General features: G+C 45.0%; 1 long non-coding RNA gene across 1 annotated transcript; it reads right to left on the bottom strand.

Moving 5' to 3' along the window:
• Positions 1-34,170: 34,170 nt before the first annotated feature.
• On the bottom strand, positions 34,171-39,007 carry LOC144164047 (uncharacterized). Its single transcript, XR_013321018.1, has 3 exons — positions 38,581-39,007; positions 36,837-36,959; positions 34,171-34,284 (listed from the first exon to the last, which is right to left on the bottom strand). It is a non-coding gene; the product is annotated as an uncharacterized LOC144164047 (long non-coding RNA).
• Between the last annotated feature and the right edge of the window lie 33,082 nt (positions 39,008-72,089).

Here is a 72,089-nt window from a genome sequence, read left to right as displayed (position 1 = left end):
CGCGAAATGACGATGTACTTTGTTTTCCCGCTCCCGTAACTTGGGACTTGTGGAACAGATAAACATCTGATTTTCTTTTTCCCTCTTCACAACGTCTCTGTCGCCTCCTTTCTCGTCCGACAGCACATGAAAGCGTGACGAACGTCCATTCACCATCACAGCCGCGTTCCGTCTTCCTTTCGTCTTAAGGTGAGCCTCATGCGCCTGCGTGCAATCTTTGCTGTTGTTAAGCCATACTCCTAAATATTTATACTGTTTTACCAATGGTACCAATGGTACAATGTTTCTACTTGCTGCACTGGTACTGTTTTGTGCTCATTGCCGTCATTACAGACAATGATTTCCCATTTTTCTCGGCTAAAGGCTAGCCCTAGTTGCTTCTCTTCTTCACCACATATATCCATGAAGCTCTGCATACTTATCCGGTTGTCCGCCATCAACAATATGTCATCAGCATACATTAGTCCCGTAACCCGTTATTCCACCACCTGTCCGTTTTTCATGTAGGATAAGTCGAAACCCCGCGTGCTGACTTCTAACTTGCTTTCTAACCCCGCCATGTAGATCACGAACAGCAGCGGAGAGGGAGGACATCCTTGTTTCAAACCCTTGTAGGTGTATACAGGCCTATTGTATGTTACCTCCTCCAACACTATTTGCACTTGGTTTTCGCGGTATAGCTCCCTGCGTAAGCTATTGAATTCTGCCCCAACTCCCTCGTCCTCCAGGATACTTCAAAGCCGCTCCCTGTCTACTTTATCATACGCCGCTTTAATGTCCAGAAAGGCTAACCACAAAGGTCGGTTTTGCATCTTCGCCACCTCTATGCATTGGCTTACCACGAATAAGTTGTACAGTCTTCTGTTCTTTCAAAACCCATTTTGAAGCTCCCCTAATATCCTCGTTTCTTCCACCCACTGCTCTAGTTCGAACTTCACTGCCTGCATTGCTAACCTGTACAGCACTGACGTGACGGTTAGTCGCCTATACGAGCTCGGGTTTGTTCTGACTTCTTTGCCCTTGTACACTAAGTTGATCCTGCTCATTTGCCACGCGGCCGGTATTGCCTTTTCTTCTATCCTTGTTGTGATGGCTTGCAGTAGCTTTCCCTTGCTCTTTTATCCTAACTGGTTAATCAAGTCCATCGGTACCCCATCTCTGCCTGCCGCGGTATTTTTGGGGACCTTTTCCTCTGATATTTTCCATTTCATCTTGTCTCCAACTATCTCCATATTCCGGCCTACCCGCCGCGACATCTCTCTGTCGCTGCGAGGCCTCTTCATCCACCTTACCGAACTTCTCCGGGATGATTTTGTGTAGATATATGCCAATGCTTCCTCTCCCTTGAGCATCTGCCCCTGCTCGTTTTCTATAGTACCGCGTTCTGTGGGACTCGTACGTTTCCCTAATGCCTGCACAAGGTTCCAAAACCTTTCGGCGTGTCTCTACCCCTACCTCCTATTTGCGCTACCCATGGCTCGGTGTCCCCCTTTATTTTCACCTGCACTAATTGCTGCACTTCCTGTTGCATTTCTTTACACTGCTCCCATTTTAGGTCCGCCTCCTCGTGATGTCTCCCCATACTCTCGGCCTGCCTGTGCTTTCTAGACGCCTGTTTACGCCTCACTATCGCCGCCTTGATTTCTTTGTTTTAGCAGCTTTTGGGTGTTTTTTTTCGTCTCCATCGATTAGCCCCCTCTGCCTTGACTATTTTTTCATGCATAGTCTTGATGAGCCTGTCACATTCGCATCTTCCCCAGGATTTCTTTCTATATCAGCCTCTATGCTTTTGGTTATAACCGCAATTTGTTTGCGGTTTAACTTTGTGCGCTGCCCCGGTCGACCCGTTTTTTAGCCCCTCAGTTTGTGAAAACTCAGGATTATGCGCTTGTGGTCACTGGCCACACTGTGGCCCCCTTCCTCATCTAAGGTCATTCCATGCAACCATTCATAAAGTCCCTCTGAAATAAGGCAGTAGTCAATTTTCGAGTGTCTCCTACCAAACTCCCACGTTATTTGACCCTCGCATTTTTGTTCCCTATTTACTATGATCAGATTCTGGTACTCACATATATCTAGCATTAGATTTCCGTTGAAGTCTGTATTCCAGTATAAATCTTCAATGTGGGCGCTCATGTCCCCTACCAATAGTAGCTCCCCAGAACGTTTCAAATCTTCGATGTCCTTTTTTAGACGCGCCACCAGTTTTTCGTTTTGTTCTTTGCTATTCTTACCCGTCCACAGGTAAGACACCCTTTTGCCATCTTCCTATCATCCACTATACCTTTCATATACACATGTTCTTTACAGTCTTCTTTCACTCTCTTCCAAATTGCCCCCTGCCGTACAAGCATACCTACTCCTCCGCCTTTTCTCAATCCAGCCGTCCTGTTACAACCACCCCATACATACTCTCCGATTACCGCAGGTTCCTCCAAGTCCCGTAGGTGCGTCTCGGTCACAGCGTATACCTGGATATCTTCCTCTTCTAGCTGTTAGTAATCTCCATCCACTTCTCTTTTTTCCTGCCACCCTGCATGTTTATGTACGCAATCTTCAGTTTCTCCCCTTTCTTCTTTGCACGCCGTCGTCGTCCCTTTCGTTTGCCTGCACCGATCTGCACCGACCCCGCTATCTCCCTTTGCTCCTTATAATTGTCTACGCCACCTTCGCAAAGGCCTATGGGCCCCCTAAAAAGCCACAGTTGGCGCCGCGTGTCGTCTTGCGATGGCTGGTCCCACCTGCCCGTTAAAATGCACTCCGTCACGCTGGAACGCCCTTTTCCGGCCCACCCATCGGACACCCCTGTTGATGTCTACGGCAGCGAAACTCATCTTCTTGCCCAGCTCCCGTATGTCTCGGTTTACCGCTACAACTTCCCTTTCCACATGTAAGCCTCTCCCAATTATCTGTGGTACTGTGCTCACGACGATATGCACATGTGGGCACAGCGCCCGAAGTTCTTCCACCCCTTTTTCTAGCTGCTTGCGCACTGCCGCGCTCCTTCCCTGCAGAACGTCATTGGTTCCTTCTGCGATAATCCCTACGTTCTGTCCCTGCATATTTTCCCAAATTTTATCCTTTGCCTTTTCTAACACTACCCTGACCGTCTGCCCCGGGAACACGCCAACCTGCACTCTCTCGTCCTCTCTCACCCGGCCTCTAATCTCCATTTCCGAGTACCGCATGTTGGAGTACCCCGCGTCGATCCCCATGTGCCTTTCTTCCGTTTCCTGTCGCGGCCACCTGCTCCCGCACCGGCTGAGTCAGCGCCAGTCCGGGATCATCTTCCGGCGTGGCGTCTTTGTCCTCCTTCCCCTTCTCGGAGTCATGCACTGCCGACACATCTGCCTCGTGACCTGCTTCATTGTTTGTCGGGATGGTCGCCAGTTTGACCTCCATTTGCGCCAACCTCCCTTCGAGTGCCTTCCTCTGCTCTTGTCCCTCCTTCAACTCCTCCTGTAGCTCACCTACCTGAACTCTGAGCTGCTCCTTTTCTTCCTCGAGCTCGACGCTAGCACACACAATCTGCACGTGAAGTCCTGCCCTTCCGCGTCTTCGACCGACTCGAATCCCTTCTCCTCGAGCGGGTATTCGTGCTCGCACGACGGGCACACCACACCCGGCTTATTCCTCTGAGAGATTGTACTGCCCGTCCAAGGCGTGCCCAACTCTGGCTTACTTTACTGCCGCGTTCTCGCGCGCTCCCCTCCAATCTAAAAGTAAGCCGCAACGTGCAATTCTTTCATACGGCATCAATTCATCTTTCACGAATTACCAACTATCACGCTTTCAAACCGCCACGTGCAACAACCGCGCGACACATCTGTTTCGGTCACTTCCCTACGCTAACAGCTACCGCCCCTTTGAACTAACCTACATCTCTATCAAAAACATGGTCGGTTTAAAAAAGAAATAATAAAGTTCAAACACTTATCTGTTTTCGTCGTCGATGCCTCAACCTCGACAGCCTCGTTTCGAACTTATGATGATGATGATGATGATGATGAATAGTGGTTTGCCTTTGTAACGGGGTGGCGTTGCACAGCGGCCTTAGTCGCAACGCCGCTGTACAATCACCTAGCCAAAAAAATACACACAAAATAAATAAAAAAATATTATGTCAAAATAAAATGGAGATACTTTTACGAAATATTTGTGCTAGACTGACTTCTTTGTTCGCATGCCTTCCCAGATTGTTCTCTGCTCTTTCCCCACCAACATTCTAACCTTCTAACCTAAGACTTAGGCTAAGGCTGCCACCTTGCGAAGGGAATAGGAGTTAACAAATTACACCCTGGTCAGCGCGATTTGCGGCCGGCGGCGCGCCGTTGCTCCGGTCATCCCATTCGGCACAGAAGCAAGGGGACGGTGTAATTTTGCTAACTCCGACACACGCCGCAATTCGGTGCCGTTAGCGCAAGGTTGAAGCGAGGCTCGTCTGGCCGACGCTGCCTGCGCTTTGAGTTGTAAATCAGCCTTCGTTGTCGCGTCTTCGAACACGAAAACTCTCAATAGGTCGTCTATGTATTTTTACTCGATCCTACAAGTACAAAGTTGTTTAACGTACGTTAACACCCACGATTGCCTTTGCACGCAGCTTTAGTGGTCGTTTGCTTGAAAGGCGGATGTCATAGCCCAGGGTTCTGTCATCTCGGGCAGAGTGAATGCCAGCGTGCTGAATTCTTTTTTCGCTGTTACAGCATTTTCGCGCGATATCGCTGCGCGCAAATATGCCTTTTTTTACTTTTAAGTTGTTTCAAATGCTCTGGGTATTCGTTGTGTCTGTGTATGTGTGTGTGCGCGTGCGTGTGTGTGCGTGTGTGGGCTGCGTGCGGGTACGCATGTGTTTGCGCGCGCGCGCGTGTGTGTGTGTGTGTGTGTGTGTGTGTGCGATTGCACGTCCGCGAAAGCAGCGTAACACCGATAAGATCTCGTGTATTGTTTATTGGCAGGCGACTAAGATAGTCAAATAATATCTTAGGCTTCCACGGGTAGGAATGAAACATTTTTTTGCGTTTTATTTACTATGCGTAGGGGTTTCAAGTGCCTACTGCAATCTCGTTACCAAATTATTTGCCGTGAGTAAAAAAAGTCATGGTATTCCGCGATGCCTTTCATATCGCTATCGACTCTACGTATGTGTTTTTTTCAAAAGGCTCTTTCTTAATTTGTAGATTTGCTGGGGTAATACATTGTGCACATAATTTGCTGGCGTGACATATTAAGGGTAATACTGTTTTCTGTGAGCAGTTAAGGTGATCGCTAATATCTGTATGCACAACATCGGCTGTAAGTAAGTTGTTCGGGATATTATTGAATAAACACATCAACTGGATTACTATACCAATCGTAACTCGGGTAAAGATTTTTAGTACAGTACTTAGACCACGTCAATGTATGGTAGACTGGAAGTCTCTGTGTACGTTTGTATATGCAAGCATGCATGCCCATAAACGGCACCAGCACGTTTATTCTGCCTATTGCGGTAGAAATACATATACCCATTTGGGCGGTATACGCTTCAGATGCTGAAGTATACGACGTCTCTGTTAATAGTATCGCGGTAAAAGTTACGCCAAACATTTCAAGTAGTTTTGCCATGTCATCTGCTTTATCTGTCAAAGACCGCTCATTTAAAGGAGAAAAAAGGAGACGACATAGGGGGTAGTTTCGTATTACTAATGGTTAGATTTCGGTCGCTTGAGTTCCCATAACTTGGTTCTTGCTCGGAACGCACAGAATATGCGTTCCGTGCGTTCCATACAACATGTACGAGATTTCCAGAAATAAAACCGGAAAACGTGTTGTGTTTTGGAACAATGCGTGACCACAAAAAAGAATACTGCTGTGCAATGAATTTACTTATGCATCACCCCGGCCATAGTGTACGTCGAAAATTCAAAGGCACCAGTAATGGCACCAGTAACTGCTTCTACCTTTCTCCTGCATTGGTGCGTGGTAACATTTTCATTATCAAACGTCGCACACATGCTGCGAAGGCCGATAGGCTACGCGCGTCGTGGTGGGACGAAAAATGCGGTCTTGCCCCCTTTTCAACATACGGTCTCTCCGGGCAATTGGGACGGCCGGAGCAATGGCGCTCCGCCGGTAGCCGATCGCGGAGGCCACGGTTGAATGTTTATTCTACATCGACATGAACTTGCATACCGCTATTTATTTGTTCTGGGTATGACACCGTCAAACGCATAAAAATTATACACTGCATTGTACGCGCCGAAGCGCTGTGTAAACCCGAATGAAACCACATGCGCTGGCAAACAATGATAACGAATCCGAACGGGTTGCCAGCGAATGGTTTGGTGAACTGCAGCGAAGGAGCATGATTTCTGTGGCTGTCTTGTGGGTGTGTTTCCCAGCGACGACGAGCTTCCCGTGGATTTGGCAAATCTGCGACCACTGCGTTCGTCCTCCGTGTGTTGACGGCAGGCAGTTGGGTTGTGAGAAGCTCAGCGGGCGCCACCTGTCAGCGCTCATAAGCATCGAGATGCACTCTTTCGCTTCACCAGTCTCAGACAGCAGCAAGACTTAAATGGACGAGGTTACAGGAAGGATAAATGGCGCGGTCATACCGCTGCATGCGCTTGAGCGCATGGAGCAGTTTTTAAAGCTTTCGGTGTTTTCCGCTGCCGCGAAGAGAAGCCATCTGGAATCCTGACGCCGCCGCTTCATTGGACTATTTGTGGCCATGGCATTTCCGAGACGGATATGATATCATTCACATCCTTCTGGATCCCACCAGAAAACACGTTCATGTTAAAAGGCACAGGTAGCACATGTTGCCGGCCTCAAACGTTGACTAAACCGCAGTGTGAGCTGTGTTTCCCAGAGGGCTTCGTCTGGGACCGGAGAAGGGTACGCAAATATTACGCTGCAGTAATTACAACCACGTGCCTGCATCAGCTACGGAGTTCCCAGAAGACGAGAACGAGGTTTCGCTCAGGCTGAACATCGGATATCGTTTTAACTGATTTGACATTAACCTGTCGCGGGCCATGCACCCCGTTCTTATTTTAAACCCATCCATCTCGTAACAATCTATCTCTGCCTAGTATCTGGCGGATGTATACGTTTTCTCTAACAAAAGACCGCCCAACGAAAGGCAGATTGTTTGGTGGTGCACCGACATCCACTGAACGTGAGCCGTTATTAGTAGCACTTTTAGCACGCTGTGGTATAGAAGCGTGTCATTGACCCGGAGCAAGAACATCAAAATTTAAAGGGGTGTCGGCTCGAAAGAAGCAAAAATGTGCGAGAATAAATGTGAATGCTCTACCGCAGAACGTACAGCTCCCACCCTTCCTGCATCAAGTTACAACTTGTAACCAGTTTCTGCAACGGCGGCAGCTGGTGAGGGAGAGTGAAGCAGAATTGCTTGGGTTTGGGCGAGTTGGTTTTCCATATCGACTTGAAATTTCAGCATGAACAGAAAAACGATAGGACTTAGGAAGGAAACACGGACACAGTGCTGACTATCGTTTTTTTGTTCAAGCTGAAATTTCAAGTCGAGAGTAAGGCCTCTTTATTTAGAATGATTGTATGGCTGCAAACCCTAGGTAGCCGCACGTTGTCCCAGACGCTACCGTCTTTTAATTAGCAGGACCTGATCACAAAGGTGAGAGCTTGACAGCAGCGTTTTGCACTTCTCCAACTAATGCGAGGAGGGGGTGTACACAATGGCAAGTTATTGTTTCGCACGCATTCAAGGTAGTGTCCCAGCAAACCACTAACATATCTGCGACGTCCCAAAAAAGATCCGAGCGTCTATGTCCCAGCAGTATCTTTTTTAGACATCCGTACAACCTGCAATATTTTCATGGAAATTTTTGGATGTTGAGATAACGTTGCTGGTACCTTCATGTCGGATGTTCTTTCAACTTTGCTAAAAACGTACTCTCGATGTTGCTGCTGCTTCATTTGGGGACAATATTTAGACATATTTGGCTGACGTCGTTCAGATGTTGCTGGTATGTCCTTTTTTTACTTCTAACATGTCTATCGCAGTTAATTTATTTTAGCTATATCTGGTATACTTCATTTACTTCAGGCGCACTGGTTTACTTCAGGCGCACTGTACTGAAGTTACCGAGGGGTTTTGTATGTGTTTTCTAAGGGTTTTGTACCGAGGGGTTTAGTGCAAGTATTGTAATGCACCACTATTGCTTTGAATCTTTGACGTTCAAAACAGTAGCCCATTTTTTTTTTCATATTTCCCGGGTTTCCTTTGTCAGTCAGAATAAATTTGTACGCAATTGGTTCATCGTTGAAAACACCGCAGTTAGATGCCCCTCGTGGTTACCTACAAGTGCCTCATTGACACTTTAGTGATTAGGACAGTATTTCTCGAGTTACATAAATAATTACAATTAGTTAATTTGGTCCCATTAAAGGAAAAAATACTGTCCGCTTCTTCCCACTACTGCAAACATTATGCACCTGGTTTCCTTCGAGTTACGCCTTTACTCTTTTTTTTAAATCTTGGTACATCATAGCTGGCACACCCTGTACACCAACTAGCCCACTTCGCCATTCTGCTGCAGGAAGTATACGTCCATGGTAGTGACGCTGTCCGGGTTCGTGCATATTTGCTTTTGCCACATTTTGTGGAAGTGGCTTTATCCGTATATATATTGTCACTTCAATCCACCAAGCGGTTAGGATAGACACAAAAAATATTTTGCAAGTTCAGATCGACCCGTAGCTGGGCTAAAATATCCTCAGAGTTAGCATTCACGAAATATAGTTCTTATATATAGTGGTACCTCACATTAGCTGTCATAGTTAGTGGTAAGGTTGCCTTAGTAGTGCCAATGCTGACAATAAATTATATCCACTCCACTCTCTTCCTGTCCCTTAATGTTACACCCATCTTCCAGCGTTAAATTGCGTGCTAAGTCGTCCTTAATTTAAGTTAGACCCTTTTAGTTACCCTGGAAGTTTCTGCCCCATATGCGAGTGCCGGTAGGATGCAGCTGTCATACACTGTTTTTTTTTCAGGGATAATGGTAGGCGGCCATTCTGTAATATACCAGTCTTAAAAGGCTGTGTTAACAACACAGATTTTCCTGTACCCATGCCTAGGTTGATAAACTGGCTTGCAAGGAAGGTGCTACTGCAACAGTCTGCACAATGCGCCTGCTCAAGCTACTGTTGACGGTCAACTTGGCGCAGGACTTCTCCTGGTTTTGGAAACAGGAAACACGCTTTATTCCACCTGCGAGTGGCATCCTGCATTGTGTGTAACTAGATAACTTCGTGTAGTTACAGAGATCAAATTCTTTCACCAGACAAGGTATAGGGCCCAGATTTTTATTGTCAGTCACATCCTGCGCAAATATCAGCTTTGTCGACAACCGGCGGCTTCTTAGTTGTTTTTGCTAGAAGCGGTATTAAAATTCTGTCAGCCTTTGGACCATTAAAATTTTACTCACTTTCCAATCAATCCGGTCTGCAACTATTTTGGCAGTTTCTGGCTCCACAACTAAGAACGCAAATTGTTCAAAAATCGCTACCATAACTGATGATGGAGGCATGCACCATTGAACCACCATTGAATCATTTACGTGCTTTCACGCATTTTTATTTTGTGTTATTGTTCTTTGAGCGTATCGGTTGGTTTGAATCACGTAGTCATGTAAATCTGTCTTCTTGTAACTAATATTCAATCATTTCCGTGTTCCTCGTTTTTTCATTTGTTCCCAAATCATATCACTTTGTGTGAATTATAGAAATAGTGTAACTTTTTGTTTTCCTAAGCAGAATGCAATAGGTTGTTTCTAAAGTTTTTTGTGGTTTTATTGTTGTTCTGCCGTTTCACAAAGTGTGAACCATTTCATCACGCAAATCTCTACTGCACTTGTAATCGTCGTACAGTAATTTCTTTATACACACCTTTTCTATAGATCCTAACCGTTTCCCTAGATGTTGGTTCGTTTAAGGTAGCTTAAATTTGTATGGCACTCACAGCCACCACTCAACACCACTTTTGTGTTTCCTTGGTGCTTTTGTTTGATTGTTCCACAAACTTTTCACTACATGTGAACTATTTGGTTTCGTAAATTTCTGGTGTTTTTAAAACCACCCTTCAATCTTTTATTTGTTTTCACACTTTTCTTGCGTTGTTTTTAACCCCATTACGTTAATGTGCGATATTTCAAGTTGCATAACTATCTTGTGCTTTTACCCTGGGTTTACATGTTTCTTTTTTTTCCGATTTCTTGTCAACCTTTCTGCTGTGTGTGACTTATTTATAGTCATAAATATTTGTACTATTCTTGTAATTGTACAATGTGTACCATGTGGGCAAGGACAGATTGGAATGAATATCAAAGTGGTTGCGTTGCGAAAGCATATTACATAATTTAGAAGTCAATATAAACTGTTTTACCTGAACCTTTTTGTGTTCTTGTCTTCTTGTGAAAGCGTTCCTACTACCCAGCTGCGGGTACTTGCAGATTGGATTGGAGACTGTCATTTTAATAAGTTTTTTTTAAATTGTTTCTGTGATAGTTTATTTGCAGAAGGCCTCTACAGGCATGCTGTTGGTACAATTGGATGACGCTACTGTGGTTGCCGTAGTGTACAGGGCGCTTGTGCTCATCATGACTCGTTTGCTGTCACTTACTTCATCTTGTTTTCAATGCAACATTTCTTGTTTAAAGCTGTGCTTCGTGTGCTTCTGCAATAGTGTGTGATCAGCTTGGCACTTCACATATGAGACTTCATGCAGTATGCAGCACTTCAAAAGTGGAAACACATTAATCTAGAAACCAAGTGACAAGTAACAGCAAACAGTGCTGAATCGCTAGTAAGACGTGTATTTGAAGTATAAATGCCCACAACACATAGGTAACCTTGGAAAGGGGGCTGGCCAAACTTGCAAATAATGTATAAAGAATGTAAATTTTAGACATACAGGTTCATCTCAACAATATCATACTAACGTAAACAAGTCATGAATATAAGAAACTAATGCTTGTGCCAAAGACAAAAAACCAATGTAGAACAGTCATCTATATACGTCTTGCATGCGTACCACTACAATATCGATAAGACGTACCACTAAAATAACGTACCATAAACAGCATATAAAAATACCATGAGACGTCTATTGTACGTTATCCTTTGTGTGATTTAGACGGGTTTTTTGCAGTTGTAGCAACGTTGAATATATGTAACTTTGACCCCAACGGTACGTCCCCTGGACATCTGCAATTTCGATTGCTGACGTCTCCGGGATATCTGCACGATAAAACGTGGTTTGCTGGGGTGACTGAGTTTGCCTAACTTCGTCCAGCTGTTGAATAGTGCTTTGTGTTGATTGTGGAACATGAGGTGCAGCACTTGTCGTGGGGGATGTGAACCCATCTTTGATAGTAAAACTTTGCCCCTGAAACGACATTATTGGGGACAGAATATTCCACGGTTTCCACCGATCAGCCTTGAAGAAACTGTGTAGATCAACAGCCGTATTCTTTATATTTCTAGCTTGGAAAAGATGTTCACTTTTCTGCAAGCGCCACCTTCGCCTCGGGAAGCACCCTCATGTGGTAGCGCCTTTACGTAAAATGCATTCACTGCAGTTTTCAACGCAATCTAATTGCTAAATACAGTGGCACGTAGCTTCCTTATTAACACGTGTACATGCGCAAAGTATTCAACTTAAACTTCCAGCTTGTTAACACTTGCTATGAAACGAAACCTACCGCAAATACTGCCATTTATTTTTCCGTGTAACGTTTTTAGACAACACACATGGTTTGTTCTGGAAAACAAAACTTTATTTCATTGAAAATCGGCTTCACACTGTAGAAGAACTTAAGACTCACACCTTAAATCTTGAAATCACCCCTCCCCTCTCCCCAAGACTCCGTTGATTACACGTGCGGTACTCTTGATGTTAGAGAACAAAATCTGGCATCGGGATATTGCCCTGCTCGCTCGCGGGAACGTGCATCGTGTCGCCGCCCCATCTCTCACTCCCTCCAACACGGCTGTAGATTTCACCGTGGTACCTTTCCTGCCGTTGCATATTGTTTTCTTGCATTACCTAATTTTCTTAGAGCATAATCACCGCTAATCAGGAGTGCCGCCAGCACCTTGTAGGTGCGTACGCTGCCGCGACGCGTTGGCGAGGGAATACAACAGTTTCACGACGCCTGAATTTGTTGACGAGCTACACGAGTATGGCACGAAATACCGACGCTCGTCTTCGGACCACGAGGAGGACGGCCGGGCGCGATGACCGCTACTGCTCAAGCGAGCACTATAGCTGCGCGGCGCACTGCAAAAAAGTAGAGTGTCTCAGGTAGGTCCTGGGAACGGTTTTACGACGCTTGCAAGGTGCCAGCCGAGGATAGCTAGTATTGGCGTCACACAAATACAAGCACAGTAAGCGACAACTCACTTCTTTTTGAAGAACATACCCCAACACGTAACACCAAAAACGTTGTACCGTTACATACGACATCACAAGTTTAGGCGGGAACGAGCGCAAGCTTTTACTTACGTCTTCAGCGGCCGTAGAGAAACGGCGTTTTTCAGCAGGCAGATACACTTGAAACACAAGTAAACGACCCCAAAAACTTTGTACGCACGAACAGGAGTAGAACGGTTGTTGAAATGCTAAAAAATAGACACCCGACACAGCAACGCGCCTAACACCTATACCATAAAGAAAAAGAAAGAGCGTCACGGTACAAACGTTAGTTGTCTGCCCGCAAGCGTTGGGTTGGAAAAGAACAAATGTCTCGTGGCGGAAGAACATGGTAAAATCTCGCACGGTATTACAAATAACCTGCTGTCTAGCTTAAACAAACCTTGTCTCGGAACTCAGTGCCGGAACCAGCTTGGTAACTAATTTTTGCTAAGCTGTTGCCTGTTCTCTGACCGACGTGTTGAAACACCGCAGCAGGCACGCTAGGTTCGTCGCTTCCTTTTATCGCTTGGATAAGGCTTGGCCTCCGAAGCCCTTTTGGTGTGGCGCTGCTTCCCGTCACGGTTTGCTTGGCGCCCGAGCAATCTTTTGCCTGATGTACGAATGGGTGGCCGCTGGTTCGAAGCCAATGGCTTCCTATGGAGCTTCCAATTATTAGTCATAGGCGAATGCTGCTTTGGGAGTTCCTCTATTGTAACTTGCGCGGTGTAACCTAAGCAGATAATAAACATATAGTTCCGAATTTGTGTACTTGGATTGATAATACCACTACAATATTATTCCGAATAAGGAATCAGAGCCGAATTGTTTTATTTTTTCGGGTTTTCCGGTTGCGGGGTTCACTACTGGCATCGCCTAAGTTCGCTTAAAAAAAGCCATTCCGCCACCGTCGATGGCACCTTTCTTTTTTTCCGATAGTTCGCCAGCCTATTCGCTGCACAGGCTTTTCAAAAACCCCGAATAGCAAAGGCTGCCAAACGAAACGGGGCAAGTTGTCTGCAACGTGTTCGCCCAATTGGGACTGCCGCAAACGGTAATCTGCGGCGTTTCCGCATTTCGTTTGTTGAGCCAGCTTCACCGCATAACCGAGTGCACTGCCGCACGGCGATAACTGAGGTTTTTTGTGTTTCCTGGTGTCCCTAAGCGTAAGAGGCTTCATTTTACGGCATGAAATCCCCGTAAGCTACTGGAAATGACGATAGTTTCACTCGTGCTGCTCTTCCGCGGAAAAAAATATCTGAAATTCATGCTCAACTAAGTTTTACCGTCCATGGTATTGTGTACTAAGTCGGCTTTAGTTCCCAATTCAAAGCCTTCCCTTCAGTTTAGAAACAAATGAAGAGAAGGCCGTAGAGACCATTAAGGCTGCATGCACTTTGGTAGTGCTTGAGTGCACTGAACCACCGCGTACATAGGAAGATATGAAGTGTTGTAAATTCTCATCTTTCCCGCCATAACTGAAACTGAAAGCAAAGCAAAACGAGTCACGTGTATGGTAAATATACCGTAACACTATGTTTGTTCAGAACAGGAATCATATTTCGGTACATTTCCCACAACCATATGTCCACACTATGCAAATATGCTTTAAAGTAAAACAACTCAAGAGGTGGAGAAGCAGGGCGAGGGGAGAAAACTTTATTGAACAGGAAAATCCAGCTGGTCAGTGGGCGGGGTCCTGATTCCAGGACAGGCGATTACGAGGAAGTATCTTCAATTTATAGAATGCCATCCGGAGTAGGACAGAATTTGTTCTTTACACCCGAAACGCTTGGAAAACAATAAACAGACGCTTATACATATTCATCATTTTCTATTCGTGCTGTACGGGAAAGCGGCGCGTCTACTATTTATTTCGCTCGTTAGCGAGTATGTCAAGCCTTCCACTCCTGTCATAACTGAGTTGGTTGATAGTGAGTTCTTTATGATAACGATGGTTACCATAAAAATTCGGGGCACAGAAGCCATCTTCGAGTTCTCTGGACTACGTTATCTGCACCGTTTCGCAATGTCGTAGCAGAAACCTTTAAAATGCATTTGCATGCGAATAAACAACGTACGCTGCGAATATGAACGTTCTTGCACACAGCCATAACAAAAGCCAATTTGTGAAGAAGGTACTGTATGCCTTAAAGCCTGACGAAAATATCCACATGAACGTTGTGACCCTCACAAACATCCCAAACTTCCTCACCGGACGTTCGTTATGGTGCAGAAAAATTAATGTGTCTTGCAAAAAACAAAATCTTTCATCTGATTCAAGTCAACAACAAAATCAACATAAACAGGCGTTTTATTTCCCGCCGTGCGGTGCCTGTCTAATGCTGCTTGGTGCCCAGCATTAGATTTTTGAGTCTTCAAAAGAGCATGTAAGAAATACTTTAGGGGAGCCCGATGAATTTGGATACTTATAGAAGAACTTTGAACACTGAACCTTGAAAGTAAGCTAGAAAGGATGGGTTACACACGATCATCTGACCGGTGCTCTGAAGGAAGTTGTTCTGTGTCTCTTCGTGTATTGCAAACGTGTGCAGTATAGAGGTCGAATTTATTTAGAGATGTCAGAACATGGAAAATAACTTAATTATTGAAAATACGTTTTTAAAGGCACAAACGCATTAAAGCGGGCGCTTTCTAGCACAGGCACTGACAGTACTGTTACACCTTGAAAGAGGAGTGTAGCAGACGACAGCGGCGCAAGTCCCTCAGACGACGTCAGACACAGGGGGCGCCAATCAACCATCTCACCGCCAATGGGTGAACTTAACAGCAAAAGAACTCAGTGCATGCAACATTTCGGTGCGACTGTACCTGTTAAATGATCGATTTTTACTGCTACAGGTACTGTGGAGTGAGATTTCTGATTGATGAAAATTACAGTGGGCATTGCAAGTATCATTAGGATTATCATATATGCTTCAGTGGCGCTGCTGTGTAATGCCCAAAGAATGAAAAGAATAGGTAAAAGCTCGAAAGCTTTGAGTAATAAAACTTGTGACTCAAGCAATAAAATAACGCAGATAAAAATATTTCGATCTCTAGGTTTTAAACTTACACATGTAAACTTAAATATTACAGCTGGAATTAAGGCATCTTAGTAGGACACAGTTAAACGCAATTGCGGTTATTGTTGAGACATGAAATACCGGCAGCTCTTGGTGACTAAAATCTTGTTGTCAAAGGCAGGGCAAATATTGGAGCATTGCCTCCTCTCATGTAATATGGGTAGGTAAGAGGCAGTGTCATTTCACCTGTTGGATTTCACTTTTTATGACTGAGTACGAGCATACGTTACGTAGGAATGGTCACTATTGCTTCTCATGTTTATATTGAAGGTGGTCACGCATAATTCCACACTGCGCCCGCAATGTGTTCGCTGCTGCGTGCAAAAACGGCCACGCAACAGCCCCGGGAAACAAACTTGAAAATTTTTATAGACAGGTTTATGTCAAAATACATAACAGCCGAATATCGTCCCGGTGAAGCCGTGGCGAAATGTTTGCGGGTTGCAGAGGAACCGGCGTGACGAGCTCGCGTACACTGTGCTCACTTTAATTAGCTAGAGTTAATTACTCTTCCGGGGCTAAGGATAACAGCACGCATAAACTTGGCCGAATCTCTGAACATAAACTGAGCCGAACTAAAAATATCCCGGGTGGGGCAATTTGCATCGCTGTCTCCCCAGTGCGACGGTAGTGTGACGCTAGCCACTTGTGCGACACGGTGCCAATTTTCTTCTTCTTTAAATCCTACCCCAAATAGCTCTCCAAGAAGTATACCTACATTTGCCTTTCTTAAGCAATCTGAGGCCGCCATAAAGAAGCACCGTTAGTTCTGAGTACAGTTGATTGATTTTCTTGTATTTCCCGCTTCACATCACGTATATTCCATGGCTCAAAGAGAAACTTTGGTTTTTTAGATAAGCACGAACCTCGTACTTTGTACCTCGTAAAGTTAAAAAAAGTTACCTCAAAAATGTTAAAAAATGCAACGATCATCAGGAGCCATGGTCTCTATTTCTTCTAGATTCATTAGTTACAGTTAATCTTTATTCATTCAGTATTATTTCCGGACTTACCATCTCTTTTGGTTATTTTCAAAACTTCGCGGCTTCCTGTACCAACGGTCTCAGCCCTTAAAGAAGTAGCTTCGTGGCGGTACACACTACGATCGAAACAGAACAAAACATATAGGTTCCTTTAAGAAAGGCTAAAAAAAGAGCTTTTTGAAACGTCGTACTTTAGATACATGTAAATTTACAGACGTGGCAAACACGCGGAAACTGCTCACGAACATTACGAAGGAAGTACAAAAGTACAGACGCTAAGAGCCTAATGGTTATTAGACGTGGTAAATAAGGACAGCGAAAGGCAAAATGCATCAATTCATTCCGACACCTAAATATCCAAAACACGCAATTTTAACTGTGTCAATGACAGAGCCCGCACACACTTTTTGCAGTGGCTATCACAGTTCCCAATATCACAAATTCTGCGTCATTTTTGAAAACAAACGCAAAAATTCGAAGCCACAAGTAAAAGAGCAAACAACACACTCGCTGTATTTTTCCGCGGTTTTTCCAAAACGTCAAAATCCCAAGTGGCCCATCAAGCTACACTTGTACTGCCAATGTCGGGAGTTCGGTGGGCCGCACCAATATTTATATCTTCCATTCCTCGCAATAAAGCGAGTGCGCCTATGATATTATCAATGTGCTGAAAAAACGGTGTTTTGTAAAAGTGCTTTATTGACTTCGCACGTTCGCGCGGGTAAACAGAATTGCGAAGAATTCCTGTTTGGGTATACTATCCTGATGCGGTATTACGCCAAAACGCAAAGCAGGAAAGCCACGCTTGAGCAATCAGTTCATAAAAAGGCACATCAAGCTCATGATGGAGTTCGATGAGTACACCGAAGATGAGTAATTCCTTAGATACTTTTCAAATTGAAATATATTCCCTCTGGTACTAGTAAACAACAATTTCAATTTATATATGGGATGAACATAGTGACATCTTCGTGGTGCTCGTCATGCAAAGCCTGGCAGGCCAGATTCTCACAGTTCATAGCACGATCGTTCCGGTACAGAGCACGTACTCTTCGATATTGGCATGCATCAATGTTCTGCAGCTGACATTATACTCAGCAATTTCATTCCCATAAGCTCCAGGCACATCGACATGCCTCAATATTTCCGCACAGGGTCATAAAAGCCCCCATCCCGTAATAGAAACGACTTAAGTTCCCGGAGATCCTATTCTGTCTGAAAAGTACTGGAGTCACCTCCACTGATGCTCACAACGGCAACAGAGGGGGATCAGAGAAAAAAATGTTGTTGATTTCAAATGCACTATGGTCAGAAAGGAATGCAGAGGAAGCGTAAACGCTGTCAATGAGACCATGAGATTGTCCTTGAAAATGTGTTTTGAAACAAGCCGCTCTTCCGGGTAACCTTGTGTCGACTAGCCCAGAAGGCAAAATGACGGAAGACAACTTAAGGGCTCCTATTCTTACGTGATGGAGGTTTGGCGCGTGAATTTGGTTCACACACACAAATAAATTCTCCCATGAATACAGCAGCATTATCATTGCGCTCACCTCCCCGCGAGGGGAACCCTGTGTAGATGCGACGCATTGTAGGGTTCACTTGATGTTTCCGTTGGATTGATTCTGAAATCGCGTGAAACATGTCGCGAACGCGTATGATTATTGTTTTATGATTATTATTATGTTTTATTGGCCAACCTTGGTCAACCTCTCTAAATGGTATGCTTGGGGCTTCGCTGTCGCAAGGACCTTTACTCCACCATTGTTGCTGTAAGTGGGAGCTTCTTTTCTTTTATTGCAAGTGTTAATCATTGCCCCATCATGCGTTGTATCAGTGGCATCTTGACGTAGTTTGAATAAGTCAAGGATATAAGGCACGTTCGTAGCGTTTCAATTTCTGTCGGTTTTGCGGCGCAGTGCAAAGAGCACCATGTACCTCGCGTTCCGCCCACAGGGTCGTGGGATCGAAACCGGGCGCCGCTAACTACTATTTTTTTTATAGTGTAGGGGGAGGGGTGTGGACGGACAACGCCGTTTGGAGGGACAAGGCGAGTGAACGAGATGCATTCGCATCTAAAACATATCTACATTTTTAAAACACTGCCTTTTTGGCCGAAGTCATGGAATGCATAAATAATGAGTAATCACCAAGATACACAGTACAGGAAGAAATCGCCGTCTATGAACCACACCTCTACATTTAGAGCACCAGAATTCCTTTTTTCGAAACAAGAGACAAGTCGCAGAAAGACGAAACGAATGTGGGACAATTTCCTTGCAATGAAAAACGAAGGGCCGTAAAGCTCTCTCGATCACGTCATCACTACCGAATTTTGTTGCTTGTGCGGAAAAGAATTGAACTTTATTTCGGTAAACAATTTGGCAGAGTTGTATCTGTTTCCGCCCAAGACATACATCGTCTATATTCACTGTTGATAATCTCGGTCTGGTGTGTATTGCCATGGAGCAGATCGGTACTTCAGACGTCCTATTGCTCGCTCACGGTGCGGGAAGGCGGTTAATACCTGGAACTGATTTTCTACGTGTCGTGCGTGATCGGGAACACGTTTGCTTTTAATTTGTCGCCTTCCGTCGTGGGCGGTTATGATGACACCTTGAGTGCCCACCCTGTGTGGAGTTTCAGACGGAAAAGAAAGCCAGAAACTCTGGTGATAAGCTACAGCGGCGGAAGTGTGAACGTTGAGAAGTAGAACGCGCCATGGTTTCCCCAGAAGGTTCCCGAGTTGTCAGCATCTCGACCTTAGTAACAGTAGTAGCAGCCGACTCCCCCGCTTCGCTCCGGAATTGGTACCGAGGCGTAGATGCACTTTGTGCTGCCCTGCCATAGTCTCCAAGGATGAAATGCAGGCTTCGGAGTCCAGCGGAGGCCCCCCCAGAGGCACCCGTTACGTCCAGTGTTGCATGCTCGAATATCCATTGACTGCAGAAGCAGTAGGTGAACCTCTGGCGCTGACTATTACAGGTGTTGGAAGATTCACTGTGGCATGAAGAACCCAAGTGGCATCCATTAAATCGTCCTGCAAAAGTTAGAACGTGGACGGCGGCTCAAACCTGTTTGCCCGAATAAAAAAACAACACATTCGTCAGCCGAATGTTGGCACTCCCCACACCTCGTTGTGCAGCGCTGGCTACGAATGTGACCCACCCGTTTGAAGCGCAAACACAAATGTTGCTTCTCGCGATTCATAACAATTCACTCTCCACCACCGATAAACAGCTGATGGGGAATATTGTCAATAGCCACTCCGTCGGCTAGAACTATGACAACGTCACGGATAAGTGTGTGCATATTGACCATCCAGGAACTAACCCACTTTTTTTCCTATATCGATTGAACGTTGCTGAAAGACTGCAGTGTTGTACGCATGTAGCTATCTTCTGGGCACACAGCAAGCCAGAGAAGCTTCATCCGGAGTACTCTTGGTTTCGAGTAAATGGCAGCAGAGCGACACCCTTTCGTTATTTCTACGTTGGCTGCAGGTTTTTATTTCGCTGGTGGTTAGAGCACGTGAGTACTGAGACTTAAGTCATCAGAAATTGTCCAAAGGAGCAGATCTGACTCCGATGATAGCTCCTCTGATGCCACCTCTAAACCTTGGGCCCAGCTTGGCCGCCTTAAGTATTCCGCGTGAAGGAAGTCAGAGTCTCGAACGAGATACCAGAAGGTAAATGTTGAGAGACTGTATGGTACACATTACGCGTGGCAGAAGCCGCCGGAGTACTTCGCCAAAGACCGATTTATACATACTTGAGCACTACAAGGAAAACGCCACCATTCGGGCACCAGACTAAGGCGAACCTCTCTAAGCTTCAGTGAAGGTATGCAGTGATCGAAAAACACCCCACAGAAAAGCCACGTTTTGCGCAACTGGTTTATAAAATGGTGCTTCAAACATACCACACACGTACACAGGGGGGGGGGGGCTGTTTACGCAAGAACCACGATACAATATACCGCTGCAAGACGCATTCGCAATGTAATAAAATCGCTAATAATGAATAACTTCCCAAAACTACGTTCGGGCCATGCAGGATTTTGTTAAGGTTTGTTTCGGAGGCGTTGGCTTTGTAGTTTGGTATTTCGAATGCCGGACTTTGGAAGCGTGCATTCCTTCAGACTTTGATTTGACTATGTTTGCTTGGACAAAACCTCGTGCTTTAACAATCTTTTTTTCTAAATAGGGGGCCTTTCGGTTTTCAAGCAACTTTTTCTACAAAAAGGGATTCGAGAAACCACTCTTTCAGAGATATGGCAAAACTGATAGTTTGTTTTAACAGCAAAGCTGTTCAGTAATTCGTTAGAGCTTGTGTCTGCAATCACAAATACCAAGAAAATCCGAGCTTTTGTCAGCGCTCTCCTCGCGGCGAGTGCTCCGCAGCTAAAAAGAAAGCAAGAAAGTGCCTAGTGCTCATGTGTGCGTCCCTCGTCGCTACCACCGAGCGTTCCCGGCCTAAGTTGTAAAGGCAAGCATATAGAGTGAGGAAGATAGGCAGACAGTAAAAAATAATTCCAGCGTTCGCAGTAAATAGCCAGAAAATGCATTGTAGCCTGAGCTTTCCAAAGAATACAGAAAACTGGCCCGATTCAATGGCCCCTTGTTTCAAGTTAAATGTCAGTGCAGTGGGAGCAGTGGCCAGCCAAGTAGCATCATTATTCAGAAGTCCTACGAGATCATTCGTCACAAGATGCGTCTCAGCTTCCCATAGTCCCATATATTATAGCTTATTCCATAATTATGAGAAACTGAGCATTTGCATGTGCACACATTGTTGTTTCAGCAATGAAGATAGTGGCCAACGCGAACACAATAAAAGTTCCCGCACGAAGGCAGTCATGTATGTTGTAAGAAGAAACGTACCTTCGTCACTATTGAAGAAAATATCGTGTATTATATATCTCTGCGATGTGGCAAGTGGTGCGTAGGGGAAAATGGCCGCTTGAACTATAATAGGGTCTAGTGACACGCTTGTAACACAAGAAATTGTCTCGGTGAGTTCAAGGGGCCACCGCGCTGATGCAGCCACGGGTATCACCTACATGGCGCTCGTGCCACGGCGGAAGCTGGTAAATTATCATCAGCAACGGCAACTAGTTTGGGCAGGTAGCTGCAGTGACGGCTTCTAACCGCCAGCGTTGACACGACTCAAAAATCAAAGGTGCATGTGCTCGGAAACCGCTGATTATGTGGAGAAAGTTGCAATAATATTACTTTAATTATTATTGCATCGTTTCGAGGAGAAGACGGGTAGTACGACGCAAAGCACCATTTCTTCATTGCACGAAGAATTCACCCATTGTGCGACATAGCCGTGCGAGTGCCAAGAGGGCCGGCACCCATTAAATTTACCTGATCATCTACCTTTGTTTTGTCGCCTGCATTTTACCCACTCCTAACATTTTTGGTAGAATGGTAGGATTCATCACCATGCTGGCCCCAGCATCACCCCGTTCATGCCTCGCCGGAATAATCAAGAGAAGGTGGGCTCTGTAAGTTGTACCGGGAGGAAATGCTATGAGAAGAAAAAAGTTGGAAGTAAGCCAGCCTGGAAACGATGACGACCAAGATGTTTTGTTGCCGCAGCGTCCGTTCACTAAAGGCTACACTAAAGGCTGCCCAAAAAATCATCCCCACCTTTATATTGGCCCGTGCGCTCTGTCGTGCTGCCGCTTAACATGTTTGGTAAAGGACTATTGAGAGGAAGGGTGAAGTGGGCTGAAGCGGTTTGTTTACATAACGTCAGAAATTACAGTTCTGGGTTCAGAGGAAAGCAAGCTCTACCTACGGATGTTTGTGTATTCATCTACCCCTCATTCCTAAATGAACCTCGTTTCATTACAATATAGATTTAATGGGCGTTAGCTATGTTGACAGGAGCCTAGCTGTGTCACACAACGTGCATCGTCGTCTTTGTAGAAGGGAATCATGGAGGTATGTGTCATAGTCAGTTTTTGTAGCCGCAGCATTATCAATATTGTTAAAGTGTTAGCTACAGAGCGCTCACGATTTTATGCCTGTCAAATATGTTGGGCGCTACCACCCACACCTGTAAGGTGCGTGACATAGTAGAGAATAGGAAGGAGCAGAAAGTTATCCCTGGTGGCCTGTGCCTGCCCTTCACTCTTATGTTGTGGCGACAATCTGGTTTCTCTGCTAGCCAGGTAAGCAGAGACAGGTAAGCAGAGACACACACACACACATATGTATATGTGTGTGACACCGCTTGCAGAAGGATGCTGATCCCTCAGAAAGATGCTGATCAGAAGGATGCTTGTCCAGATTTCCTGGCGGGCGCATTTTGCCGTGGGATCAACTGACCCAACGTTCGAAAGGGTTTCTGGTGAGCATGCGCAGGGCTGACTTCATCGTCACGCCACCCCCACGGCTGCTTCAAGAAACTGCGCCCCACGTCCATCAGGCGTATCAGCGTATCAGCTCGGTGACATAATCGGATAGCGACCAATTCGGGCATAAATACTGGACGACCTGGCAAGACTCTTTCATTGGGCTTGGTGACACCGCTTGCAGACGGATGCTGATTCCGATACGTTTTGTCCAGATCGCCTGGCGGGCGCATTTTGCCGTGGGATCAACTGGCCCAACGTTCGAAAGGATTTCTGTTGAGCATGCGCAGGGCTGACTTCATCATCACGCCACCGCCACGGCTGCTTCAAAAAACTGCGCCCCACGTGCATCAAGCCTATCAGCGTATCAGCTCGGTGACATCATCGGATAGCGACTACTTCGGGCGTAAATACTGGACTCCATGACAATCCTCTTTCAGTGGGCTTGGTGGTACCGCTTGCAGACTGTTGCTGATCCCGATACGTTTTGTTCAGATCGCCTGGCGGGCGCATTTTGCCGTGGGATCAACTAACCCAACGTTCGAAAGGGTTTCTGGTGAGCATGCGCAGGGCTGACTTCATCGTCACGCCACCCCCACGGCTGCTTCAAAAAACTGCGCCCCACGTGCATCAGGCGTATCAGCGTATCAGCTCGGTGACATAATCGGATAGCGACCAATTCGGTCATAAATACTGGACGACCTGGCAAGACTCTTTCATTGGGCTTGGTGACACCGCTTGCCGAAGGATGCTGATTCCAATACTTTTTGTCCCGGTTGGTGACAAGTATTCAACTTCCTCTATTAGAGATGACTCAGTCACATTGACGGTGTTGCTAAGCCCACGGTGTTTGCTAGGTCTATTGTGTGACTGTTTGCATGTGATCAGGTTGTTGCTACTGACATCCAGAGACATAGCGCTGAATCCTCGTCCCTCATCTTCTTCTGATTCAGAGTCTGAGGTACAGTTAAAAAGTCAAATACTTAAGAAAATTTTGAAAGAGCAAACAAAGACAAACAATACTCTGGCTTTGCTGACAGATAATTTTTAAGATGTTGACTCGGCAGTCGGGGATATTCAAACAAGGATTACTAATATTGAGCAAGAACTGTGTCGAATTTAAAAATGTGAGCAAACGTTGGAGAAAGTGAAAGGAGCTTGCAATAACACGAGCAAACTAGTTTTTGAGTTAGCCGCAAAGGTAGATGACCTCGAAAATAGAAGTCGTTGCAACAACATTGTAGTATACGGCGTAAAACAAGATCGAGACGAGGATTCAGAAGAACTGGATCGGAAAGTTAACGAAGAAATTTAAAAACATTCTAGGTGTTGAAGTTAACTCAACAGAGCGTATTCTTCCGAATTGGCCTAAAACACGCGGAGCCACACCATCCCACAATTTTAAGATTTTCAACTACGTAGACAAAACGAAGGTTATGTCTTCCTGCTTCAATATAAAGGGCACAAGAATAGCAATATCAGAGGACATTTCTAACAACGTTCGAGACATTCGTGCCAAATTATGGTGTTCCGCGGCTGAAGAAAAGAGCAGTGATTCTAAGGTTTCACTTCGTTATGATAAGCTCAAAGTTGATGAGAGGCTGTACGTATGGGACGCGACGGGCAATTGCAGAGTGGAGTTGTCGAAATAAACTGCGCCAGCGCAACCCGAAACGTCGTGTCAGCGCTCCACACGTGCGAACACGCGTAAGAGCGATAAGAAATGAAGAGAATCTATCAAGACGCTCCGACTTGTTTCGTTAAACGCACGCAGTGTGCTGAATAAGATACAGAGCCTTGAAGATATAATTCTGACTTATCAACCACATGTCCTAGTGATCACTGAAACCTGGCTGCATTCCGATGTGCAGAATTCAGAAATAATTCCCCTTTAGTATACGATCAATCTTAAGGACAGGGGATCCAGGGGCGGCGGAGTTACAATGGCAATAAAAAATAACATTACATTCACACGCTTAAAGGCATCGATGATCACGAAAGCATTTGGTGCAAATAAAGTTTTCGGGGAAACTATTATATTAGGAGGTGTCTATCGGCCTTCGAATGCTCCACCGGAATACTTACATTCATTATATGATTATCTGTTGCAAAATACAAATTCGCGTTCAAACATCCTTATAAAAGCCGATTTTAACCTTCCCAGAAAATACTGGTGCAGCCTTTCTCATGACGGCAAAGATATCAAAAATAGTGAATCATTACTACTAACTGCATTTATGTTTTCATTAACCTAATTGATTTTCGATGCTACAAGAATTTGTAGCTCTGCTCTACTTCACCTTGTGTTTCCTAGTAGCTCGCTTCCAGATTGCTCCGTCAACGTTAAGGATCGGATATCTGATCATCAGTTACTTGTTCTTTTGTGTCCTATTTCGGGTTTGCGATCGTATGTAAACCTTCTGAGACATTTGTAAGAAACTACAGTGGAACCCGTTCATAGCGAACTGCGATATGCACCACAATTTGTTGGATATATCCAATAGTTCAATATAGCCGAACCCGCCTATAACGAGCTCATTGTTACGAGTTCGCAATCCCCGCCCTGTCCGAAATCCCGCCACGCCGGACATAGCGGAAGCTGCTGCCGGTCAAAATAGTGGATTATTGTAGTGGAGACCCCGCCATGCCAAATGGCGGGCACTATCGGGCACGCCGCTGGCGGGCATTGGCGGGCACTATTGGGGGGCATGGTGGTACAGATGGTGGCATACCCGTCTAGCGGGCTTAGGCGTCACTTGGGGGGCATGGTGGTACAGATGGCGCCATACCCGTCTAGCGGGCATAGGCGTCACAGGGAGAATAGTGGGTCGTGAATTTTTCTGGAATGGCAGCCGTCTTGACAGAATATGCATAGAATGCGTGGCTGCCGGGACACTTTTGCTGCTTAATGTGGAAAAAGTAATGCGAAACCGTGCGCTCACACCACAGCTTCATTTTATTGTGCACAGACCCTCTTTTCACGGCGGCTCGCCTCTGTAAATAACCTCCACAGGTACTTGAGGGCATAGTTGACGCACATTTCCCCAGGGGATTCTGAAAGTAGAAGGCAGGCCACATATTTGGTCAAGGAAACTCACACAGACCTTCCATGTTTTGTTTGTTCGCAATAAAACGTGCTCTTTCCTTCTTATTAACATTTTAAGTCGCCTTCTTATTCTGATATATGAACTCAGCCTGGTTTAAGGATGAGCGAGTGAAAACCATTGACAAAAAAAAAAAAAACTTCGGGAAATATAGTTCTCACTAAAAATATTTTCTGCCTTTCATTAACATACTGAAACCACAGGGCGTGGAAAGGAATAGTATAACAGTAAGAGGCCTAACACAAGCGTTGACCCGCAACCTGTATTAGCAAAATGGAAAAACACATGCAGGTGCGCACATGCGCAGAGGGAGAAGAAAATATTGATGCACCTTTGCAAACAATATTGCACTGAAAAACAAGAAAACACAGGATAATGCGTGTGTAGAGGGGGTTGAGAAATCACTTGAGCATATGGCCGACAATCTTGGCTTCTTTTTTGTGGAGCGTAATCAAGGTGTGGCTTACGCAGTCAGCTTTTTAAATGTTCACGTAAAAGGCTTCTAGTATCTCCCTAACCATTCCATTTCTAAGCTCGAAGTGCCCCTTGCTATCATCGAAACAGGGTTTGCACCCACACTTATTGCAAGTTGCAGGTGAAATTGCGTACGTGCAATCTTTTATCGTCCCCGAGTGCGCTTCTAGTCTTACATTTAAGAAGGGCTCCACCTGCCCCATGTACTCTCCTTCACAAGACAGCGGTATTGGGTAAACGGCACACATTTTACAAGGCAACAAGCACACGTGTGTTTACACCATGTGAACGTTTTTTTGTTGTTCACCAATGAAAAAAATAAAGCCGGCCTATTTTGTTCTTGGCTGAGTAAAAGGGTTGCATACTATATAGGGACCCCACATTTTTTGCCTGCGTGCCGTTTTGTGCATGTACGGCAAGACAACTCAGCAAAGGAACTCGTGAAACGTGCGGTCATGCCCTACATGCACAAGATGGCACATGGGCTGAAAAATGTGGGGTCTCGATATGGCGTGCAAATCCTTTTCTCAGCTAAGAACAAAATAGGCAGGCTTTGTTTGTTGGTGAACAAAAAGCGTCCACATAACGCCAGTTTTACAACTTCCAAAGTCAAGCACACGCGTGCTTTTGTGCCTTGTAAAATGCGTGTCGTTTACCAGATACTGCTCTCTTGCATAACAGTGTACGTGGGGCATATGGGAGCTGCTGAAAAGAGCACCCACAGACGATAAAACATCACACGTATGCAAATTTACCCGCACAGTGAAGAAAAGTGTGCATGCAAACCTCGATTCGGTGATAATGAGGGGCTCTTCGAGCATAGAAATCGGATGCTTAGGAATATAGTAGAAGCCTTAAACATTACCCTTTATAAATCAAAATATTCCGGCACTCCTTGGGCTGCACCGTCCGGCTGCTTCCTGTGGGTACTGCGGGCAGACCAGCCGCTGCCCCAGCCGAATGCCACCGCTCACGTTGGAATGCATTTTGTGCGTCTCATATGGCGTGAAAATGTGTAAATGCCTTTTCATTTGATGTGTCATCATGCCACAGCTTACTGCCTCAAAGCACATTCAAGCAAAACGAGAACTAATTCTTATGCCAGGCTTGACCACGCTGCACACAGATGCAGTGTGTCACAGCGTGTCGCATGTCGTGAATGAAGGGTGTTGCGCGTTCTCGTCAAAATCACGAACTATGTGGTTCGATTTTGTGGGGACCTGTGTTTCCCTACGCCTCGTCTGCACATGCTTTCGCGAACCAGGAGCCGCCGTTTTGGGCGGCCGGCGCATCGCGTGAGCCATGACCTCTTCGTGACCCCATGCGATGCGCCGAACCCGAACCCGTGCGCGAGTCTTCGGATCCCTCAGGGCTAGTGTACGGCTCGTAGCACTTTCTCTAGCGAAGCTAGCCGGGGTCCTCTGCTATCCCATACGTTAGCCCACAATTTGTAGTGCCAGTCTTTCTAATGTGCATTGTTATACCCAGGTGTTTACAGCTACTTGCCGTCTTTTTAATTCCCACGTTCAAGTCCCGTGCTCAGACAGAAATTCACATGCACAGAGGCCATCCGTTCAAGTGTGACAGCGCCGCTGTTGACCGCACTAACAAGCAATGCAAGCACAAAATATTAGTGCAAAAATATCCTGAAGAAATAAGCGTATAGATATACAATGAGACAAACCCACAGAAGCATAATAGAAAGACACACATCGCTTGTGTATTTTTCCTTACTTCACTCCAAGTGTGTCATTCACTGCTTTACTCCTACATGAAGTCTAATCACCCTATAAATTTTCCTGGGGCTCACGGTGCTGTGCAAATGGGTCATCACGCTGAACTGAAAACACTGAATCAAGCAGTTTGGCACAAAGAGCAAAAAAGTGTGGCTGCATGTTTCTTCTAGAAACCTGTTACTGACCCCCTTGACGTCCATTGCTGACTTTGGGTATTTACAAGCGTGCTGTCAATCATTCTCGCTCAAATTGTGGCCTGTGAGGATCTATTTTGCTGCACTACCCTTTTGTGGTCAATTGTTGTAGGTGACTTTGCCATACTCGAGGGATTAGCTGCACACTCGCCCTTCTCACATACCCGTGCTGCAACGCAAGCAAAGGGTTGATTTTCGCAGACCTTGGCCTCGTAAAATAAACACAGCTAACTTCTAGAAAAACTGAGTTTCTGACAGCAACTGCATTTAGGTCAATAAACGGGCTTCCTAAACTGGCGTGCCACACCTTTTCTTTTTTGCTGCTCGTGCCAAGCTGCTGGATAGGAAGTACTTTCGGTTCAACATGAAGACCCATTTGCGCAGCGCTGCAAGCCTCCAGAAAATTTATAGACTTCGCACATGTATACGCTTGAGTAAAGTATTAAATTGGGGGAGTTGGCTAAGTTCATTTCGTACAACAGTGCAAACACACAGACAGAAGGAAGAAAAAACATGCAAGCTCTGTGTCTTTTCTTCCTTATGCTTCTGTGTGTTTGCACCATCGTACGATATCTATACGCCTATTTCTGTGGGTTAGTTCTTGCATGAAGACTTTGCAGTTGTGTTGGTTGTTAGTGCAGTCAACAGCAGCGCAGTCATGCTTGAACGGGTAGCTTCCATACATGGTGTATTTCACGCAGGGCATGGTGACTTGGAGGTGGGATTTAAAAAGAAAGCAAGCGGCTGTAATAACCCGGGTACAACAGTGGGCATCAAGAAGTCTGGCACTACAAAATAGAGCCACACAAGTCATGATTTTGTCGAAAACAACATGCCACACACTGCATTCACAGTCTGTGCAGCATGGTCAAGCCTCGCATAAGAATTAGTTCTCGTTTCCCTTGAATGTGCTCTCTGGTGAACAAGCTAACTGTGGCATGATACATCAAATGGGAAGGCGCTTACCAATTTTCAAGCCACACGAGACGCACGATATGCAGTCCACGATGCGAGCGATGCCACGCTGCGGGGGCGGCAGCTGGCGTGCCCACATTCCCCCACAAAGTGCTTGCATGGCAGCACATTGATCACGGAAAAATGCTGCGCCCAGGGAGAGCCAGGCAATTATGGTCTATAAAGGTGACTGCGTAAGCCAGACCTCGATTACGTCCCACAAAAAAAAAGCCAAGCTAGTTGGCCATATGCTCACGTGACTTGTCAGCCCCTCTCCACACCCCTTTTCTTCCAACTTCTTGTCTTTTTAGCGCATTATCCTATGCAAAGCTGCATCCGTCTTTTCTTCTCCCTCTGTGCAGGTGCGTAGTTGCATGTATATGCGCATTCTTTCTGTTGCCTAATAAACACTAGTTCGAGTCAGGACTAGTGTTCTTCCCCTTTTTGTTGTCCTGTTCTTTTCCAGCGTGTTGTTTCCCACAATCATAAATGTCTGAAGTCCCCTCCCATTTTTTAACTAGAAACTACCCCTCAGGCTGAACTCAAGTTGAAGAGCTGGGAACAGGTTTTTTTTCTGTAATTAATACCTATTCCCCAGTAAAAATACCAACTCAAAACCGGCGTGTCAGCCAGTTGGAAACATCTTATATGCTCTAAATATTACATGAATTGACAATATAATCTTGACCTATTTTTTTAAAAAGCGCACGATAATATAGATGTTCACATACTTTTTCAAGTTCCACATTGATGAAAGATGCTGTCTTCTCTATCGCCCATGCCATGCTGTAGAACGTCTGCCCCGTCCATCCTGTACCGCCGCTTCTGTAGGGTTGCCAGATCGAGGCAGAAGTCTCCATAGGATGTGTTCCGCATCAGCCACGTCCATTTTTCGTCAGGCACATCCACATTTGGACCAATCTGCACTTGCAATTAGAAAACAAAGCAATTAATTTTAAAATCCCAACTGATCAACTTGCGCTCTTTGAATCAGGTATAAAGTACTATATCCTGTGTTGAGGTTGTACCTTACTTTATTAGAAAGCTAAATAATGTAACCAAACTTTACTGGTAACATAAATCCAAAGATTTGATCAAATAAATGTTGTCGTGCTCTGCAACATGCTATACGACTGGTTCTCAAATGGGGGTCCGCGAGAGCACTTCAGGGGTCCGTGAAGCCTCTTTCAAAACTTTTCCCCTGCCACTGTTTTCTCGATTTTGCCAGAACTTTCTTGATATACAAAAAGGTGGCCTCACTGCATTACATGTATGTTTAGTTTCTCTGCATAGTGCATATTTTAACACCTTCTTTCCGCACAACATGCCAGCTACGACAAGAGATAAAAAGGCCTACCTAAGGCAGCATATAACTGTTCAAAGACTTGCACATACAAGTACAAATTGTTTGACATAATGACACCGATCAACATATGCTCAATCGTGGGGTCCCCACTGTTTCGCAAGCGAACCACCGCGAACCACTGCGCTGCTATACTATTGAAGTTTTGGTAGGCCAAAAGATAACACACACCCGCCGCAGTGGCTCAGTGGCTAAGGCGTTGCGCTGCCGAGCACAAGGGCATGGGTTGGATTTACGGCCAATTTTACCCTAGTGGCGCGCAGATGGGCAAAGAGCAAAGCCGGCCGCCCCACCTAGCTTAATTTTGGTTCAACTAAGATTATGCCTGGTTATGCTTGGAAACTCGGCCAAGTATTATGTGTAGTTGTTTTGAAATGCGGACAAGTTTTAAAAGAAAGCTTTCTGCCTCTACCAGCCAACGGTTTCTTCGTGGAGTGCGCAACAAGAAACTCCCAACGTGGCTGAGGAGGAGGAGGAGGGCTCTTTTCACTCATGGAGCACTGTGTAGATGGAGCGGCAAAGGGCGCTATTACCCAGCGTTCCCCGAACGCCGGAGTTGCTTTCGGAGCTGTGCACCCCGGCGGGCACGTTGGCTAAACCATTCCGCTGGCTTTGTCGTCTGCTTTAGCGACGGTTGTTTGGGCCTGTTCTTGTGCAGCTTCGCGTACATTGCACGCTTCCTTCACACGACTTTTCTAACTTGCTCTACAGCACCTCCTGGGTAACCCAGACCCGACAGAATTAAGTGGCCATACACCAAAGATATGTTTAGGATTGGTTTGGAGGGCAGGAAAACAAAATGTACAGACCCCTTTACAGACATCTGCTCACTAGAGAAACGCTACCTTTTGCGCAGTGCTTGCCACAAATGGGACTCTGTTTTCTAAATTACTGAATACAAATTTGGTTATGTTTTAACAGGCATTACAGAAGGCAAAAGAATCAACAGGATCTGATAAATAGCGATTATAAAAGTTCCCTCAGCTTTCTCGCAATTCTCAATCTTACTAAGCTAACTAGTTATCGGTATAAATGGGAATCACTAAGCTCACATGCCGAATTGCTTCGGTGTCTGCGCTTGTGTCGTGCGGTGGTGTAGCCCCTAGCTAGCTCATCAGAATGACGAGGTTCCGCTGTCTCACCCTTAGAAAAACGCTCGTCACCGTTTTCTTTTTGCTGACGCACGGCCGGGATACAGCGGCGGCGTCCGGCGCTCTAGCCCGGCCATGGCCAACGCTGCTGCAATCGGGACGCCGCCCCCGTGAATTCCAGATAATGGCTGGCAGAATATGTGGTTTCACTCTTTGCACTGCCACGTTTGTGAATTCAACAAACGGCATGGGCAATTGTGGGTGTCGTTTACAGCTTTGCTTTCCAACCACCTTTAAAGCGTGGATTGGAAGCAATTTTTTTTTGCTCGGTGTCGTCGTTAGACCCCAAAAGAGGAATGACCACTCAGTGATGAAAGAATGTACAACGTATGCGTGCCAACCAACTTTGCAATGAAGCCCAATGTGTGCGGTGGCCACTTTTTTAATTGGAGGTGAAAAGCATAAGTGCGTGCATGTTCCAAGATTTTAGCACACATTAAAGATCCCCAGGTGGTCAAAATTAATCTTGAGCCCTCCACTACAGTGTGCCTCATCGCCTTTGTAGCGTCGGCGAATACACCATACAATCAATTAATGCAGCTCGAAGGGTAATGGAGAGCACAGAGGGACAATCGTTTGCTAAAGAACTTTTTGAACTCCTTTGCTCTCAACCATTTGGCTGTGTGGTCTGGTGTCTGGGATGCTAATTAAGTTGATTAATGTTAATGTTTCACCGACATTTGGCTTCTTTCACTGCACTAAGTCATGCAAGGATTGAGCCATAGTGAAGCTGCAGGATTTCTTTCTACGCGAACGCTGCAGAACCCAGCAGCACACGTTTGTACAAGTTTGAAATTGTCTGTTTACATGTTCCGCGATGCTTTGCACTGTGGCAGTAGTAGTCATCATATGCAAAAATATCGTCGTGGTCCTTTTGACGAGCGCTGCATGCGCCACTTGACAACAGCTGGGGCGCAGTGGTGCGCTTACATGCACGACGCATGCGCTGCTTTCCTCCATTTGCGTGGAGGTTTCATGGAGCAGGTGTTTAGCAACTGTGGCGTTGCTGGTCGCTAGGCAACCCAAGGCACTCCTCCAACATTTTGCTTTTTTTTTTTTTGCTAAAGGCACTCTGCATGCAGGGGTCAGTTGGCGGTTACTCGAGGCACACGCTCACGAGCACTCGGCATTTTTTGGGTATTTTAAACGCATTAGCGCCACACATTACAGCCAGCTACAACAGTTGCACTGTTCAAACAGCGCGCATGGGAGAAAAATGCTGCATGAAAGCCAGTCCGTAGTCCAGCATTCCAGTGTCTATGAGTATATACTGGCAGATTGACCATAACGTGCTTTCATTTCTATTTATCACACTGCGCACCAGGGGGGAAGTTTTGTACCAGCACCATTATCATCATCAGTGCCATCATCACCACGAGTATGAAATGGCTGATCAAACACGACTGCCCACCTGGGCGGTTGGTCTTCAGCGCTCCCAGTTCTGGCCGAGCCTACGCGAACACAATAATGTAGCAAGCCGCATCCGCAACATCCAAATCTGCTTCTTAAAATAAATTCTAATCTACCCAAAATTTTTGTTTAATGCTTTTGAAGTAAGCCATAACCGAGCACATGCAACTGAGAAAACAGTGTTAATAGAATAGCTTATTGCAGGACAGCTATTGAAATGTGCGACGGTAAAACTCTGGAGTGCTGTATCACTGCTTCGTGCGGGTTATTTTTATGCATACACGATTGAAACCAGGTCATTCATCTTTTACAAATAGCTGCTGCAATCAGGCCACTATTCGTAAACTCGAAGCGCCAAGGCTAGTACAGAGGCCACATTGTCTACTGCGACTTGTGTGGTAGGAACACGTTACACTTCTTACTGTACACGTTTTTCACTGCTTTTTCACGACATAATTAGCCACGACAAAGTATTGTTCTTCCATAGAAAGAAAAGTGCGAAACAAGCCACTTCCGGCACGTATCTGCAGGCTGTCGGGAGCGGCTGCCGTTCTCAGCATCGGTTCCCAAAACCCAAACCCCAATTTATTGGACCGTCTGTGCTGTGTGCAATCAGGTTTTAAACCAGTTGCTGACGCTACCGTTCTTTTTATGTCGACTATTAGACAGCATTCTTGCATGGCCAAAAATTCAAGTGCAGTTGTACTTTAAGAACCAATATTTTCTAAGAAATAACTGTTCATAGAACTTTGCTCTTGAGTGCTGTGCATGCATCCAGCTGAAGTGGTAAGTTAAAAGAAAAGTGCTGCCGAGATTTAAATTGCAGGCTAAATTCTGGTTTTTTGGCTCCTTATGATTCATTAGTGTACAGCAACGACAAGGGAAAAAATTCTGCTTACCTGCCCATCTCACAGCTGCAAACATTTTCAAAACTGGCTCAGGGAGGAAGGGAAGAGGGGACACCACAGCTCCAGCAACACCTTTCCTCCAGCAAGCGAACCTGGTGGTGGTCGCACCGACACTGCAACTGCTAAAAGCAGATACAAATGAGGATCAGGCTCAATATACTGAAACAGTCCAAATGCAAACATAAAGGCCCAATGTAATGCATTGAAAGTCCACGTGGGTTCCTAAGAAAAATGGTCAGCCGTGTGGTTAGCTGGCTGCTCCAAGCAATGCTATTATGGGCAATAATTGTTGCATTGTGCACCAGAAGGCACTAATTATCAGGACAGAAGTGCAGTGGATCTTAGTAGCATATTCTACTGTCACCGCACATCTGCCACCAATTTGTTTTACGAGAAAGCCATGGAAGCAGGTGCACATTCTCGAGACTAGCCTGCAGCCGGCAAAGGTTATTCTCCTCTACTCCATCATTGGTAGCCATTTGCTTGCAGCGTGATCAGCGTCAAATATGTTTGTCCGATTCTTCGGCAGCTTTTTTTTATGTCCACATGTACTAATTAACTGGAACTGCCAAACAAGTGGGAGGTAAAAGTGCAGAACTGGAAAGCAGTAAAAGCTTTCTAAGCACTAAGATGAGAATAAGCATGTTTGTTTCGATGCCCACGTCACCCTGACATAACGAACCAGCAGAGCACACGTGGAGATCATTAATGAAGAGAGGCCCGGTAGAAAAAAGAAAATATGGTGGGCCATCTGATGTTTTTTTTTTCCTTTTTTACTGTTCATCACCATCACCATGCTTCACCGCACTTCCAGATGTGATGTCTGCTGCTAGACTAACCATTCAATGAGAGGGGGCACACATCCACATTAGTAATTTAAGTTGCCGTGGGTGATTATGAAGCCCAAAGAAGCCTTGCTTTGAAAAAATAAAAAAAACGTGCCATGGCCAACAGCCCCTCAGTTCCCATCAGCTCAAATGTGAAACCTGAAACCTGCAACACTTAATCCTGAATAACCCACTGGCAACGTGTTCTCTATAGTTCAAAGGCTTGCGGTCACTCACATGAAGAAAAAGGTTAAAGATAACTTCGTTTAGCCATCATTAAGTGCATGCCATCCTAGTCATGCATAAAACTAATTTGCAGTTATAGCTCCATATTAATTACAAGCTAGTTAGGTACGTCAACACCTCTTAGCCTCCCAATTCGGGCTGTGGTATCGTGACGACTCTCCTCCTCGTTTTTTGGATAAAGCCAACTATTACAAGACTACCTCCATCTTTTTTTACTTGACACTTGTAACATCTTATATTTCTGCTTCAAAATGCGGTTAAATTATGTGCATGTTCATGGTGGAACAAAACTGTTCACAGGGTAAGAAAACTAATAATAAATTGAGCACATCAAGCTCACTATTTTGCTCAACCGGTGTTGCAGGTTTAAAAAGCTGTAAGATGTCCCAAAACATAAGAACAAACCCCGAAGTAAATAAGCAGACACCATCACGCTAGCCGAAAGCCAACACCAAGCCTCGTTACGTTTAATTACAAACTGAAACAGTTCTAGGCAGCAATATGATGAAAGCAGTGATAACTTATCTAGATGCGTGCAAAGATGGTGCAAGTTTGGAAATTAGACTTCGTTATGTTACCTAGCCATCTGATCGGTCAACCTTATCTGTGTCAAAACATTATAAGCAAAGTAGTAACACTGCTAAGGCTCAAATGCTTTTTAAAACAATCCTTAAACTCAAATAGGCAAATTCAGCTTAAGCAGACACCATCACGCTATCCGAAAGCCAACACCAAGCCTCGTTACGTTTAATTACAAACTGAAACAGTTCTAGGCAGCAATATGATGAAAGCAGTGATAACTTATCTAGATGTGTGCAAAGATGGTGCAAGTTTGGAAATTAGACTTCGTTATGTTACCTAGCCATCTGATCGGTCAACCTTATCTGTGTCAAAACATTATAAGCAAAGTAGTAACACTGCTAAGGCTCAAATGCTTTGTAAAACAATCCTTAAATTCAAATAGGCAAATTCAGCTTAAGCAGACACCATCACGCTAGCCAAAAGCCAACACCAAGCCTCGTTACGTTTAATTACAAACTGAAACAGTTCTAGGCAGCAATATGATGAAAGCAGTGATAACTTATCTAGATGCATGCAAAGATGGTGCAAGTTTGGAAATTAGACTTCGTTATGTTACCTAGCCATCTGATCGGTCAACCTTATCTGTGTCAAAACATTATAAGCAAAGTAGTAACACTGCTAAGGCTCAAATGCTTTGTAAAACAATCCTTAAATTCAAATAGGCAAATTCAGCTTAAGCAGACACCATCACGCTAGCCAAAAGCCAACACCAAGCCTCGTTACGTTTAATTACAAACTGAAACAGTTCTAGGCAGCAATATGATGAAAGCAGTGATAACTTATCTAGATGCATGCAAAGATGGTGCAAGTTTGGAAATTAGACTTCGTTATGTTACCTAGCCATCTGATCGGTCAACCTTATCTGTGTCAAAACATTATAAGCAAAGTAGTAACACTGCTAAGGCTCAAATGCTTTTTAAAACAATCCTTAAACTCAAATAGGCAAATTCAGCTTACTGAAATTGAAGAAGGAACATAATGCAAGACAATTCACAACTGCAGAAAAGCAATGTGGTCACCATTTTTTTACTAGGCCCGAACACACTCAACGTCCCACGAGAAGTCTCGTCCATTGACTGGGAGTACGTCGTGCCCGTTCTTTATCTTCAAAGCAACTTCTCTGCCTGCAAGCGGCCAATGGCCTGCAAAATGCAGATTTTATCAACCAACATGCCAGATGCAGTCATTTTTCCTCGAACCTGGTGCACCCAAATGCAGAATCACAGAGATCACCAGGCTGCCTTGCCCACTGTAGGGTAGATTATGAAAATCACTCCTATACAACATTAGGCTGAGCGTAAACATGCCGTAACTGACAAAAACCACGGGGCATGAATATCAGCAATCAATATTTTAAATGATCCTTCTAATTTTTCTCTGAGAATTATTGGTAAGAACAGTAACATTTACCGCAATAATAGCACAAAAAATAAAATGATAAGGCAAACATTTATTTTGAAATATACACGCTCTGTGCATTCAGAAGCTACGCCACTCGAAAGATGTGTAGAGGCATGCGGGAATGTGGTCTGTTCACACAAGTGTTGTATACAGGGGTGCAAAACTTGGGCTTTACATATCAGGGAAGTTTGTCTGAAGGTAAAACGTTCCCAGATGGAATGCACAAGACATTTAGCAGCTGCTCATTTATTTACATGAAAAAGAACTGAGAACCCCTTTTTTAGTTTGGGGGTTCCACGCACTGAATCTGCACACAGACTACGGGATGCGCGAATTTGAGGGATCCTCCCAATTTAAACCACCCTGGTTTCGTAAAAATGCACTGAAATATCGACACTACTGTTTTTTTTTTTTTGTATCTATCAGAAGAACTGCAATGGCCGCGGATCACTACCGAAAAAGCCAGCGCAGATAAAACAGGCATGCTCTTTTGAAGCACTTGCGCTTCTGCAAGGTAACTTTTCACAATTAGAAATGAAATGAAAGGAGTGCCTCGCGGGGAATATGATACTTTGGATGGGCATGGGAGAACCAGAAGGCAAACCCCTTTCGACATGGAGAGTCTGAACGCACATTTTATTGCCACTTACAAAAAGTTTCGACCTCTACAGCGCGCGCAAGGCAGCGGCCACCTGGTTACAACAACGCCGTTTATTCGTCCGTAGCACGCCAACGTCTAGACGAGGCACGATACGCGCAATGTTTCAACGTGGTCGCATAAAAATTCGTATAAATGCATATTCCCGAGGCGGCTGACGGATGCACAACACTATTCATGCTCATAATTGAACACATTAATACTGAAACATTCATAGTGCGGAGCGTGCTAGGGGGCCCTAAATATACTCCGATACCCTGCTCTAGACTGAATTCAAGGCACACCCCGCGTTTTACCTTTTTTTTTTGTTAGTGTACAGTTCTCCTAAAGAGAGTACTCAGCCGATTACACAGCTACGCATTATTTTTATAACCTGGAGGCTGGAGGGAAGTGGTATTTTCGGGTGGCTCATAGCGAAGAACAAGGCGGTAGCGTTTTCGGTGCGGTCAGTTTGACTAATGACACATGATTCTACTTCGCACAACCCAAGGCGCAAGCTTTGGAGCAAGTGCTGCTTACATACGTGACAAGACGGAAAAGGTCGCTTGTCAAATGCCAAATCTGCGTAACGCCGATATGATAGATATCGCACACCAACGCGAGCGATACGTTGCACACACAGAACGTCAGTCCTAAAGGCCGGCACCAGCTCGACAACAGTGCTCCGTTAAATACACTGGACTAGTAAACGACGTTTCACTTACCTTAACTGCCCAGCCGTACTTGTTCGTCCGGTAGATAAATCCATAGTCATCACGTAACCAGAAATTTCACGCCGCTGAGCATTTACCGAATCGTAGAACCACTGCACGCAGCCATGACGGTGGGAGCCGAGCGAGCCGCCGAAACGTCGCCGCCGTCGTCTGTGTCGCGCTGCCCCCCTGCCGGCGGCCAACTGAGTCGAGTGACGCGCGCCGTTCAAAACGCGTTAAAAATAAATAAAACTCTAGCATTGTCATGGACGCCTAAGCTGTCGGTGAACGGTAAGGTCAGGTGCCACTTACATCCAGCAGGAGTTGAGAGCCTGTTCTGTAAGCAAACAGTACGTGTTCCATGAGCTATTTCATGGCGTGACGGGGGCTGCAGGCGACAACGGCTAGGAACGACGGTGGCGGTTCTCTCGCTGGCTTCGTAGTGTTGCATCTTTTCATATACATGCAGAGGCCGGCATATCATCATGTAGTTCATATATTAGATAAGTTCGCGTTATGCACGCCTGTGCGCACGCAGGTCGGCTTACTCAAGTGAAGCTTCCTTTCTAGGCCTGGAGGTATATCACTGACTAAGCTTCCAAATACTTTACGTGCGAATATAAACATGCTCCGCTCACAACAAATTGCATGGGCGCTGTCGATGTCTATACCGCTTTTTTCGAACGCTCATGGCGCTATTCACTGTTAGCGCATTTTAACGGCAAACGACGGTGGGCATTGCCAAGGAGAAAAAAGGGCGTCCCCATCGCAGACGATCGGTCAACACTATTAACGCCAGCATGGTTGTGGTGGGTCACGTTGACCAGTAAGGCCACCAGTATTGCCCAGGATAGCCGAGGTGCCCACCTAACCTACCGCCATTATTCCCACCTACTCCCAGCTTTAAAAACGTTGCCCAGGTAAGTTTCCAGTATTGATCACCATGCCCACCTGATTTCCCAGGATGCCCACCTTATTTCCCAGCAGAATTTATGGTGGGATTTGCGATCGGGCGGGAGTCCCCGGCCCCTCCCCAACTCCGCCATACACGTATGCAGAAACTAAAACAGTACAGAAGCCATTACCAGACCAAAATAATCCATTTATAGCAAGTATCACAGCTACTTTCCGCCATAACTGCCCACTTTGCAAAAAAAAAAAACAGTAATTTTTGTTTTCACTTTCGTTTTGGCGGCTTCAACTAACATATCATTCTCTACAGGAAACATTGTTTCGACCAGTTCGAGTCCGGTCCTCAAAAATTTAAGAAGCATTGGCGGAGCACAGCGACTGCCGAAAACGCTTCATTATAAGCGTCGGATGGATTTCACTGGCGCCATCATCGGAAATGTTGGCGAGCTCTTCCCACAGTTCACCGATGCTGCTGTCTTGGTCCGCACTCACTAACTTGGCGGGTTCCGTCGTGAGTCCCGCCCTCGGAAAAACAGTTCCGGAAAGTATTGGGCATCACATCACTCCGTGCGAGGCGCAATGTCTCAGTCGCGGCTCTTGCTCCGGAGTCGCGGCCAATCCACATCTCAATCGCCGCTCCGAGATCATGCATTTCGGCGGCCATTCTAGGCACCCACAGTTTGATATATGAGATGTGAACTTCGTTATAAGGAATATATTTCCCATGTATTTCCGTAACTGAAATATTTTTGTTCTATATATAGCATAATTCACTCTATCCGGGTTCATTATAGCCGGATTTTACTGTATACGCATGCGGATGATGATGCAGTTATTAGTTATATGGAATCTTTATTCCCTTCCTTTATTGACACAAATGACGTTAATGAGCTGTGATCAAGGTTTAAAGACATGGTCATTCATTGTGAAAGCACTTACGTGCCTTAAAAAAAGCGTATCAACAGGGAGTACCCGTGTATGAATCGTGATGTGATACACCTGAAACGCATGATAAAATGCTCTCGAAAACGTGGCGACAGGAAACAACTTCAAAGTATGCTACGCAATTTTTTAAGATAAACTCCGTGCTGCAAGAGACCAGCTCTTTTCTTGTACATTGACTTCTTTTATGTCGGAACAACCAAAAAAACTCTGGCAATATTTACCTAAAGATAAAAGTAGCATCACACAGATCAGAACATCTGGCGTAAGCATTGACTATCCTTTGAATGAATTTCAATTGAATAAATTCAACGCGTTCTTCAGTCAGTTTTTACTATGAACGCATCGCACGCCCACTTGAATCCTTACATGCTTCGTAACCCGATGGCCCAAAAAAATGTAAGCAAAAACGGCATTCTTAGTCTTTTGCGTAATCTAGTCATATAAAAGAAATCAGGTCCGGACAAAATATGTAATGTTTTTCTCAATAGATGCGCAATCTGGGTGGACGAGTACTTATATGTCATATATAAAACATCATTAGAAACCTGTGTGGTACCCAATGACTGGCGCGCTGCAAGGATAGTTCCGATTCTCAAGTCTGGATCCCCTTTAGAATTAAATAATTACAGGCCAGTGTCCCTGACATCCATATCTTGTAAACTGCTCGAGCATATTTTATTTCAGGCATTGATGACACATCTACAGAATAATCATTTACTTCATGCAAATCAGCATGGGTTTAGGGCTGGTTTATCCATCACAACACAGTTAGCTGAGATAACGGATGATTTTGTAAATACACTGAGTATGAGGGGTAAAATTTACGCAGTGTTTTTGGACTTTTCCAAAGCGTTTGATGTAGTTCCACATGCTTCCTAATAACCAAACTGTTCTCTATGGGCATTGAGCGCAATATTGTCCGTTGGATAGCATGTTACTTGTCCTCACTAAAACAATTCGTGGATGTGAATGACTGCGTTTCCGATACAATCTGATCAAATAAAATTGAATGATGCGTTGCACTCTATTAGTGTATTGTTTGAAACATGGGGCTTGAAGTTTAATACTTCTAATACGGCGGCTATTACATTTACCAGCAAAAAAGAAGCTTTGGAATTTTCTTATACTATAATTAATGCTTATATAAGTAGAACCGAGCGAGTGAAGTATTTAGGTGTTACACTCGAAAGCAATTAAAGTTGGTATTGCCGCAATGCGCTAAGAAAGCTGGCATTTTTGAAACGGAAATTGCGGCGTACCTCATCAACCGTTAAGTGAACAGTGTACAAAGCTCTCGTCAGACCAAAATTAGAATATGGGGATCTGATATGGAGCCCGCAACAAAAATACTTAATCAAGAAAATAGAAAGAGTGCAAAATTTATCCTTGCTGTTTATATACTCCACATACTCGAGTTTTTTCAGCGTGTCCGTTCTTTGCGACAGGGCAAAATTGAAAAAACTAGCTAATCGCAGAAATGTATCTCGCATTAGGTTTGTATATCAGCTGTTTCACGGTCACTAGAAACTACATCGTGAAAGTTACTTAACTGAGCCCCCATGTGGTTCGATCATACAAGCCACAGCAAAATAGTTAGGCAACCATTTATTGACAAAACTTACCTCAATATTCTTTTTCTCCGCATGCAATTTCACTATAGAATAAATTAACCGACGTTGTGTATAACGGTAACACAACACAATCGTTCATTCAGCTTGCATACAACCTATCCTTTGACCAATATTTTTTTTCCGCAATGAAGGCAGCTGCTTCCTGCATTCGTTTTTCATTTTATGTGTAGTAGGTAATTTTCTTATGTATTCCATTGCTGCATGTACATGTTTATTACTGTTACTTTACTCTTGTGTATGGTGTTGCATTGATGTGTGTGCATTGCATATTTTATTGCTGCTATATTACTGTCGTGTCCGAATATCGACGCAGAGTTTTTTCTTTATTCGAATCACACATATATTAGCGGTAGTTGTAATATTGTATCTGTACTAGATATGTACCCACTTCTGCTTGGGCCCGAAAAGGCCTCAGTATTTGTAAATATATAAATAAATCAATAAATAAACAAATACATGTTTATATATATATATATATATATACATACATATATATATATATATATATATATATATATATATATATATATATTTATATATATATATATATATATATATATATATATATATATATATATATATATATATATATATATATATATATATATATATATATATATATATATATATATATATATATATATATCTAAAGGTTGCAATCGTCATTGCCAGTGCTATTCGGCTGTATCCAAAATATTTAATAGTGCCGAATGACGTGTGTTTTTCATGCTTCTTTGATACAGTGATAAATAGGCGAAATTATAATGAAGTTCAGTAAGGCCATCCCTCTATCGCTTTTTTTTTTAATATAATGCATCCGTCTGACTACTCCTCCCCATCTATGTGGAATTTGTTGCATTCTGTGTTTTCTATATATGTTTTTGTTTTGTTCCGAATAAATCAGTTAGTGCGCAGTCCTCTTGTAATTGTCTACGTTTTTTTCCCGTGCAAGTCTTTGTGTTCACAGCAAGCGCTACGGACATTCAAAATTATATTTTGAGAAAAAATCCGCCGTTTTTTCTGAGAGCGGGAGTCGAACCCACATCTCCTCATAACGCGTGCGGTGCACTGACCAAATATGCTATCCCGCACCAGCTCGTGTGTCGACATTACAGCGGGGGTTTATATTTACAAGTGCTCTGAGGCCGGTCAACTAGCGCCGCCCCTCTACCACCGCGGGCGACGTAGAACGTCTTTTTTCACAGCGGCCGCAACGTAAGACGTGGTCGGAGGTCGCGGTTAGCATTTGGCATATACGAATGGCTGGCGCCGGATCCCTCGAAATGCATGTAGCAGAACCGATAGATACGGAAAGAGGGACTCGGTAAGGACTCATATCAAGGTCTCAGTCGTCATTGCCAGTGCTATTCGGCTGTTTCTGAAATATTTAATAGTGCCGAATGACGTGAGTTTCTGTTGTTTCTTTTAAACAGCGATAAATAAGCGACATTATTTGTCGAGGAAAAATCCGCCGTTTTTTCCGGTAGCGGGAGTCGAATCCACATCTGCGCATAACGCGTGCGGTGCACTGACCAATTACGTTACCCCGCAGCGGCTCATCTCTCTACTTTACCGCAGGGGTTTATATTTCATCATCATCATCATCACCAGCCTATCTACGCCCACTGCAGGGCAAAGACCTCTCCCATTATTCTCCAATTACCTCGGTCCTGTGCCAACTGTCACCAATTGATCCCCGCAAACTTCTTGATCTTATCTGCCCATCTAACTTTCTGCCGCCCCCGGCAGCGCTTGCCTTCTCTAGGGATCCACTCTGTTACCCTTAATGACCAGCGGTTATCTTGCCTTCGCATTACATGCCCTGCCCAGGTCCATTTCTTCTTAATTTCTACTAATATGTCTTTAACACCAGTTTGCTCCCTGACCCACTCCACTCTCTTCTTGTCCCATAATGTTACACCTATCATTTTCGCTCCTTTGCCCGCTGAGTCGCTCTCAATTTAAGTTGAACCCTCTTAGTGAGCCTCCAAGTTTCTGCCCCGTAGGGGAGTAGCGGTAAGATGCAGCTGTCTTACACTTTCTTCTTCAGCGACAATGGTAGTCTGCTATTGATTATCTGAGAATGTCTTCCGTATGCGCCCCACACCATTCTGATCCTTCTAATTATCTCTGCCTCATGGTTGTTATCTAGGGTCACAACCTGGCCTAAGTAGATATATTCGCTTACTACTTCCACTGCCTCGCCACCTATCTCAAACCGCTGTGCTGTCCATAGGTTATTTATCATTACGTTAGATTTCTGCATATTAATTTTCAGGCCTACGGTTCTACTCTGTTCGCCCAGTGCGGAAAGCATGCTTTGCAATTCATCCCCCGAGTTACTTAGCAAGGCAACGTCATCAGGAAATCTGAGGTTACTGAGGTATTCTCCATTAACCATTACTCCCACCTGTTCCCAATCCAATGTTCTGAATACTTCTTGTAAACATGCTGTGAATAACATTGGAGAGATTGTGTCTCCTTGTCTGACACCCTTCCTTATAGGTATTTTACTGCTCTCCCTATGGAGGATGATGGTAGCTGTAGACACATTCTAGATATCATCTAGTATTCTTACATAATGCTCATCTACCCCCTTGTTCCGTAATGCCTGAATGACTGCTAGGGTTTCGACCGAGTCAAATGCTTTCGCATAATCTATGAAGGCTATATATAGGGGTTCAGTATACGCAGCGCACTTCTCTATCACCTGATTGATCGTGTGAATATGGTCCGTTGTTGAATAACCTTTACGGAACCCTGCTTGTTCTTTAGGTTGACTGAAATCTAAGGTTGCAGAAATTCAGTTATCCATTACCTTGGTAAATACCTTGTAGACGACTGACAGTAAGCTGATCGGCCTGTAATTTTTCAAGTACTTCATGTCGCCTTTCTTATGGATTAGGAAGATGTTCGCGTTCTTCCAAGATTCCAGTACCATTGCGGTCATTAGGCATTGCGTATACAGGTTTGCCAGTATTCCTAGAACAATTTCTCCGCCATCCTTCAAGAGGTTTGCTGTTATCTGATCCTCACCAGGTGCTTTGCCCCTTTTCATTTCTTTCAAAGCCTTCCTTACTTCTTCGGTCGTTACTGGTGGGATGTCTATCTCCTCTGAACTACTGTCTCGTTCGGCATTATCCTGGATGTCCCGGCTACTGTACAGATCCCTGTAGAACTCCTCAGCCACTGTGACTATTTTATCCCCATTTGTGATGGCATTGCCCTGCTTATCCCTAAGTGCATACATCCGATTTTTCCCCACGCCAAGGCGTCTCTTCACTGCTTTCAGGCTACCTCCGTTTTTTACAGCGTATTCGATCCTCTTCATATTATACTTCCGTATGTCAGCTGTGTTACGCTTATTGATTAACTTCGAGAGCTCCGCTAGTTCTTTTCTGTAAGCTACGGTAGAGATTGTCAAGGTTTGCCGTTTCCTGATTAGATCTTTCGTCTCCCGTGAAAGATCTAATCTGTGATGTGTGATGTGTGTTTATATTTACAAGTACTCTAAAGCCGGTCAACTAGCGCCGCCCCTCGACCACCGCGGGAGGCGTAGAACGTGTTTTTTCCCAGCGGCCGCCATGTAAGACATGGTCGGAGATCGGGGTTACCAATTGGCATATCCGAACTGCTGGCGCCAGAGCCCTCGTAATGCATGTAGCAGCACAGAAAGATACGGGAAGAGGGACTCGGTAAGGACACATATCAAGGTTGCAGTCGTCATTGCCAGTGCTATTCGGCTGTTTCCGAAATATGTCTGCCCTATAGTTTAGTGTGTATAAGACTAAAGCAACAGAGTGGCCCCAAATTAGTGCATGAAATAATTATATCCGCATTGTTCCCTAAATGCTCGTATTTGCACTGATGTGCGGACAGTGCATTGTGAACGGCAATACCAGAGGCCTTAAATGCTTTACTGGTCCCAAAAGTACTGGGACACTTTATGGGGTAATTTACTATGGTAACTTTGGCTTCCGATCGATGGCGTCAAAATCGTCATTGAGGCACTCCTGGGGCGACGTAGCTCTGACCAGAGCAACGGGGTTTTCTTTGAAGTGCCTGGTGTAAGAAAGTCGCGCTGGGAGCTTCTGAGGCTCTTTATTATTATGCGACCTAATTAGTGCATGCAAAGTACGATATAATACCCCCATTGTTTCCATACCTACGTTCTGGTAAAAAAGCATAGCGGAAGGTCTTGCACTTTTCTGTTTAGCCGAGAACTGAGGCAAGACGTTGGCGGAGCTTGCACTAGTGCCAGGCTGGAGAGCCAGAAGAGCTGGCAGCCACTCTCCCTTCGTCGGCGACACGGCTGTTGCACCTCACGTGAATTTCCATAATACCCGCAGAAATGTCTGGGTATCTGTCATGCCAGAATCGTTTTAACGTTAGGCTTTTACATATGTCTCAACGTGGATCACATCAGCACGCGCAAGAACCGGCGAAATCGTGATTCGCGATGTCTGCGTCTGTAGCGCGAACTCGGCGTCTGTGCTAGCAATTCTGGTGGAAGAGATGATAAAACCAGCTGAGAAGATTTTGTGGGCGTACTAGTAATAAAGAACGTTCAGCTAGAAGTCCACAAATGTGCACTGCAAATGCGCATGTGCACTGCTGAGCAGATAACCACGCGAGAGATCCTGCCACCACCTCTGGGCCAAGTGTCCTCGGATTTCCAGCTTGACTACGCCCGTACTTCGTAACGGGGCGCATGCTCAGTTGCACTGAGTATTTTTTGTAGGTATTTTTGGAAGCTCTACACGTGGCGCAAGCCCACGCGCAAGCGCGAACGACACCGCTCGCTCCTCACGCGACACATGGTACCATGCGCAAGATATGTTTTCCTAAAATTTTTTCCGAACCCCTATTTTTATAACGTCATGGGATCGCGCTCAAATTTACGTAGACCTGTTATTAAAATAGGGCTGCTTGGCACTTGTGCAGGAAACACCAAGCAAACAGCTAAAGTGGCAGCCACACCTGGCCCATTTCTCGTTCGGGTAACTTCATCGCGAGTTAGTTTATGGCAAGGTGAAGCTTTTTGCGTGCTATCGTTGTTAGCACCAAAGAACAATGGACACTCGATCATATGTGCGTGTACAATGTCAGCGAGCCGATAACTGCAAATCTTCTTGAACTCGCCGACGTTCACCAATTCTCCACCAGCGCTATATTCGGGATGGGACAAAAGTCGCGCATCCATTCTAAAGTAGCATCGCAGAGGTTTTCGTGGAGGACTTTGTCTTCTCCCGGAGAGACGCCCTTCTGTTGCCCCCCCCCCCCTTCCCCTTGCCTTCGATAGAGACTTGCCTGTGACACCTAAGATAGATTTGTGGACTTCTCGCTGAACGTTCTTTATTACTGGCACGCCCACAAAATCTTCTCAGCTGGTTTTATCATCTCTTCCAAGGGGTACCGCTCTAGCACGTGGTTGAACTGGCCACCGGCTTTGTGATCTCCGTGTCTGTAGCACAAGCTTTCCTGTATTTCCACTTGAGGTGACAACACACGTGAACTTTCGAGGAGAAGAGCATCAAAAAACATTCTACGAACGCATGGCAGAGTGTTCTATAAAAGGAAGCGGTGCCAGCGCGTGCACTGACGCATTCCCTCGGCGAAGTATTCCTACGCACATTCGCTGGCACAGTCACCAGCCCAAAGAGCAATGGTGTCGAAACTCCGCCCATGAAATAGGGAAGGTGAACACTTACAAAGTTTGGACTAGGAGGAAAATTCAGCTAAATCAGATAGGGCTAACGAAAAGCAGTGAGCACTCGGAACCCCCTGAGGCTCGAGCAGCCGTTGGATTCATCGTTAGTGCAGCGGTGCTTAAAGCGGCTCACGGGTTCCCAACATGACACTCACGCCGCGGGATTCTGCTCATACCCCTCTACAAGAAATCATTCTCACCACAATTACAACGGTGTCTGTTACCCTAACATTCAACTGCAATGCTAATATCTCCATGGCTCGCGTTCCACAAAGCTACTATTATACAAGTAGCCATCAGAAAAACAGACCTGGTTACACCTCGACAGTGCAAATCTCGGTATATTTTCAGTAGTGCAATGAACATTATTCTTGTGCAAATTTTAACATTAAACTTGTCTCTGGTGTTGTTCCAAACGATTTCGAACTATCGTCTGTCAGTTAGGCCTGTATTACAACTTTTTTACATATAGCACAGGTTTTAGTAGCTTTTATACATAACCACATACATCATTCCTTATTATATTCCGCCAATGATCAAAGAGTGTGGCTACTACTTAATGAAAATAAAAGTGCGCCAAACTTGCAAGAAGAGGTATACGAAATGGTTGCAGAGTTTTCTCTCAAAAGGGCCTAAAGTTGGTCAAATGGGATTGCTTGCTTATTGAAAATGGGCAAGCCACGTGCTCATTTACTGGTACTCATTTACCAGGCACTCATTTTGTTGCTTTACACGTTACTCTAACTCACATCACTCACTCATTATAAAATCTACAGGACCTAGGATACCCAGTTTTACTTCGAGAAAAGGAAAAGCAGTAGTATATTCAGAAAATTTCTAACGTCATTATTTGGCATTTACAGACCTTCTCTGCAAAAACGAAGCATATATTCCGCAATCATAATTTTAAGGGCTTCTCTGCAAATTTTGTTTTTCAAGTTTCACGCAAACAAAATGTGTATGCGGAAAATTTTCATCCGCAAAATATTCCAGTGAACCAAGGTGATCTGTTTTTACAAAAATACGTTTAGGCTAGCCTATGTAATCTGGTGGGCCTAATCATGCCTTCTATTTGACAAAAATAATGAAAACTCACTAATTTTTACTCTCATGCACGTAGCCGGAGATAAGGTCGTATGTTCCATTTCCATTGCTTTTTGTTGTTTCGAAGTAGATGCAACGATTCCAGTAGGTGTCTTTTGGTTCAAAGTTGCGCTTCTTCAGGTAGATGAACTCGCCTTCTTTTAAAACCTTTAAGGAAGAACACAAAATGGAATTGCGAATGAACTGAAAAAATAGGCATTTGGCATGCTTTTTTGTGCAATATTTAGGCATCGGTAATATAGAAACCTAAAACTAGCGCTACTGCCGCCAAACATTCAAAAGACAACCAACACATGCAGTAATACTTGCAATTGCTTTCGATGCCAAGTAGTTTATCTAAAAGGTGGAAATTGCACATTTTAAATAATTACAGTGACGCCACTAAATAATAATTAGCTTCTTGGCAAGATGTAACCAGAGTGTATTTCCACGGTGTATTTCCGCGCATTTCCAAGCTGACGACTGATTGAAGCCGCCGAAATATCTAGACCAAGCCTACCACTTCCAGTGACTGTAAACGAAGCTTGGACAAGTACACAATTCCGACCCGTCAGCCATTGATCGGTGATAGGATTCCAAAAAATTCTGTCATCCACGTGATGTTTACGCTGCGATAAACAAAGTTATTTGCGGGGAAGGCCTCTAGATCAAATGGTTGCGCAACGAAACTGTAGGTCGCAAAGTTGTGTTGTCCTTGTAATATACATTACGGTTGGTTTCGGTACGTGGTAATTACGGCACAGCACTCGAAGTCGGTCGCGAAACCGTTGCGAAAATGTAGGAAATGGCGACCATTGAATGCCGTCGAAGAGTGTAAGTGCCCTTCTAGGGGGGTTTGTTTGAAAATCTACCAGGTTGGCCGACGTTTTTCTTTACGCATTTAAGAGACGCAGAGTAGTTCTTCTTCTGCAGAGCTAAACAGTGTCTCGGGCCTTTTCTTCAAACTTGTTTGAAGTAGTTACGAATGAAATTACTTTCAGCGTATTTCAGATATCTGAACGGGGGAGGGAGGCGCTGTCTTCTCACTATCATTTATGCACTTGCTTTTGGCTATGATCACGTTCATGAATTTTGGGTACCACGCAGAATTCCGTTTTTACTTGCAAAGCATCTCTTGCTCTCGGCTCCGTCGTCCGTCCATCTGCCGACCTAGGAAGACACCAAAAACGCTGTCGCTCCAGCATCTCATGATCGGGGCTATATCCCTCCCTTGTGGTGGCGCGTCCACACCCCCACTGCTCATGCTCGGCTCATCTCGGGACGGCCCAGAAAGACAAGGGTAACACTGTCGCTGCAGGAGCTATTAAAGGGTAAGACACCACCGGGCGTTCAGCAAGACGAGCATGCGCAGGGGGGGAGGGGGGGTTTGGATGGTGACACACGGACAAGGGAGGGACATAGCCCCGTCGCATCTAATAAAATCACATCATCTTCCCGTAGGGGAAGCCTGAGTAGTATGCGAAACTGCCATGGGCTTATTATAATACTATAGCGCAAAGAACGGGAAACGAAGACAAGTATGACTACGGGACGACCGCTACTTACCTACTCGTCATACTTGTCTTCGTTTCCCGTTCTTTGCGCTATAGTATTATAATCATGTCCTTCGAACTAGCCCAACAGTACTCCTTGCTAAGCCATGGGCTCAACGCAATTTCCCATTTCGTAGTTCCGGTAGGTGACAAGTGTGGTGGATACCATGGAAACCAATCTGTATATATAACGGTAGCTAACCTCAACCTAACGGAAACGACGAACTGAAAACTCATGGGCACTTGAATCGACCCCATGGCTGCTTTGGATACCACTCAGGGTTCCCCCACGGGAAGATGGTGTAATTTTTTTTAAATGCGGAGAATTTCTTAGGGTCGCGATGTTACTCGTCAATGTTGCCGGCGCCGTCCACACGCTCACTGCGCATGCGCGTCGTGTCGAGGCGCAGGTGCGCGTCTCTCCCCCGTACCCTCCTCGCTCTCAACAACAGGTGCGGCGGTGCGGGAGGAGCGCGTGTACCCCGTGCACTCCGTCGCTCTCAAGAATAGCTGCGGCGGTGCGGGGGGAGCGCGTCTGTGCGCGCATACGTCGTAGCTACCCGTGCGCTGCGTCGCGCTCAACAGTAACGGCGGCAGGGAGTGTACACGTGATAACGGCGAGGTGGCTGCCTGGAAAGTTCGCGCACTTGTGTACGGAAGTGTGCGCATGCGCGTCTCTCCCACGTACTCCTCTTCCTCGACCGCGGGCAGTGTGTATATAGGCGGCGGAGCGCGCGTTCGGAATTCAGTCAAGGTCGTCTTTGCTTGGCTTTCGCTTGAATTGACGCTTTGCTTGACGGCACCAAGCAATAAAGACACACTTTAACTTTACACTCCTTGCATTCGCTTCTCCTTCATACAATAAATACGAATAATAAAGACGAGAAAACAATTAAGCATTCCCAAACCATACCCAATTACGCAACATTCATGCTATACCCCCACCACTCTGCGACGCATTTACTCGCTTTCGCCCCGTAAGAAGATGCGGGCGGGTTTTGTTTCTTAGTTGTCGCCTGCACCTTGTTTTGTTGAATTTTAGTTTGTGTAGTTCACTCCCCGTTTCTTAAGCCGAGCTCTACGCGAAAACATTGTGAGCTCGAAAATGGTGCTGTGTTGGCTCCCAAATAGTCCTCACGTTTGTGCGAGAACAATGTTTAAATAATACCGAGAGCAATTGTTAGTATTTACCTTTTTGCAAGTTCATGGTAGCTCTCGGGTAAGGGGAAATTGACAAATGTGGTAAATTCCATTTATTAATGCTCTGCGTGGTTGAAGTAGACTGCTGGCATTATAAATAGCAACGGTTATGAATACATATAAACCGTAATGGCGAGGAGAAAATATTTTAGAGCAAATAAAAGCCGTAATTCTAGAAAACGACAATATGAGTAAATGTTCAAAACGCATGCGTTGTAGGGGTATATTATCGCAATTGCCGACAGACTGAATATATGTTTTTTAAGTAACACATACTTATGTTTGTTGTGGTGGGCGTGGCCAAGACTAAGTTGCAATGGTTATATCATAAAAAACTCAAAACCTAATAGCTTCAGAGATTACATTTCGAATGAAGCAACGCACGACCGTGAGATAGAAATGCACTACGCTAGACAACTTTTTACATAGTAGTTTCGCGTGAACGTCAAAATAAAGGGCTGAGAGAAGCACCCAACACAGATTTTAAAAGTGACAATTTGTTTCTCTTCGCCAGAAAATGAGACGCATTGTGCTTTTTTACTCTTTCCTTTTTCGCACGAAATAACACTGCTTTTGTTTTAGTTAAATTCACCTCTGTGCAGTTTATTTGCTGCCAAGATGGTTGTTTAGCTAATATATGCTTTTATTTAGCTATCACTAGACCGATTTCCTGCCCAGAAAACAGCATGGTGTAGTGCTCAGCGTTTATTTCAGGTATGAGAGAGCTGTTTGTAGACATAATATATTTATTGTATATAATATAATATAATAAATAACAACATATAATATAATATAACAACAGTATATAATAAATAACAACACCCGTATTGTACATCCCTCGAATACTCCTCAAAAGTAGGAGAATGCAAGAGGATTATGGTTGTAGATGTAAACAAACTTTTAGGTTCAGGTCAATTTGAGCACTACTAATGAATTGGTGTGAGTTCCCTAAAGCCAAGTATTATTACAGAAACCATATCAGTCCATGAATTGAACAGTTTTCTATCGTCTACAAAAGTGGCAATGCTGAATTGACAAAATGGTGAATGATCTGTAAGATGTTTTCCTTAAAGGAAACGAAGGGTGTTAGGTAAACATGCCTTGCCCACACCCTTATTAAAATTTGCCTGTATTTTTTAAAAACGTTCAGTGTTGTAAACACAAATTAGTTTTTGGAGGCCTCTTCAAATACTGGAAGGACGGAAATGGGTCGAGAGTACAACGCCATATTTTGGCCAGCCCTTTCGGAAGTCAATGTGCCCTTGGCTTCTTAACGACAGCTTGAAAATTCTGGACTCTACACCAGCCGTGAAAATTTCAATGAGGACTGAAGCAGTAAACTTGAAAATAAATTTTACTGCTTTGCGAATTGTCACTTACGACTTGCGCAACTTCGTAAACGTTTAAAATTCCCTTCCCTCCAAGAAGTTTCCAAATTTTTTTTGAAATGCCAAGTAAATAACAGACATAAACTATTTTTTTTTGAGATTGTTAATATTCCTCACTAAATAGCTGCCTCACTGAACTCATTTGTATATTACAAGTTTCCTCAAGAGTAACAAAGATTTACAGTACCCCCACTTCTGGTAGGATTCACAATACTTGTCGAACCCCACAAATTCAATCAATTCACTGCTGTCCCAATGTCATGTTTGAGAGAGAAACTCAGTAATAAATTTCATGGGAAACTTATTTAGGAGCATGGAAACATCGTCATGTTCCGTAATAACGATGGGGAACTATTGTTCGAAACAGCCTCACAGTATTTGGTTGGAAAAAAAAGATTGCTAATTAAAACTAGCTCTTCGTAATAATAATGCAATAGTCATCGGGTTCAGCAAGCTAGATACCCAGCACGTCGATTCCACATCGGTTTCACTCATCGCAGCAAATCAGACACACCCACAACAGCGTCTGCAGCCGGGGAATTTCCGGCCGGCACGGAAATAGTCTTGTCTTGGTCGCCTATGAACCTTACCAGAAGAGGTCCGCATTTTAGCTTTGCATTGAGTCTACAATACCTTGATTTGCCTCGAGTTGATCTACGAAGGAAGGTGGCTTTCCTTGTCGCAAATGGCATGGGCTTCAGCTTGTTGTGTGGCCCACATCACCAGTTTGCCCACCGTTTACAGGCCATCCCTGCAAGACAAGGCATGCCACGGCTGTGTGGATGCCACCTAGAGCAATCGAAGTACTTGAAAACCATGCGCTTGCCTACCACGTTGTAGAGTGCTAGGTATCTATCAGAATATTGTCGAGTCTAAACAGCAAGCCATGCCCAACTGCTGCTGGTTAAGGGATCACCTTGCGCTGTACAGTCACGTGTTAAGGATACGCACCATTCTTCTGGCCCTGCCAAGTAGTTCGACGACGACAGCGTAAATTTGTGGGCCGTGCCCTTGCATGTCAGGCAGAGTCAGCCATCTTCCTTTAAACCCGCCGTTTAAATATCCTTTCTTTTCTTAGTCTTTGGTGCAGCCCCACATCGAATAAATAGTTGAACCACCATCCTGCTTTTCACATATGCGTCTACTTAGATGAAACACTGGTTGAGGAGCATAGTTTTTTATGCCTGGAGCGCTGTCCTGCGCCAGCCCAAGAAGGCCGGGCCTCAATAACTCCCCGGTCCATCGGGGCCGTCTGCTCCCGCTCGGTCTCTCTGCTGAATTCCCGGACCTAATTTTCAACGCCCCAATCCCTCGGGCTCCTTAGGTTCCCGTAATGGTAACATCCCCTGTGACGATTCCCCAGCTTCACAACCTAAATACACTCCCAGTGAAGGTCGCTGAGGGCGTTTAAGACAGGGCAGTGCAAATAGAGCGCGTGGCATTGTATCTTCAGCAATGCGATGCGATCAAACTAGGGGTTGTTTACTTTGCGTTTGAAGACGGAGATCGTACTTTATGCGAACACCATGCGGCCGCATTGACGAGCTGGACGGACTTTCGCCAGCTCGCTTGTTGACGGATGTCGACAGCGGAAAATGCTTGCTTGTTGACGTACGTTCGCAGCTGAAATGTATCGAACCACCACGATTTTAAGGTGGCGTTTCAAAACTCACGCGTGCAAATATATCTAAGGTGCGCCGGAGAAGACTTTTTGCTTCACTCGTCATTATTGCAGTGCCATTATGACGGATAATTGCATCCCTATCCCCTTTCTTCACCTAGACGTACATTCAGATATACCACACGACCAAGCAGCATGAATTTGTAAGTCAAATTGTGAGACATTTGTAAGACATTATATTTCTAAGACATTGGTGGTCAATTTTACAGCAGCGGAAATACAATCGGCCTCATGGAGACCCCACCTTCGCGACGGTTGCCTGTGACTCACACATGTCGCTTATAGAGACCAAAGGTTCCACAGTAATGTTGCTCGAAAAACAATTAAACTCTCGTAAATTCGCCTCATTTCCGAACACAGCGACTGCTCACAAAGCTATCTACATCTATCTATTTCCACTGCGTACATACGGTAAAAAGAAGCCGTGAGTGTACCAGCAAGAAGTTCCTGAACGATCTGTGACTGCAATCGAAACGATCATCTAGGTGGTGTCAGTGGCGCCTGCTCTATAGGCCATCTCATGACGTATAGATGCTCTACAGCAAGAGGCATTGGGGGCGGCAATTATGGTTGGCGTTACGTCATTCGCCATGACTGGCCTTCTGGAACCCAATTCACTCCATGGCCTCCCCTAATCCTCATTGACGTCAGTCAGAGAGAGAATGGTTCATTGATACTGACGAGGCTTGTCCGGCAAACAGCCTGACATGATACCTAAGGTAAGAAATGTAACTAATTAGAACAAAAAAGCAAGAAAATAAAAGAAGGCAGGAAGGAAAAAAAGAAATAGGAAAAAATATGAATAAGGAAAAGGTATGGTGAGAACTGGAATCGCAACCAAGTTCAGTAGTTTGTTTTAAAAGGAATTGTTGAACTGTACTCGAGGAAAGGTTCGATTCATTTTGAAAAGATTTTTGAGACAGCGGAATGGCCTCAAGAGAAAGCGGTACATTCAGCGTTACCATAGCATTCATGCTGAACACACACGCGAAATATTCCTTTTGAACTTCTACAGAGGTTAAAGGGACACTGAAGTGATTTGTAAACATTGCGGGATTACTAGCGCAAAATGTAGTCCGGAATTCATAAGCCATGTTTCTACCACTCTTAGCACGTTTACGCGAACTCATTTAGAAGAAAAATAATTCGAAAATGCTGACCTCCTGTATAACGCTCGCCCATTTTTTTGTGGCATTTTCGTGTGACGTCAGGAGGAGATGAGCTGGCAATTCGCTGCGCTACGGCACGTCTCGCCGACCTTCCCCGACCCAGTGAGTCGGTCTAGCGTTGAGTCGGCCAGCCGCCAACGGGTCTTCGCATTACTCTCGGTCAGTTGAAACTAAGCCACAACACGTTTGTAAATGGAAGAATGTGCCTTTCTTTACTTTGTTAGTTTGTACACTGTATCTAGCTCTGAGTCCGGGTCGCTCCATACAAGCGCAGCACATGTGCACATGCGATGCTTCGCTGACTTTACGCAAGTAGGAAACTTTTATGCCACTTGAAGGCGGGAGAAGAGTAAGCGAAGTCAATATAGGAACTAAGGGAATAAAATCAACTGAAACGTTTACCTTACAGCGCAAAGCTAGAGAGCCGGAAACACTTTTTTTGGGATGGGTGAACAAGCACAGCGCTCAGCAGCACGACCACACATTTGCGAACGCTTTTCCATCTAAGAAATGCCATTGCTAAACGTGAGATATTCTGGAAGTTTGGGCGACGCTTAGTGCTGGAGCGCTATGCAACAAACGGCCCCCTAAAGTACTTAGAATGCTAAAACTAAATAATGGAAACTGGTTGTACATTATATACCTTAACTATACCACTTCGACGAGGCTGGTTGGTGGCGGAGTGGTCTGAGGAACTAAGATTTTTGTTTTGCAAGTTGCAAGCTCGAATCCCCGAGTGTGCATGCTTTTTCTTTGTAACTTGATTTTTTTTGTTTGCGAGCGATGTTTTCTAACCTGAGTTCACCATTTCTGAGCCGTAACGTTCACTGCTCCACGAGTTAGTTCGCAGAACCCGTGCAGACTGACACTGACGGGCTAGCCAGTTCTCGTTTGCGGGCTATTCCCACAAGCACCGACTGTTTGGGGGCAGTCGGCACAGGCCAGAATCAGCACACCCTTGGCGTGGTGCGAATACGCTTTTTACGATACAGGCTAAAGTGAGGCAAGCGCCGAATATGCTGGAAAAGCGCATCGCATTTGCGCGTCTGCGCTGACGCAGAGGGTGTTAATCTACTGCGTATGCCTCGGCTAGTGATTTCTACGGTGCCACGCCGTCCTGGGAGGCTTATCTTAGGCTTTTGAAGGTACGTTGCCCCAGCTGTGAACACAGAGATGTGCACGGGAAAAGAACACCGTTGTGTTCACAGCAAGCGCAACGTACCTTCAAAACCATGTTACACCAACTAGACCGATATCAACCTTTACGGAACCTATCTTGGGCATATTACACCCGATAACTAGGCAGAAGCGCTTTACGACGATTACTGAGATATCGAGAATGCCCATTCAATCATGCCATCGGACGCAAGCATGTGTTTTTACAGAACCGAGAGCGCAACTTGTTTGAATGCCAACCTTGAAGACCGTACAATCACGGTGCCACCTCCTTCCGACTACCCAGCCTTTAGTTGGTGCGGCCGCCACAGACCTCGCATGGTAGTTTTTCTTCTTTCCTGCTCTATAAAATATTTACCCACTTATCAACCGGATAACAATGAAAAGAGTCGTAATTTATGCCAATCTACGCAGTGCAAAAAAAACCGGGAGCTTCGCAAATTCACTTCAGTGTCCCTTTAACGGTTGAAAGATTAGGAACGCGGTGCTATATCACAAAAATCATCGATGTTCGGCACTGTAAAGTGTGTTGACTAGACCTCAACTATGGAGGAAGCTGAAAAAGGATTTCGTTACACGTGACCACGGCCAAACCACATCATGCAACGTAAGACGTGATGTGGGTAGGTTGCCCAATGTCACTGTCAAGGAATGTCTGGGTGTATCATATTGTTGACACAATGAGAAGACATGGGGGATTTCTTCTTGACAGAGGCAGCAATCGCACAAGAGTGATCCGGTCTGCTGGAGCTTAAACAGAAAAGGCGTGTGTTAGAGACTTTCATACGTATGCGGTGCTTGTTAGAGACCAGGCGGTAACTTGAAAGTACAATTGTGGGTCACGGGAGCAGAGCGGTGCATAGCGGCGTAATGGAGCAGCCTAAATGGAAAGCTTTACCTGCCACGCAAGATGAGACGCCAGTGCGGCCGCACCTTTCCTGGAGACCTGTACCGGCGCAATAGAACCTCGTGATTGTGAGCCCTCGAAACTGTAGCCTCTGCTGTATAATTGCCCGATATACTGCAATGAGTCGGAATCATCAGGAGTTAGACGACGTGGTGAGCACTGACTTCTTGGTAGTGTAAAAACCGAATATCCCGGTGTAGGGGTTGATTAGGAAAAGACAGAAGGCATTGAAGGGCCGTGCGGGAGTCTGTAAATATTGGCCATTGACTGGGTCGCTGGGTGGTGATGTATTTAATTTAATTTCATTTATTGAAGCCTTAAGGGCCCGGAAGCATTACATAAGGCAGGGGCAAACAATATGTGGGGAACTCTTCATCACAGAAATGGCTGAAAAAAGGAAGAAAAGACGAAGAAAGGGAAAAAAACATCGCTCAGAAAGGAAACAAGCAAGCAGAAAAATATTCAAAATCATAGACTACAAATAAAAGAGCAATATACATAAGTAATAAGCATCAGAATGCATGGGTCACTAAAAGTTTGTTACAAACATGGTTCAACTAGCAAGTCATCTTAAGAAAAACCATTTAGGTGAAATGCACTGCTAGTTTCTCGCGAAAAGTCGTGCGATCAGCGGCCGAAACAATATTGTCGGGCAGGGTATTCCACAGGGTTATTGCATGAGGGAAAAAGGAATCTTTCATCAATGATGTCGGCACTGAATGTGTGCAATTGGTTTGCTATGGTTTAGGCGCGGCGAGATTCTGGGCGGGGGTGGAAGTCGAGGGTGCCTGGCTAGTGGGTGATAGTTGAACAATTGAAGCAAGCAGAGACGCGAGATGATTCGACGTGATTGGAGACATGGAAGGTCAAGTGTGCGTTTGAGTTTGAGTGCGTTTGAGAGCCGCAAGCATAGCGCCGTGCTCCGTCGCCGTAGATGATGTCCCGTGGCTGAGATGTTTTGGTGATCGTGGTTCGCGACGCCGGAATATAAGCAGCAATCGTGGAGGAACCTTCGGTCACTAAGCCATCATTGTACGGCAGGCGCATTTCCTGTGCAGCTGTTCCAGAGTAAATATTTAACAGCTGGAGCGGGAAAATCTGCTCTTCGCCTGATTTCTGTCATGGTTGTGTTAACTTAATGGGGGAAGCAACCGGAGCGGGTACCATGGCAAAGATAGGGCCTGGTATTGTTGCTGCAAGAGGTGTTCCAGATCTGGAGCACAGGCCTCAGCCAATGGGTGGTTTGGTTGTCTCGTCACAAAACGTAAACGCGCACAAAGTGGTTCCTGTTTACGCAGCGCTATCGGCGTCAAACGTCGACATTCTATCATAGTCCGCACAGCTGTTGTCGGTTTTTAGACGCCAATGCACACACGCAGTATTCGCGCCTGCATGCTTTCTAATGCCTTTATATTTCCTGCTAAAAGGGAAAACAAGGCAAGAAGGCTGCACGTAGTAGACTTTCGCAGAGAGCGTCGTATAGACGAAGAAGCGAGTATACTGTGCAGCCGCCAGAGTTGCTAGAAAGCATTCAAAAGATGTTGAGAAATGATGAGAACTTTTTCTACAAACTTCGGATGTGTGGTGTCGTTGTCAGTAATCTGTCAAATGCCAATCCGATTAATTTTTGATTTGCGACCTACGGCACTGGGATTTCCATTAAATTGAGCTCATACCGCGTAACATCTCCCTTCGTGAAAGCAATTGCCGGTGATTTTATAGCGGAGATTTCGAGTTAGCGCACCGCAAGGAACGCTGAGAACGAATCTTCCCCTCTGAAGCCTCGTGCGGAGCCGACGCGGATTACACACGGAACAGCATATGCAAATATGATCTGCGTATACAAAAATCGCCATAGGTTGCGGCAAACACTCTTCAATCAGGATTTTTAAATGTTTTTCCTTGTAGTGTTGTGTCATATTTGCTACATGAAGTTTCATTCATTCCTGGCTTCATAGTTGAACGGCCATAACCATGTATAAATTCCACAGATTGAAAAACTGCGCAGGATTTAGTTGTTGATTGGTGTGGGACACATTTCCCCTTTCTGGCAGCTGTTTAGTTTGGGTGCCACATCAGTCTACACACTAAACTTCTTTACAGCCTTTTTGGCCGAAAAGGGTGTAAAAATCTTGTCCCATGGCTAACACCCTTAAAAGGTGTTTTGGCAAAAAAGGGTGTATGTATTAAAAAAGGTTGTTGAGCTCAACAACTTTAAAAAAGGGTGTTGAGGATGCTCAACACCATAAAAAAAGGGTGTTGAGTTTCACACCCCTTTTTTTGAGGTGATGGCCTGCGCAGAGGCATTGTCAAACGGCGGAGCGCGCAGCATTCAACACGAACAGCAAATACGTACAAGTGACAGTTGGAACACGGGATGCAAGCGGTACAGGGAGTGCATACTTACTTAGCAATACATGTGCTGTTCTTGCTTTTATACCCAGGCAGAGGAAAGCCCCCATATGGAGTCGGTGGGCTTGTCGCAAAAAACTGATATTTTAGCGCTACTTTTGGAAGTATGGATTTTACTACGAGAATATACAAATCCACACGCGGTTTTGCAAAAACTTTTTAATTGCGCGGTATTTTTTCTGATCCGTAACTTATAGAATTTTATTAAATATCATACAAATCTTCCCTACCACCTCAAAACCCTTCAAAAAGGGTGTTCATAATTTCAACACCCTTTTTCCCAGAAGGGTGTGAAGCTACAAGTTAGGGTGTTCGAAACTAAGAAAACGGGCAAAAAGAAAGAAAGGGTGTAAGAAAAGACCGCCAACGAAGAAAAAAGGTGGAGAGACCTCCATATTTGGAGGCATTTTGTACCTGTTTACACGGGTGGACTGAACATTCTCTACAAGGGGGCGGGGGGGGAGAGGCGGGCGGTTGTACCTCACGATGTTTACAGTAATATGAATTGGCATAATTTATTACCAGTGAAGCTCTTTAAGCTTCAGCAGGTAGTTTCGGTGGCATGAGCAAAAAAATACAAAGAAAAAGAACTGGGGCACCTGTAAATAGTGCACCACCGCAGATAGGGTATTATAAGAGTGAAGTCGGCTTTCGAGCTTGTTAGAGGGTGAGCACAAGGGGCGCATGCGTATCCGCACCTGTTACTGTACTATTTCAAAGGTATTAATCTTTTTTGGATTCTAAAAGGTAAAAACATTCGCGCAGCTTGCAATAGTGGTTTAATGCTGGAGAAACAGCAATGCTGGGGGCCGACCTACCTTGTTTCCGTCTTGGATCTCCTGGAAATGGGTAGGGGGGAGGAGAAGAGGGGCACATTGAAACAGCCTTGTGAAATCCGGTTAAATTTGGCCTCATCCCTGAGCGGTCATCCTGGCTTAGCAAGAACATTGTAAAGCTTAGCAAACATAACAAAACATAGCAACACCGGAAGAAACTAGGTCGACCCCCAGCTCCGCTGTTCTTTTTTTTTGCAACTGAACACCTATTTCACACCGTTTCAACAACCTACAGAAGGCCAAGCGTGTTGCATTTGGTAAACATCCTTTTCGCCACACGACCACAGTGTTCTTAATTTTGAAGGTTCAAATTGATACTTCACGTGCCAAACCTAAACTTGGGGCATGTGGTGCACCGAATAAGGAAAGGAGCAAACATTGCATAAGAGCAATTATTTTTTTGCGTTTGGAAATTTCTTGCGAGTAGAGGAGTATTTGAGGGGATGTCTTCTTCTTTACAGTGCTATTATGCATCCGCACATGGCCTTATTCAATAAACAGCTGAACACCTTTTCCACACCCTTTTAACAACCTAAGAAAAACCAAGAGTGTTGAAGTTGATCAACACCCTTTTTTTAAACAAAAAAGGGCATAGAGCTAGGAAAAGGGTGTTGAGACTCAAGAAAAAGGGTGTAAAGGCCTCCCAACACCCTTTTTCCACTTATGTTACACCCTTTTTGGCTAAAAGGGTGTAAAAAAGTTTAGTGTGTACTTTGAAAGTGCAACTGATATTCCGATACAACGCCAACAAGGTTTCACTGCTGTAATCGTATCCTGTCGTGTGGCTTCCTTGTGGTACTGCGTCAGGCATGAGGTGGGCGCAAACTCAGATAGTAGGTTATTAATTGATTTAGTATGCGTCGACACTACACACGGTATGATGCGCGCGGTAGTGGTGGGTTCCGGATCAATTTTGGGATATTCAACGTGCGCCCAAAACTCTAACACACTTGCGTCTTCGCTTTACAGTTGCACATGAAAAGTGGCCGCCACGACCGAGATCATAGATTATTGCGAGACACCATTGTAATGAATAAATGCAAAGTTTTTTGCGGCATTTTCACATGTTTTCTGAGTTGTAATCATCACTACGCGGCTCGTCTACGGAGGTACTCAGAACTGTTAGGGGTAAATACTCGAGTTATGTGTCTTGTAACGGCGCGCCAGGGCATTCGCAGGCATAGGAACATTCGAGAGTTTCTGCGAACGTATTATCTACGTCGCGGCCACACATCTAAGCTTCCCCTACCAGGACAGTATTAAATATTGGCTCTTTTAATATATTACAAACACCGCACCACTTAGCCGAACATGGGAGTTTACGGCAGAAACCGAAACTCACACGTGCTAAACGGCAGCATGGCACACGCGGCACCAGCGCCATTCGGGTTTGGCTGGCGCAACAACCTTATTCGAACGGTAGACTGTTTATAGTGAGTAGTTTACCCAATTCATAGGAACACGCAGAACAATTAGCCAAATTTGTCCCTCATCCTGAGCCGACGCTCACCGATGTCAATATTCGCTTCAGAGTGAGGGCTGAAGTTACGCGACTTCTGGGAAGTCGATACTCGCACATTAGGCTTGAGATGCTTCGAACAGTCTCGAGAATAACTTGGTATATCCGCTTCGTACCGCCCCTCCATAACACGTACGAATCGTTTAAATTAGAGTTTAAGAGTTGTACTTAAGAAGGAGTTCCTTGCGTCGAAGAAAGCGCTTCATCCGCGATCGTGTTGTTGGGTTACATGTCGCCGCTCCTCAATACTGGCTTGTTCAAATATTTGCTTTACAGTGAGGGCTCAAGTTACGCGGCTTCTGGGAAATCGATACGCGAACGTCTGGCTTTAGATTCTTTGAGGAGGTTTGTACGAGTAACACGCACGATTCATTTAGGGGAAGAAGAAATGATTTACTTGCGTTTAAGAAAGCGTGTCAGCCGCGACCATGTTCTTCAAAAGTGCAATATTGTTTCGAGCACTATTTGATATCTCCCTCATCGGGATTGAAAAGTGTTTGCCGCGACCTGTGGCGATTTTTCTATACGTAGATCATATTTGCATATGGTGCTCCGTGTGTAATCAGCGTGGGCTCCGCACGAGGTTTCAGAGGGGAATAGTTTAGATCTCAGCGTTCCTTGCGGTGCGCTAACTGGAAATCTCCGCTATAAAATCAGCGGCAATGGCTTTCACGAAGGGAGATGTTACGCGTATGAGCTTACTGTAATGGAAATCCCAATACCGTACGTCGCAAATCACAAATTTATCGGATTGGCATTTGACAGATTATTGACAATGACACCTCACATCCGAAGTTTGTAGAAAAAGTTCTCATCATTTCTCAACATCTTTTGAATGCTTTCTAGCACCTCTGGCGGCTGCACAGTATACTCGCTTCTTCGTCTATACGACGCTCTCTGCGAAAGTCTACTACGTACAGCCTTCTTGCCTTCTTTCTTGCCTTGTTTCCCCCAGATCTGGAACACCTCTTGCAGCCACAATACCAGGCCCTATCTTTGCCATGGTACCCGCTCCGGTTGCTTCCCCCATTAAGGTAACACAACCGTGCCAGAAATCAGCCGAAGAGCAGATTTTCCCGCTCCAGCTGTTAAATATTTACTCTGGAACTGATACACAGCAAATACGCCTGCCGTACCCACATATAGACTGATGGCTTAGTGACCGAAGGTTCCTCAACGATTACTGCTTATATTCCGGCGTCGCAAACCACGATCACCAAAAAATCTGAGCCACGGGACATCATCTGCGGTGGTGGAGCATGCCGCTTTGCGTGCGGCTCTTAATACATCACCACCCAGCGAGCCAGTCACACCGACTCCCGCAGACTCCCGCACACTCCCGCAGATTTACAGACTCCCGCACGGCCCTTCAATGCCTTCGGTATTTTCCTAATCAACCGCTACACCGGGATATTCGGTTTTTACACTACCAAGCCCTCAGTGCTCACACGTCGTCTAACTCCTGATGATTCCGACTCATTGCAGTATATCGGGCAATTATACCGCAGAAGCTACAGCTTCGAGGGCTCACAATGACGGGGTTCCTATTGCGGCGGTACAGGTCTCCAGGAAAGGTGCGGCCGCCATGGCGTCTCATCTTGCGTGGAAAGTACAGCTTTCCATATAGGCTGCTCCATTACGCCGCTATGCACCGCTTTGCTCCCGTGACCCAGAATTGTACTTTGAAGTTACCGCCTGGTCTCAACAAGCACCGCATACGTATGAACGTCGCTAACACACGCCTTTTCTGTTTTAAGCTCCAGCAGGCCGGCTCACTCCTGTGCGAAGCCTGCCTCTGTCAAGAAGAAATCCCCCATGTCTTCTGTTTGTGTCAACAATATGATACACCCGTCTTCTGTTTGTGTCAACGATATGATACACCCAGACATTCCTTGACAGTGACATTGGGCAACCTACGCACATCACGTTTAACGTTTATGATGTGGTTTGACCCTGGTCAACACCGTAGCGAATTTGAAAAGCTCCCGGTTTTGCTTGCACTGCGTAGATTGGCATAAATTACCACTCCTTTCATCGTTTATCCGGGTGATTAAGTGGGTAAATATTTTTTAGAGCACCAAAAAAGAAAAACTACCATGCGAGGTCTGTGGCGGCCGCACCAACTAAAGCCTGGGACGTCGGAAGGAGGTGGCACCGTGATTGTACGGTGTTCAAGGTTGGCATTCAAACAAGTTGCGCTTTCGGTTCTGTAAAACAACATGCTTGCGTCCGATGGCATGATTGAATGGGCATTCTCGATATCTCAGTAATCGTCGTAAAGCGCTTCTGCCTAGTTATCGGGTGTAATATGCCCAAGGTAGGTTCCGTAAAGGTTGATATCGGGCTAGTTGGTGTAACATGGTTTTGAAGGTACGTTGCACTTGCTGTGAACACAGCGACGTTCTTTTCCCGTGTACGTCTCTGTGTTCACTGCAGGGGCAACGTACCTTCAAAAGCCTAAGACAAGCCTCCCAGGACAGCTTGGCATCGTAGAAATCACTAGCCGAGGCATACGCAGTGGATGAACGCCCTCCGCGTCACCGCAGACGCTCAAATGTCATGCGCTTTTCCAGCATATTCGGCGCTTGCCTCACTTTAGCCTGTATCGTAAAAAGCGTGTTCGCACCACGCCAAGGGTGTGCTGATTCTGGATTGTGCCCACTGCCCCCAAACAGTCGGTGCTTGTGGGAATAGCCCACGAACAAGAACTGGCTAGCTCATCAGTGTCAGTCTGCACTGGTTCTGCGAACTCGCTCGTGGAGCAGTGAACGTTACGGCTCAGAAATGGTGAACTCAGGTTAGAAAACACCGGTCACAAACGAAAAAAATCAAGTTACAAAGCAAAAGCATGCACACTCGGGGATTCGAGCTTGTAACTTGCAAAACAGAAATCCTAGTGCCTCAGACCACTCCGCCACCAACCAGCCTCGTCGAAGTGGTATAGATAAGTTATATAATGTACAACCAGTTTCCTTTATTTAGTTTTAGCATTCTAAGTACTTTAGGTGGCTGTTTGTTGCATTGCGATCCAGCACTAAGCGTTCCCCGAAATTCCAGAATATCTCACATCTAGCAATTGCATTTCTTACATGAAAAAACGTTCGCAAATGTGTGGTCGTGCTGCTGAGCGCTGTGCTTGTTCACCCATCGCAAAAAAAAGTGTTTCCGGCTCCCTAGCTTTGCGCTGTACGGTAAAAGTTTCAGTTGAGTTTATTTCTTTAGTTCCTACTTCGCGTACTCTTCTCCCGCCTTCAAGTGGTATAAAAGTTTCCTACTTGCGTAAAGTCAGCAAAGCATCGCATGTGCACACGTGCTGCGCTTGTATGGAGCGACCCGGACTCAGAGCTAGATACAGTGTACAAACTAAGAAAGTAAAGAAAGGCACATTCTTCCATTTACAAACGTGTTGTGGCTTAGTTTCAACTGATCGAGCGTAATGCGACGACCCGTTGGCGGCTGGCCGACTCAACGCTAGACCGACTCACTGGGTCGGGGCAGGTCGGCGAGACGTGCCGTAGTGCAGAGAATTGCCAGCTGATCTCCTCCTGACATCACAAGAAAATGCCAAAAAAAATGGGCGAGCGTTATACAGAAGGTCAGCATTTTCGAATTATTTTTCTTCTAAATAAATTCGCGTAAACGCGGTAAGAGTGGTAGAACCATGGCCTATGAATTCCGGACTACATTTTGCGCTAGTAATCCCGCAATGTTTACAAATGATCTCAGTGTCCGTTTAACCTCTGTAGAAGTTCAAAGGGAATATTTCGCGTGTGTGCTCAGCGTGAATGCTATGGTAACGCTGAATGTACCGCTTTCTCTTGAGGGTATTCCGGTGTCTCAGAAATCTTTTCAAAATGAAGCTAACCTTTCCTCGAGTATAGTTCAACAATTCCTTTTATACCGAACTACTGAACTTGGTTGCGGCTCCAGTTCTCACCATACCTTTTCCTTATTCATATTTTTCCTTATTTCTTATTTTCCTTCCTGCCTTCTTTTATTTTCTTGCTTTTTCGTTCTAATTAGTCACATTTAATACCTTAGGTATCATGTCAGGCTGCTTGCCAGACAAGCCTCGTCAGTATCAATGAACCATTCTCTCTCTGACCGATGTCAATGATGATTAGGGAAGCCTTGGAGTGAATTGGATTCCAGAAGGCCAGTCATGGCGAATGACCTAACGTCAACCATAATTGCCTCGCCCAATGCATCTTGCTGTAGAGCATGTATACGTCATGAGATGGCTTGTAGAGGAGGCGCCACTGACTCCCCCTAGATGATCGTTTCGATTGCAGTCGCAGATCGTTCAGGAACTTGTTGCTGGTACACTGACGGCTTATTTTTACCGTATGTACGCAGTAGAAATAGATAGATGTAGATAGCATTGTGAGCAGTCGCTGTGTTCGGAAATGAGGCGAATTTACAAGAGTTTATTGTTTTTCGAGGAACATTAGTGTGGTACCTTTGGTCTCTATAAGCGACATGTGTGAGTCACAGGCAACCGTCGCAAAGGAGGGGTCTGCATGAGGCCTATTGTATTTCCCCTGCTGTAAAATTGACCACCAATATGTTAGAAATATAATGTCTTACAAATGTCTCACAATTTGACTTACAAATTCATGGTGCTTGGTCGTGTGGTATACCTGAATGCACGTCAAGGTGAAGAAAGGGGAATGGGATGCAATTATCCGACCTAATGGCACTGCAATAATGACGAGTGAAGCCAAAAGTCTTCTCCGGCGCACCATAGATATATTTGCACCCGCGAGTTTTTGAAACACCACATTAAAATTGCGGTGGTTCGATACATTTCAGCTGCCAACGTACGTCAACAAGCAAGCATTTTCCGCTGTCAAGGTCCGTCAACAAGCGAGCTGGCGGAAGTCCGTCCAGCTCGTCAATGCGGCCGCATCGTGTTGGCATATAGTACGAGCTCCGTCTTCAAACGCAAAGTAAACAATCCCTAGCTTGATCGCATCGCAGGGCTGAATATACAATGTCATGTGCTGTCTTTGCGCTGCCTTGTCTTAAACGCCCTCAACGACCTTCACGGGGAGTGTATTTCGGTTGTGAAGCTGGGGAATCGTCACAGGGGATGTGGCCATTACGGGAACCTAAGGAGCCCGACCGTTTGGGGCGTTGAAAAGAAGGCCCGGGAATTCATCAGAGAGACCGAGCGGGAGCAGACGGCCCCGATGGACCAGGGAGTTATTGAGGCCCGGCCTTCTTGGGCTGGCGCAGGACAGGGCTCCAGGCATAAAAAACTATGCACCTCAATCAGTGTTTCGTCTAAGTAGACGCATATGAGAAAAGCAGGATGGTGGTTCAGCTATTATTTCGGTGTGTGGCTGCACCAAAGACTAAAAGAAGAAAGGATATTCAAAGTCGGGTTTAAAGGAAGATGGCTGACTCTGCCTGACATGCAAGGGCACGGCCCACAAATTTACGCTGTCGTCCTCGAGCTACTTGGCGGGGCCAGAAGCACGGTGCGTATCCTTAACACGTGATTGTACACAGCACTGTGATCACTTAACCCGCAGCAGTTGGGCATGGCTTGCTGTTTAGAGTCGACAATATTCTGATAGATACCTAGCACTCTCTCACGTGGTAGGCAAGCGCATGGTTTTCAAGTACTTCGATTGCTCCAGGTGGCATCCACACAGCCGTGGCATGCCTTGTCTTGCAGGGATGGCCTGTAAACGGTAGGTAGACTGGTGATGTGGGCCACACAACAAGCTGAAGCCTATGCCATTTGCGACAAGGAAAGCCACCTTCCTTCGTAGATCAACTCGAAACAAATCAAGGTATTGTAGACGCAATGCAACGTTAAAATGCGCACCTCTTCTGGTAAGGTTCATAGGCGACCAAGACAAGTATATATCCCTGCCGGCCGGAAATTCCCCGGCTGCAGACGCTGTTGTGGGTATGTCTGATTTGCTGCGGTGAGTGAAGCCGATGTGGAATCGACGTGCTTGGTATCTAGCCAGCTGAACCCGCTGACTATTGCATTAATATTGCGAAGAGCTAGTTCTACTTAGCAATCTTTTTTTTCCAACCAAATACTGTGAGGCTGTTTTGAACAATAGTACCCCATCGTTATTACGGTACATGACGATGTTTCCATGCTCTTAAATAAGATTCCCTTAAAATAATTACTCAGTTGCTCTCTTAAACATGACATTGGGACAGCAGTAAATTGATTGAATTTGTGGGGTTCGACACGTATTGTGAATCCTACCAGAAGTGGTGGTATTGTAAATCTTTGTTACTCTGGAGGAAACTTGTAATATACAAATGAGTTCAGTAAGGTAGCTATGTGAGAAATATTACATTTCCAAGCAAAAAATAGTTTGTCTGTTGTTTACTTGGCATTTCAAGAAAAATTTGGAAACTTCTTGGAGGGAAGGGAATTTTAAACGTTTACGAAATTGCGCAAGTCGTAAGTGACAATTCACTAAGCAGTAAAATTTATTTTCAAGTTTACTGATTCAGCCCTCATTGAAATTTTCACGGTTGGTGTAGAGTCCAGAATTTTCAAGCTGTCGTTAAGAAGCCAAGGGCACATTGACTTCTGAAAGGTCTGAACAAAATATGGCGTTGTACTCTCGACCCTGTTCCCTCCTTCCAATATTTGAAGACGCCTCCAAAAACTAATTTGTGTTTACAAAACTGAACTTTTATAAAAAATAGAGGAAAATTTTAATAAGCGTGTGGGCAAGGCATGTTTACCAAACAGCTTTCGTTTCCTTGAAGGAAAACATCTTATAGATCATTCACCATTTTGTCAATTCAGCATTGCCACTTTTGTAGACGATAGAAAACTGTTCAATTCGTGGACTCATATGGTTCCGGTAATAAGACTTACATTTATGGAACTCACGCCAATCCATTAGCAGTGCTCAAATTGACCTGACCCTTAAAGTTTGTTTACATCGACAACCATAATCCTCTTGCATTCTCCTACTTTTGAGGAGTATTCGAGGGATGTACAATACGGGTGTTGTTATTTATTATATACAATAAATATATTATGTCTAGAAACAGCTCTCGTATACCTGAAATAAACGCTGAGCACGACACCATTCTCTTTTCTGGGCAGGACATCGGTCTAGTTATAGCTAAATAAAAGCATATATTAGCTTGACTACCGTCTTGGCACCAAATAAACTGCAAAGAAGTTATTCTAACTAAAAAAAGCAGTGATATTTCGTGCGAAAAATGAAAGAGTAAAAAAGCATAATGCGTCTCATTTTATGGCGAAGAGAAACAAACTGTCACTTTTAAAATCTGTGTTGGGTACTTCTCTCAGCCCTTTATTGCGACGTTCACGCGAGACTACTATGTAAACATTTGTCTACCGTAGGGCATTTCTATCTCACGGTCGTGCGTTGCTTCCTTCGAAAAGTAATCTCTGAAGCTATTAGGTTTTGAGCTTTTTATTATTAAACCATTGCAACTTAGTCTTGGCCACTCCCACCAAAAGAAACATAAGTATGTGTTACTTAAAAAAAACATATATTCACTCCATCGGCAATTGCGATAATATACCCCTACAACGCATGCGTTTTGAACATTTACTCACATTGTCGTTTTCTAGAATTACGGCTTTTATTTGCTCTGAAATATTTTCTTCTCGCCCATTACGGTTTATATGTATTCATAGCTGTTGCTATTTATAATGCCAGCAGTCTACTTCACCCACGCCGAGCATTACTAAATGGAATATACCACATTTGTCATTTTCCCCTTACGCGAGAGCTACCATGAACTTGCAAAAAGGTAAATACTAACAATTGCTCTCGGTATTATTTAATCATTGTTCTCGCACAAACGTGAGGACTATTTGGGAGCCAACACAGCACCATTTTCGAGCTCACAATGTTTTCGCGTAGAGCTCGGCTGAAGAAACGGGGAGTGAACTACAGCATCTTCCCACGGGGGGAACTCGAATAAATGCGTACCAGAGTGGTGGGGGTATTGGCGGGGAGATGTTTGAGTGGCGCCCCCTGGCTCTGACGTCAGCTTAGGGACTCGCGCCGCTGTCGTTTGCTACACTCGCGCCGCTGCCCCGCTGCTACGCTCGCGCCTAAGTCACCCGCTTGTAAGGTGCAGCAGTGCCTATTCTAGAAATCGCCGGCTTTGATGCTATAGTGAATTAAAAAGCGTATTTGCAGTAATTCAGTCATTTTGCCAGCCTCTGACACCTCTGAATAATTTCAAGCTGCATCCCGCGCAAGCTTGCAACACACGAAGAGAGAGAGAACAACTTTCTTCAGAGAATCGGTCAGATGATCGTGCGTAACTCGTTCTTTCTCGCTTATTTGCGAGTTTCAGTGCTCGGAGCTACTCGATAAGTATTCAAAATACGTAGGCTTCCATAAAGTATTTTGAGGTGCTCTTATGAAGACCCAAAAGTCTAATATGCTACGCACCAAGCAGCGGGTCCCTACACGCGCATCACACAGCGGGAAATGAAACGGCTATCTTCTATTTCTTTCGTTGTTGTTGACTTGTACACATCAGATGATTTTTGTTTTTCTTTGCCCAACGCATTAATTTTTCGACACCGTCACAAACGTTTTAAAAGGAGGTTTGGGGATGTTTGGGCGGCTCATAAAGTTCATGTGGATATTTTCTTCAGGCTGTAAGGCATACAGTACCTTCTTCAGAAATTGGCTTTGGTTATGGCTGCGTACAAGAAGGTGCATATCCACAGCGTGCGTTGTTTATTCACATGCAAACGCAATAGGAAGGTTCGTGCTACGCCACCGCGAAACGGCGCAGACAACGCGGTCCAGAGCACTCGAACGCGGCTTTTGTGTCCCGAATTTCAATCGTAACTATCGTTATCGTTATGAACTGAATCTCAACCCGAACAGTTGTGAGATGAGTAAGGTGTTGAAGGCTTGATGTACTTGCTAACGAACGCAATAAATAGTATACGTGACGGTTTTCAGTGTAACAAGAATCGAAACCGTTGAATACCCCAAGCAACTCTTTATTGTTTTCCAAGTTTTTCGGGCGTAAAGAACAACTCCTGGCCTACTCGGGATGACGTTCTATGAATTGAAGAAAATTACTCGTACTGTTTTGTCCTGGATTGAGAAGCCCGCCCACAAAACCGCTCGATTTTCCTGTTAAATAAAGTTTTCTCCTCCTTCTACTCCTCCTCATCTAGAGTGCAGTTTTACTATAACGCATATATTGGGAAGATATGTCTGTGGAAAATGTACCGAAATATCCCTCCAGGTCCGAACAAACATAGCGCTACTGTATTTTTATCGTACACGTTACTCGTTTTCCTTAATAAGCATCCATACTGGTTGGCAGCCTGCTGTAAAATTAGCACGCGCCTATGCACACAGTAGGTTATTTGAAACCCGATGTACATTTTTTGCATCC

The sequence above is a fragment of the Haemaphysalis longicornis genome, unplaced genomic scaffold, assembly GCF_048455015.1.
Source record: "Haemaphysalis longicornis isolate Haplotype H1 unplaced genomic scaffold, Haemaphysalis longicornis Haplotype H1 scaffold_13, whole genome shotgun sequence".
NCBI classification, from domain to species: Eukaryota; Metazoa; Arthropoda; class Arachnida; order Ixodida; family Ixodidae; genus Haemaphysalis; species Haemaphysalis longicornis.
Note: the sequence above shows the minus strand (reverse complement) of the source record. Positions and strands in the feature narration are given on the sequence as shown.